The sequence below is a fragment of the Scyliorhinus torazame genome, chromosome 30, assembly GCF_047496885.1.
Source record: "Scyliorhinus torazame isolate Kashiwa2021f chromosome 30, sScyTor2.1, whole genome shotgun sequence".
Classification (NCBI taxonomy): Eukaryota; Metazoa; Chordata; class Chondrichthyes; order Carcharhiniformes; family Scyliorhinidae; genus Scyliorhinus; species Scyliorhinus torazame.
The window spans coordinates 21492906-21564994 of NC_092736.1; the positions used below are offsets into that span (position 1 = coordinate 21492906).

Sequence of the window (72089 nt, forward strand, 5' to 3'; positions counted from 1 at the left end):
AGCCTTAGATCAGGCGCTGGGAGCTCGCTGACACTTGGCATCAACACTAACTGCTGCTGTGAGCACAGATCAGACCTCAAACCAAGTCAAATCCCAAAGGAAATTAAAAGTGTATATTTTACCATTTTTAAAACACAAGGCGTGAGGTAGACTGTAATCCAATCTTGTTGCTTCGAGTGACGTTTAGAAACTATTTGAAGCGATGCCACACTAAACTCCTCAAAATTAAGCCACTGCTCTCACATCCAGTATTCTCTCTGTGAATTGCATTAATCCAGTTGCGAAGGTCTCCAATATTCAACGCCTTGAACTAGTTTATGTAGATTCAGCGGGCCAGGGCACCACTGTTAGAGAACGATTCTTTGAAGGTAAAGCAAAAGAGATTTGGTCAATTCTGAAGCAGGGCTATGGACCAAGTGCTGGAAAAGTGGATTTGAATAGATAGCTGCTTGAGGGCCAGTACATAAGCAATGGGCCGAAGGGCCTCGTTCTGTGCTGGAAAACTCTACGGCTCGATAAAGATTGCTGAAAAAGCTTCTCACTTTTGTCCAGTTACATTACCTTGCATATTTACAGGTTCTTTGACATAGTTAAACATATTCTAAGGCACTTCACAAGAGCGTTTTGAGACAAGGTTTGACATTAGGATGATGTTAGGGCAGATTAGCAGCAGCGGAGCCAGAGAGGGAGGTTTCACAGAGTGTCTGAATGGACGGAAGCTAGGGCGAGGGGACGGAATTCTTCAGAGAGGGGATTTTGGAGCGTAGGATCTGCGGCCGAAGGCACATCAGTGATGGAGAGGTGGAAATTGGATATGCTCAAGAAGTCAGGTTAGAGGAGCACAGCTATCTGGGAGACTTGTGAGGCTGGGGGAGGTTACAAAAATAGGAAGGGGGCCATGGAGGGATTTGGAAAGGAAGATGGTAGTTTTAAAATTGAAGCATTGTTCGATCGGGAGCTAAGGTAGGTCAAAGAGCACAGGGGTGGTGGGTGAATGAGACTTGGCATGAGTTAGGCCGTGTACAGCAGAACTGTGGAAGCGGATGCGATGTGGGTGTCGCTCGTTATTTCACAGAATCATGGAATTGTTACAGCACAGGAGGCCCATCATGTCTGCTCCAGTTCTCCAAATCGAGCGTCATGATTGTGTTGCCCATCCCTAATTACCCACGAGAAGGTGGTGGTGAGCTGCCTTCTTGAACCGCTGCAGTCCATGTGGTGTAGGTACACCCACAGTGCTGTTGGGGAGGGAGTTGCAGGATTTAGACCCAGTGATAGTGAAGGAACATCCATGCCATTGACGCCCAGGGGGGATGGTTAGATTCTCTCTTGCTGGAGATGACCATCGCCAGCCATCAATGTGATGTCTTTGGTAATCAATAGTCACACATTTGGAACCGCCGACTTTTAAACAATCCTTATCATTCACAAAACAGAAGAGGGCCATTTGGCCTTTTGAGTTCATGCTAGCTCCCATTCCCCGTCAGAGACCGACAAGTTTATTTCCATCAAGTAGCCATTCAATTGCCCGGAACCTTGGCGAGTTACTGCGGTGCATCTTGTAGATGGCACACACGGCTACCACTGTTCATCAGTGGTGGAGGGTTTGAATGTTTGTGGAAGGAGGAGCAATCAAGCGGGGCTGCTTTGTCCTGGATAATGTCGAGCTTCTTGAGTGTTGTTGGAGCTGCGCTCATCCAGGTTGTGGAGAGTTTTCCATTACGCTCCTGACTTGTGCCTTGTAGATGGTGGACAGGATTTGGGTGGTCAGGTGGTTAGGTACTTGCCTTAGGATTCCTAGCCTTTGACCTGCCCTGGTATCCACAGCATTAATGTGGCTAGTCCAGTTCAGTTTCTGATCAATGGTAACCCCTAGGATCTTGTTTGAGGGGAATTCAGCGATGGTAATGCCATTGAATGTCAAGGGATGATGGTTAGATGGCACTTGTGTGGCGCCAATGTAACTTGTCACTTGTCAGCCCACGTCTGGATATTGTCCAGGTCTTGCTGAATTTGGACACGGACTGCTTCATTATCTGAGGAGTCACGAATGGTGCAGTCATCCGCAAACATCCCCACTTCTGACCTTATGATGGAAGGGTGATCATTGATGAAGCAGCTGAATATGGTTGGGCCGAGGACACTACCCTGAGGAACTCCTGCAGTGATGTCTCGGGATTGAAATGATTGACCTCCAACCACCGTAGCCAACTTTGTTCCAGGTAAGCTTCCAACCATCCTCCTGATTGCCATTCAATGTGAAACAAAATTCTGGAATTAGAACTCTGACGATGACCCTGAAACCATTGTCAATTGTCGTTAAAAACCCATCTGGTTTACTGTTGCCTGGTATGGTGGGAAGATCTTATGAGGAAAGGCTGAGGGACTTGAGGCTGTTTTCATTAGAGAGAAGAAGGTTAAGAGGTGACTTAATTGAGGCATACAAGATGATCAGAGGATTGGATAGGGTGGACAGTGAGAGCCTTTTTCCTCGGATGGTGATGTCGAGCACGAGGGGGACATAATAATAATCACTTATTGTCACAAGTAGACTTCAATGAAGTTACTGTGAAAAGCCCCTAGTCGCCACATTCCAGCGCCTGTTCGGGGAGGCTGGTACGGGAATTGAACCCACGCTGCTGCCTTGTTCTGCATTACAAGCCAGCTATTTAGCCCAGTGTGCTAAACCAGCCCCTAAACATAGCTTTAAATTGAGGGGAGATAGATAAAAGACAGATGCCAGGGGTATGTTCTTTACTCAGAGAGTAGTAAGGGCGTGGAATGCCCTGCCTGCAACAGTAGTGGACTTGCCAACACTAAGGGCATTCAAATGGTCATTGGATAGACATATGGACGATAAGGGAATAGTGTAGATGGGCTTTAGAGTGGTTTCACAGGTCGGCGCAACATCGAGGGCCGAAGGGCCTGTACTGTGCTGTAATGTTCTATGTTCTATGATCTATGGTGTGGCGTACATGTGATTCCAGATCCGGTTGACTCTTAAATGCCCTCAGGGATGGGCAATAAATGCTGGCACAGCTAGCGACTGCCAAATAATGAATAAAGAAAAAAAAATATCTGGAACCTCAATTTTGCAGAAATAGCAGAAAGGGTGGCTACTGTCCTCTCGAACAATCTATCCACTCTGCTCATTCTCTATCGGTGAGAAAGGAGGAATCTCAATGACTTGCTTTCCAGTCCTTAATGCCTTGCATTGAGTTCAGCCTGTTTATCTTCACTAATTTGTATCCTGTGCAAACTATTGCTCGGAGAATGATTTGCTATTTTACTTCAAAGGGTTGCCTCTAGCTATTTACTGTCAATCTGTTTAATCGTCATTAATTGGGAACTGTCTCGTCCTCACATAGCTCCGTAGATATAATTGATTTTATTCCAATGGGGCAAGCAATATTCAAACTTCCAAAAACTGGATTCACATTGATCCAGGCAAATTGCTGGATCGACGTTCGTTCACCCATTCCTGACCACCTCCAGCTTTACAAGTCTCCAAGATCTCTGCTCGTCCGCAGTTCTGGCTTCCTGAGCATCGCCGGTTTGAATCGCTCCACCGTTGGCAGCCATGCCTTCGCCTGCCGAGTTTTTACGGTTGGGAATTCCCTCCGTACACCTCTCTACTTCCCTCTTCCCCCTCTTACAGTGCTCCGAAAAAAATTTCCCTTTTGTTTTTCAGTGTGGCAGCGGGCGGGAGACTTTGTCCGTCGCATTGACCATATGTCCTTCAGACATAGGAGCAGATGTAGGCCATTCGGCCCATCGGGTCTGCTCTGCCATCCAGTGACATTATGACTGATCTGATGTGATAATCCTCAACTCCACTTTCCCGCCTTGTCCCCGTAACCCTTGATTCCCTGACTGATTAAAAATCTGTCTGTCTCGGCCTTGAACATACTTAACGACCCGGCCTCTGCAGCTCTCTGCGGTAAAGAATTCCACAAATTCACTACCCTCTGAGAGAAGAAATTCCTCCTCATCTCTGTCTTAAATGGGCGACCCCCTTACTCTGAGATTCTGCCCTCTGGTCTTAGACTGTCCCACAAGGGGAAACAACCTCTCAGTATCGACCCTGTCAAGCCGCCTGAGAATCTGATGTGTCTCAATAAGGCCGCCTCTCATTCGTCTGAACTCCAATGAGCACAGGCCCAACCTTCTCAACCTCTCCTCATAAGAAAACCCCCCCATACCCGGGATCAACCCAGTGAACCTTCCCTGGACTGACTCCAATGCCAGGAGATCTTTCCTCAGATAAGGGGACCAAAACTGCTCACAGTATTCCAAGTGTGATCTAACTAGTCTTAGCAAGATTTCCCTATTTTTGTGCTCCATTCCCTTGGAAATAAAGGCTCAGTCGAGAAAAGTTGAAGAGGCGGGACTCACAACGTTATGCTGATACGACGGACTCTGACTCAGCCAGCCTCACGGGCAACTTTGTTTTTCAAAAACATTTTTGAAGGCCGTCCAGGTAGAGAAAAGTTCAAATGGAACAGCACACCGCCCCCCCCCCGCCCAGCCCCAGCCCCCCCCCCCCCACCCCCCCATTCTCCCCGACACTGCTGACATGGATGGATTATCTAAAGGGAGGGGGGAGGGGAGGAATTACCAGGCGTAGAGGCATGATAATTACATTCAAATTTATTACGACGGTCTTCCTGACTTTAGGAGACCACAAATGAGTTTGGATCGAGTAGATTTAAGAAAAGTTGGTTTATTGACAGACAGTAGTGTTTACAATATGCACCAAATCCCAGCCGGGTCTGAACCGTCGGTACCATTCCTGGCCGTCTTTATACAGAACTTAACCATGGATGACCTAGGGCTCCCCGCCCCTATAGCGTGGGAGCTCATATTCACCCAGACTCAAGGGGAGGGTGATCGCTCCAACCCGGTAGGTATCGTGGGGTGCTGGCATCCACTCTGAGGCTTCCTGCTGACCTAAATCGCGATTTGTGCCTCTTGGGGGATTTTGGGCTCCCGGCGCCGTTCATTCACGGTTAGAAAGGAGACGTAACCGGTGTCCGTCTTTGCCCAGGTTTTCGGTCACCTGTCCCCTTGCGTGGTTCAGTGTCAGGTTTCTGCTGGATAATGTTGTTGGGAAGTGCCTCGGGCTGCCTTTCACTGATAAAGGCTTTGTACGATAGCTGTTGTTGACGTTCACAGTCCCCTGATATCCTCTGTCTCCTGCTTCCTAACCGCAATGATTGAGCTTCCCATTATAGAGGTTAAAACTGAATGGGCCTAGAATGACAAGAGTGTTGCTGTGAGGTTAGCTCTGCCCAAATCTTTCGAGATTCGAAAGACGTTTTCTCCCAGCGTTTCCACGGCATCGCAAAAGGGGAAAACTTGTTCATCCCACACGTGGCTTTGCCCCGTAATTAGTGCCAATGTCTGGATGACAAACCTTTCGCAAAGTGCCTGTTGAATCTGAAATAATAGCAGAGAATGCTGGAAAGACCCCACAGATCTTCGCAGCGTCTATGGGGAGAGAAAGAGCGTTAACATTTCGAGTGACTTCTTCAGAGCACAGCGTGAGCGTAACTAATACCTCAGAGTTCAAAGAGTCCCGACAGAAGGAGGCCATTCGGCCCATCGAGTGTACACCGCCCCCCTGAAACAGCACCCTACCCTCGGCCCACCCCCTCGCTCTATCCCTGTAACCCCATCTAACCTTTGGATACTAAGGACATTTTAGCACGGCCAATCCACCTAACCTGCGTGTCTTTGGACTGTGGGAGGAAACCGGAGCACCCGGAGGAAACCCACGCAGACACGGGGAGAAACTCCACACAGTTGGTCATCCAAGCCTGGACCTGGACCTGGGTCCCTGGCGCTGTGAGACAACGGTGCTAACCACTGTGCCACCACGGAGTGAGCTGAGATCCTGGTGCCGTCATTGCAGCCGATTCACATATCAGGGCTCCGTCGCCTTCCTGCAGATGTCAAGGGACGGTGGGATAGAGGCAATGCCACTGGACTACTAATCCAGAGGTGCCGGCTAATTCTCTGGGTGCCTGGGATCAAATCCCATCACAGCAACTGGAGTATAAAAAAGTCAATCTTAGTAATGATGAACATGCAACCGTCATTGTTTGTCGTAAAGCCATCATTTAGTTCACTGAGGCCCATTTGGGGAGGAAACCAGCCACCCTTGGGCAGCACGATAGCATTGTGGATAGCACAATTGCTTCACAGCTCCAGGGTCCCAGGTTCGATTCCCGGCTTGGGTCACTGTCTGTGCGGAGTCTGCACATCCTCCCCGTGTGTGCGTGGGTTTCCTCCGGGTGCTCCGGTTTCTTCCCACAGTCCAAAGATGTGCGGGTTAGGTGGATTGGCCATGCTAAATTTCCCATAGTGTGTCCAAAATTGCCTTTAGTGTTGGGTGGGGTTACTGGGTTATGGGGATAGGGTGGAGGTGTGGACCTTGGGTGGGGTGCTCTTTCTAAGAGCCGGTGCAGGCTCGATGGGCCGAATGGCCTCCTTCTGCACTGTAAATTCTATGATCTATGATCTATGATCTTACCTGGTCTGGCCATGGGCAATTAGATTTGGCCAACAAATGCCAACGTCCCATGAAAGGATAAAGAAAACCAAAATCCTGCTCACCTGAGCAGGTGAAGGTGGATACAGCAACGAGGAAGGAAGTGGGATCGGAATGGTGACCTCCCTACCCTGGCTCCCTCGCCCTTCAGGCAGTTACAATTGGGGCAATGAGTTGTTACTTTCGGAACAGAATGAATTTGTAATGTGTTTTCATTGCAACACTTCACTTGGTCTCTAGTGGGAGAAAGGTTACCGCATTTCCTTCACAAAAGCCTGGGATTTGGGCCAAGTTTAGCGTCATCACATGGATTCTGCATTCAGCGATTCAAAAACAAGAGAAGACAAAATCTAATCGTGTTTTTGTCGCAAATTTAAATTGACGAGTTAACATTTTGTGAGGAGCCGGCACAGGGGTTAAAAGTGGAATGTGAACCTTTCTTTCTGCGAGGCCACCTTGCTTCTGAGGTGAGCGTTGGGCAGTCCAGACCCCAGGCAACAACACAATACTGAATAAGAACTTCACTTTGACATCTTGCCATGCAATGAGGGGCAAATGCCCCCTTGACCTGCCCCTGACGGAACACAGTGCAGATATTAATGACTTGAGCAACAGCGCTCCTCCCCAGGAGAGGTCTACTGAATAGCCATACCCTGGATATAAAGCAAAGCAGGGCTGCTCGAAGCTTGGCAACGTCGCATAGCAACCGGTCACACACTTTGCTCCCATTGTCAGACGTCACCTCGTGTGCCCAGATGCCCCCCCCCCCCCCCCCCCCCCCCCCCCCCACTGGCCCCCTCTGAAAACCAGTGCTGGTGAGGGAATGGCTGATAAGCTGCTCAAACGTAACACTTGATCTAGTTGGCATGACACTGGTGAGGGCCATATTGCCAGCGCACTCACGGATAAGCAAGAACCGTTTGTGGTTGAAAGACCTTTATGTTGGTCGACAAAGATTTGCAGAGAGATTAAAGAGATTTCCATCGTGGCAGTATTTAATACTGACACCAGAGGGCAGTTGACCCTTGGTGAGGTGAATAGCAACATGACAGGATGATTGTAAATAGTGTGGGGGCTATCGCATCGCCTTGCTTGACGCTGGTCCGCATTTTGAAGACATCTGTTTCCCACACTCCCACACAAGGCAGACGCAGTCATAGTCGGAGTCATGTGATCATGAAGCGGTGGTGGGAATGGGAGACGGTTTTCTTGGGCGTCCGAATCTCTGGAGTGCAATCCACGGAGCCTCGTGATTTTGAGAGGGCGGCACGGGTAGCATAGCGGTTCGCACTGTTGCTTCAGAGCGCCAGGATCCCAGGTTCGATTCCCAGCTTGGGTTACTGTCTGTGCGGAGGCTGCACGTTCTCCCCGTGTCTGCGCGGGTTTCCTCCGGGTGTTCCGGTTTCATCCCACAGTCCAAAGATGTGCCGGTTAGGTGGATTGGCCATGATAAATTGCCCTTAGTCTCCAAAAAAGATTGGGTGGGGTTACTGGGTTACAGGGATAGGGTGGAGGTGTGGGCTTGGGTCGGGTGCTCTTTCCAATGGACGATGCAGACTCGATGGGCCGAATGGCCTCCTTCTGCACTGTAAATTCTATAATCTATACAGCGGCAGAGACCTGGGTTCGATTCCCGGCTTGGGTCACTGTCTGTGCGGAGTCTGCTGTGTCTGCATGGGTTTCCTCCGTGTTCTCAGGTTTCCTCCCACAAATCCCGAAAGACGTGCTTGTTGGGTGAATTGGATACTCTGAATTCTCCCTCTGTGTACCCGAACAGGCGCCGGAGTGTGGCGACTAGGGGACATTTACAGTAATTTCATTGCAGTGTTAATGTAAGCCTACTTGTAACACTAATAAAAGATTATTATTAAGTGGGAATGTTCACTTATCTTTGCACAATATCCACCACCATTCATACTCCTCAGGTATTGACACAGGGCATACCCAAGGCAAGACCTGGACAATATCCTGTCCTGGGCTGACAAGTGGCAAGTAACATTCGGTCCACACAAAAGTCAGGCATTGACCATCTCCAACAAGAGGGAATGTATCCATTGTCCCTTGACTTTCAGTGACAGTAGCGTCGCTGAATCCCCCACTATCACAACTACCATTAGCCACATAAATACTGTAGCTACAAGAGCAGGTCAGAGGTTAGGAATCCTGCAGCGAGTAACTCACCTCCTAACCCCCCAAAGCCTGCCACCATCTACAAGGCACACGTCAGGAGTGTGATGGAATATTCTCCAGTTACTTGGATGAGTGCAGCTCCAACAACACTCCAAGAAGCTCAACATCATCCAGGACAAAATGGTCCATTTGATTGGTACCATATCCACAAACATTCACTCCTTCCACCACCGATACATAGTGACAGCCGTGTGTACCATTTACAAGATGTACTGTAGGAACTCACCCACGCTCTTCAGGCAGCACATTCCAAGCCCACAACCACTACCATCTAGAAGGACAAGGTCAACAGACGCATAGGAACACCACCACCTGGAAGTGCTTCTCAAAGTCACTCATTAACCTGACTTCAGAATACATTGCTGTTCCTTCACTGTCGCTGAGACAAAATTTTGGAACTCCCACCTAACAGTACCATGCTGGGCTCTGATTGTCACAAGTAGGCTTCAATGAAGTTACTGTGAAAAGCTCCTAGTCGCCACATTCCGGCGCCTGTTCGGGGAGGCTGGTACGGGAATTGAACCCGCGCTGCTGGCCTTGTTCTGCATTACAAGCCAGCTGTTTAGCTCACTGTGCTAAACCAGCCCCTACAATGAGGGATTCAGCGATGCCAATGCCATTGAATGTCAAAGGGCGATCTTTAGATCCTCGCTTGTCCGAGATGGCTATTGCCTGGCACTTGGGTGGCGCGAATGTTACTTGCCACTTATCAGCTCGAGCTGGATGTCGTCCAGAACTTACCTTCACATGGACTGCAGCGGTTCAGGGTGGGTGGCAGCTCACCACCACCTTCTCTTTTTTCTTTCTTTTAAATTTAGAGTACCCAATTATTTTTGTTTCCAATTAAGGGGCAATTTAGCGTGGCCAATCCGCCTACCCTGCGCATCTTTGGGTGGTGGGGGGGTGAAACCCACGCAGACACGGGGAGAATGTGCAAACTCCACGCGGACAGTGACCCGGGGCCGGGACCGAACCCGGGTCCTCAGCGCCATGAGGCAGCTGTGCTAACCACTGCGCCACCGTGCTGCTCTTGCCACCACCTTCTCAAGGGCAATTGGTGATGGGGAACAACTAGTGACCCACGTCCCATGAATTAATTTTTAAAAACGCGATAGGGAGGTCATGTGATGTGAGTGCGGGAGCGGCTGCATTTTCGTGAGGTCTGGCTCTGTCCATCTTTAGATCCTTTATTTTATCTTGGTGCACATTCATTATCTGTCTTTTTTTTTTAGATATATGTCTTGCACTATGTCCCTGTTTGATCCCGATTGGTGTTTTGCATTGAGGAAACGAGTTGATTCGTAGAAAATCCTCGTTTGACCGTGGCGGTTGGAGTAGGCCGGGGTGGGGCCCAGCTTGCAGTGGTAAGTGAGTGAGCCTTCGCCTTGGTGGTGCTATGTGCACTGGGATGATGGCCGCCATTGGGAATGTTGCTCCAGGTGAGGATCTCGGCTCCATGAAGCAGGTCTTTGCGGCTCACATTTGTGGAACTGTGACTTTGCCGTGGGAGAATGGTGGAGGTGTAGGAGAGAATCGTTGTATTCGATCGGGCACTTTCCCTGGTAAGGGCCCTCCTCTGATTCATTGAGATCCTGCTACACGGTGTGTCGTCTATCCCAAAGGGTCCGGGAGGTGGGGGCCAGACAAGGGGTGCCCAGGGCGCCCAATTGTTGGGTATCTTGACGATGGTGGGCATCTGGTCTTCCCTGCTGAGGCTGGCGTAATCTGTTTTAGATGTAAATGGGGGCGGAACACTGTCTTGGGTGTGGCTGGTGAGGTGCAGGGGTGGGGGGGCTGGGGTGTAGGTTTTGGGGTGTGCTGGAGATCCCTGGGGTACTGATTCCTGTGTGTCTGAATGTGCTGGGTTAGAACATAGAACATACAGTGCAGAAGGAGGCCTTTCGGCCCATCAAGTCTGCACCGATCCACTTAAGCCCTCACTTCCACCCTATCCCCGTAACCCAATAACCCCTCCTAACCTTTTTTGGACACTAAGGGCAATTTAGCGTGGCCAATCCACCTAACCTGCACATCTTTGGACTGTGGGAGGAAACCAGAGCACCCGGAGGAAACCCACGCAGACACGGGGAGAACGTGCAGACTCCGCACAGACAGTGACCCAGCCGGGAATCGAACCTGGGACCCTCGTGCTGTGAAGCCACAGTGCTAACCACTTGTGCTGCCCCAGGTCCGGTGTTGTGGATGGTATCCTGTTTCCCCCCCACCCCCTTGGAGCTTGGGATGTCCCATCTTCTTAGGGACGTGCTGAGAGGTTGGGTTTTCCTTCTTCTGTGCACGCGGGCCAGAGGTTGAGCCAGGTCCTGTACTTGGGTTGGTGTCCTGCTGGCCCCTAGTGATCGGGATGCTTTCTTTTTTGAATGAGCAGTTTATTCTCGTCTTCATTAATGGGCAATGGGCAGCGCCAGGGGGAATACGGACCAATTTTGGGCGTCCTAACCCTTTGTTATCCTGTGATCCACTCCTGGTAGGTCTAGCTCTCCGTGCTTTTTGTTTTTCTTGGGAGGTGTTAACTGATCATAATCCAGACATGTTGTCGCTGGTCCTCTCTGTATAAATGTGAGAATGACCTTGCTCCTGTCGTGAGCCTGAGACGGGGGTTATGTTGCGTTGTCTGGTATATATGTAACATCCTTTCAGAACTGGGGTACTCATGTATTTTCGTTGCGTGTTTCCTTTTGTTTTCGGGGTAAAGAATCCGTGATTGGTTCCTGCGTGGGTGCAGATGGGTCCGGCATCCGACGCAAGGTGGTTGCGGTGTGTCATTGCTCACTCTGGCGCCGCTGGAGCGGAGGGAGATATACATTGTTGCGCAGCCCAACATGGCACTAATTGGTTAACCTGAACTCTCGTGACAATTGCGGGAAATCGCTGGAAAATCCTGCCCAGCGTCTTCAACAAAGTACAAATGTTTCAGAGCGCCCCGCGGGAATGTTACCAAACAGGATTTGACACCAAGGGAGTGCAGCACTGTCGCAGACGCCATCGTTCGGTTAAGGCGTTGAGTGTTTGCCCTCTCGGGCAGATCTAATAAATCCCGTGGCACGATTTTGGCAAAGAGCAGTGTGGTTCTGCCTGCCTTCGCAGCCAACATTCATCCCCTCAATCAATAGGGATTATCTGGTCACATTGCGGTTTGTGGGAGCTTGCTGTGCGCAAGCTGGCAGCCATGTTTCCGACATTACAACAGTGGCAGCACACTTTGGAAGTATTTCATTGGCTGTAAAGCTTCGGTATGTTTTGAGGTGGTGGAAGGCGCCATACAAATACATTCATTTGCGTCCAACGAATCACCTTCAAAGGGTTCAAAAGATGAGCCTATCATTCGGCAGAGTGGATCTGGCCTCAAGATGGCTCCACTCCATCAGGCTGACGAACAAGGCCTCGTCCCCCCCCCCCCCTCTCCCCCCCACTCCCCTCCCATCCCCTCCCCTTTCGCCAGCACTTACTGCGCTGAGATGTGGATTCACTTTTTGTTTTGTTGCAAACAGCACTTAATGCACACATGGGACACAGAATAAAACACATGCATAAATAATAGCAACAAAATTAGACATGTTCCTAATTCCAGAAGACAGCTGGCTCGTACTCGACCCACTTGACCGTGATGGACCCTGACAGTTTGAGCAAAGTAACCTCGCAATATTTCGTCAGGCATCTTAATTAGACAGCCTTGCAGGAGAGGGAGGCTAAGAGTCAGTGAGCAGTGTTTCAGCTCCAGTGAGCAGGAATGTTTGTGAGTTGGAGGGGGTGACCCGGTACCAGTCAGCTCTCCATTAAAGTTAGGCAGTCATGCAATAAACATTGGAATGTGTAAATAATAATCAACCCCCAACGCATTTAATGATTAATCTTTCTCTTTTTTGCCTAAAATGTCCGTGTGTGCTTTTTTCAGCTTCCAACACCAATATGCATTAAACTACGATGGGTTCTTGCATAAACATCCAGGACGGACTTTTAAAAGCCGTCCTTCGGCAAGATGTATTTTTGAACCTTATGGCACCTCATTAAGGATTGTCTGTCAAGAAGGGTAATTCTCCTGTGTTAGATTTTGCTCAAAATTGCATCTGTGTTCAGGCTCACTATCAGGAGTTGAGCGGAGTGACATCAAGTTGATGTTCTCCCGCAGGTGGAATTGCAGAACAATGCGTCATTTGTCATATATTAAATATATTATAACATATTTTTTTCACAATACATTAAATATCTTACCTGTGTGTTTGTCACATTCATAATGAGAACTGGCTATGTAAACTTCCCCTGTTGCGATTACACTCTTCCTCCTAGTGGAGGCACTGTAGTTTGCCACCTCTCATTTTACACGTGGACAGATGAATTTAAATTTTTTTTAGAGCACCCAATTATTTTTTTCCAATTGAGGGGCAATCCATCTACCCAGCGCATCTTTGGGTTGAGGGGGTGAAACCCACGCAAACAATGTGCAAACTCCACACGGACAGTGACCCGGGGCTCGAACCTGGGACCAGAGCACCGTGAGGCAGCAGTGCTAACCACTGCGCCACCGTGCCGCCCATGGACAGATGAATTTTTGACTGAAATATAAAATAAAGGGACAGAATGCAGGGTTTGAAAAGGTGAGCTAAATTCTGATCCAAAATATCCCTCAGTTTCTCATCGGCTAAAGTTTATATTCAACGAGTTTAATATAGAATTGAAGTTCATGGTTAGGCAGGCAATTAAAAAAAATATTTGTTCATGGGGTGTGGGCGTAGCTGGCTGGGCCAGCATTTATTGTCTATCCCTGTTACTCTGACATGTGTTGCTTGCTGGGCCATTTTTGCTGTGTTGTCTGCAGTCACATGTAGAACACAGTTTTTAGAGTTTTTTTAATTGAGACTTTACAGTGCAGAAGGAGGCCATTCGGCCCATCGATTCTGCACCGGCTCTTTCAGTACTCCTGTTCTTTTGTAAGGAGGGTTCATCTTTTGTTTCGAGTCTTTGAGGGCAGTCACTTGTTATCCATTGATGGGAAGGAGGGGGTCCTAGCATACAACCACAAAATTCCGCTTACTTCCCAAGAGTCACGGGATCGCCTCAGCCCATCGTGTCTCCTGCTGGCCCTCTGGACGACCAATTCACCTCGTGCCAATCCGCGGCCTTCTCCCCAGGCGCCTGCGCATCCTTCCTTTCCCGGTAACAACCCAGTTAATTGCAGTTCCGGTTTAAGAACTCGAGGATTTAACCAACAACAAAAAAAGTGGTTCTTTCACCAGAAAGGTGCGCTTGCATCGTCACCTCCAGTAACCTCTCGGAAGCAATAAGTGATGTGATAAAGGATAGAATTCACTTGAAAGTTTAACAAAAGGGATTGTAATGGGTGAGCTGAAAGGAACAGGTTCCCGACCTGTTTCGAAGCCCCCGTGTCATGTGACGGCTGCTTGTTTCCTGGTGACGAAGGTGCAGCAAGTTAATAGACGAAAATAGTCAGCCAGCCAGGTCACCTTCAGATCACATGGGGCACTCAGGCTGAAATAAGGCATTTTTCTCTCAACAAGTGCACACAGCAATGAAGTTAGGGAGGGACGGGCCAGAACCCAACTCACGTCGACTTTAATATCTTCTATCCTCCCCTCGGACTGAACTGCAGGAGGAAATGTTTGGCCGAGCACCACAGAGCGAAACTCAATCCACTGGGTTGAAGATAGTTCCAATTTCTGAAGGTTGGCACCGTGCCCACGCCAGTCAAGTGTGTTTACCACAGCTCTTGATACATCCCGTCTGACGCAGCTAATATTGCTTCCTGCAAACAGGAGGAGGGTGGGTCAAGGCTGCAGCACTCATTCCAGGCCCAGTACTGGGGGTCTGCGGAGTGCCAACCATACCAGGGACTTACCAGGGACTTACGAGGAGCATACCAGGGACTTATCAGTGACATACCAGGGACATACCAAGCACATACCAGTGACATACCAGGAGCATACCATGCTTCCTGATTGTTCATGTCAAGGACAGGACAGGACCCACCGCTCCATATTTTGGGTTATCTTTCCTTATCCACGCGCACCCACCCCCTCCGCCCACCAGGATTGGGGGCGGGCATTACAAAACAGTTCCCCGGATAGCGCGCCGGTTCCCCGTTCCCCCAGCTCCACCCCACCCCCGGCCCCATTTTCCCAAAGGCGGGATGCATGTGTGTGTGGGGGGGTGGGGAGGGGGGTGGGGGGGTGGGGGGGGGAGGTCCGTGCGACGGGGAACCCAAGACTTCTTACTGCCCCACTTGGGCGGAAGGGCGTCACAGTGGGTTAGCACTGCTGCCTCACGGCACCGAGGACCCGGGTTCGATCCCGGGTCACTGTCCGTGTGGAGTTTGCACATTCTTCCCGTGCCAGCGTGGGTTTCGCCCCCACAACCCAATGATGTGCAGGGCAGGTGGATTGGCCACGCTAAATTGCCCCTTAATTGGAAAGACTAAATAATTGGATACTCGAAAAAAATGTTTTAAAAATTAATGCCCCACTTCGGGCTGACTGAAGAATTTTCCAGTCACAGACATTGGACCAGGTGTAAGCCATTCGGCCCCTTGAGCCTGCTCCGCCATTTAACTAAATCGAGGCTGACCTTCGACCTCAACGCCATTTTCCCGCATTATCGCTAAATATCTTTGATTCCTCCAGGCAAGGCCTGAAGGCAGCCTCCTGGTTGATGGATAGGACTCCAGCGCTCCAGAGCGCCCTAAAGTCCTGGAGAGAGACTTCCCGTCACCAACACCGACCCAGTGGCCACTGGCTGCAAAAAGTCATTTTTAAAATTTCGAATGTGACGATGCCAGCGAGCGAGTGGGTGTCCCCGTAATTCGAGGCGCTGTCTGCCTCGCATAGTTGGCATGGCAACCTCCTGCTGCTTTCAAACTGCAAGGCCTCTGACTGGGCCTCCTCTGGCCATTACCAAGTGTACTTTGGAGTGAGTGCTTGGATACGCAAAAACATATTTCCATCTAATTTAGCCATGAGATAGATTAATTAGAGAACGTGGCTTCCTCTCGCTCTCTTTCACACCATCAGGTCTCTCAGGCAACGCTCCATGTCAGGCCCCAGATAGTGGCAGGGAGTCGGGCTCAGACAGCCATCTGCATCACTGCAAATGAGGCCTGGGGTGATTTGCATCACTGTAAATACACAAGGGGTTAATGCAAATACACAAAGAACTAAATGAACACTAGAGGGAGCACCAGAGACATCATGACACACAGACATTCAACCAATAGGTCAGTAAGATAGGACACGACCAATGGGCAGTCAAGACACACCCAGAGGTGACACTGCCACAAGGGGGCTACCCATATAAAAGGACAGGGCACACATGCTCTTCCTCTTTCCATAGGCGACACTCAGAGAGACAGGGGCAGATCAGAAGCATCACACCCACCGCATGGATTAGAGCAGACTGGTTAGTTAGACTGAGTTACTATAGTAAGATTAGCAGGAGAGACGAACTCAAGTGGGACAATTGTTAACTGTTCAAGAAATGTGTTAAACCTATCTCCAAGTCTGAACCCCCCTGTGTCAGAGTGTACATCAAGGAAGCAGCTTATGCTACGTGAAGAAGCAGAACACAACAAGGCCCAGCCTGAGATCATTCACCACCCCCCCTCACATCCTCTGCTACATCTGTGCCTTTGATCTTCTCTGTCTGGTCCTTGGCAGCACAATCGAGATTAAGAATGCGCCAGGGCACCATGCTGTGGTGGAATAGCAGAACTCCTGCTGAACTAGTGATCCAAGTGGCTTTGGCCTAAGAATTAGGCCTCGGCTGACTGTCTGCGGGGAGTTTGCACTTCCTCCCGTGTCCGCGTGCTCCGGTTTCCTCCCACAGCCCAAGGATGTGCCGGTTGGGTGGGGTGACGAGGGTTTGGGGGAATAGGGCGGGGGCGGGGGGGGTGGGCCTGGGTAGTAGGGCGCTCTTTCAGTGGGTCGGTGCAGACTCGATGGGCCGAATGGCCTCCTCTTGCACTGGAGGGATTCTATGGATTCTCTGCAATCGGGAGCGTGCAAGTTCAAATCCCAGGGCAGGGACTGGGAACTTGAATTCAATCAGTTCAAGAAATGTGGAATTAAAAAGTGAGCATTAACAATGGTGGCCAAGATGACCACAAAAGCAAAATACTGCAAATGGTGGAGATGGTTAATGGGAACCGAATGGGAATGTGATTGTGAATGTGAAGGGGGCGCAGGATCAGTGATTCCCGATGCATATTTGTACAGATTATTGCTGCTGGCAGGACAGGTTGAGAGAGCAGTTATTAAAGCATGTAGTATTCTGGGCTTTGGTAATAGGAACTTACAGTACAGGAGCAGGGAAGCAATGTGGAGTTTGTAGCAGTCATTAGCGTGGCCTCGGCTGCAGTATTGTGTCCAGTTTTGGGTGCCGTGCTTCAGGAAGGATGTGAAGGCATTAGAGAGAGAGAGGGTGCAGAAGACGCTCATGGGAATGACTCCAGGGAAGAGGAACCTTTGTTCTGAAGATTGGAGAAGCTCGGACTGTTTTCCTTACAAAAGAGAAGGCTGAGAGGAGATTTGATAGAGGTGGGCAAAATAATCGTGAAGGGTGAGGGGAGTGCGGTTAGAGAGAAACAGAGCTAAACGTTTCAGGCCCGTGAAATTTCATCAGATTGCCTCTCCATTCTGGGCAGCACGGTAGCACAGTGGTTAGCACTGTTGCTTCACAACTCCAGGGTCCCAGGTTCGAAACCCGGCTTGGGTCACTGTCTGTGCGGAGTCTGCACGTTCTCCCCGTGTCTGCGTGGGTTTCCTCCGGGTGCTCCGGTTTCCTCCCTCAGTCCAAAATGCGCAGGTTCGGTGGATTGGCCAGGCTCAATTGCCCTCAACGTCCAAAAAAATAAAGGTTAGGTGGGGTTACACGGTTACGGGGATAGGGTGGAGGCTGGTGCAGACTCGATGGGCCGAATGGCCTCCTTCTGCACTGTAAATTCTATGATCCACTGGGAAATCTGCTGTCCTTGCCTGGCCTGGCCTACATGTGACTACACAGCAGAGCGGTCGACTCTTAACTGCCCTCTGAAATGGTCCAGCAAGTCACTCAGCTTCACCCAAGAAGGTGGCTTCAATGCCAGCATCTCCCTATGGCCAATAAATGCTGGCTGAGCCAATGATGCCTCTATTTTGCGAATGAATATTTAAAAAATAATCCTACGGCATAACAGTAGTTCCAATCCATCTCCATTTTAGTAAGGTCGAAACTTAAATGAAGGGCTGTTATAGACTTTCCATAGTTTCATTGTCACATTTATTAATATAAGCTTTTAAAAATATATATATATTTATTGAAATAATTGAACTATTTAAATTCGCCTTTGAATTCATATCACCAGTTGAGTTCTCTATATTGCTATTCTGGTCACACAACCACTGTGCAACCAACCACACCCCAAGCTAGAGCTACAGGAGAAAGGGGGGGGGGGCGGTGCTTGTATTTGGTGGGAGGAGGTGTTTCCCTGCAATCTTGTTATTTAATTTTTTTTCCCAATTAAGGAGCAATTTAGCGTGGCCAATCCACCTACCCTGCACATCTTTGGGTTGTGGGGGTGAGATCGACGCAGACACGGGGAGAATGTGCAAACTCCACACGGGCAGTGACCCGGGGCCGGGATCGAACCCGGGTCCTCGGTGCCGCGAGGCAGCAGTGCTAAGCACCGCTCCACCCTGCCGCCCCTTCCCCAGCAATCTTTAATGTGACTTTGGTTTCTAACCATTAATCTTCAACACTTGAACAGAGGAATGGAGCCACAAAGCTAGGAGGCACACCAAGCAGGGTTGAGGGGCCGAATGGCCCTTATTGCTTATTTTCTTCTAGGGGCATAAACAGATTAAGTTGGTGGGCACAATTGTAGCAGGTGTTATTGTTTGTTGCCAAGAAATTTTAAATATTTTCTAATTGGTGTAGGACCAGAGGAAGGAAGGATTTGGGCGTCCGTGTATTCAAATCAGTAGAAGTGACTGAACAGGGTCAGAGGATCTAACAGGACTGAAGGCAACGTATAAAAGATGCTGGAAATCCAAAATAAAAATAGGGAAAGTGGGAAAGACTCAATGGCCACGATTTTCCAGACCCGCTCACCGCTGGGATCTTCCCATTCCGCTGGATGTCAATGGACTTTTGACTCAGCTCTCGACGCCATCAATGGAGCCACTCCACGTCGCCGGGAAACCTGCAGGCGGGGAGCGCTGCCGGCGGCGCCAAAGAACCCCGGATAATTCCGCCGACTGTTTCTCTCTCTTCACAGATGCTGTCAGACCTGCTGAGTACTTCCAGAATGTTCTATATTTATACTTAAGATTCACGGAATGTTGATCTTTATCTCAAGGTAGCACAGGCCTGAAGGGATATGTTTCAGTTGTACAGATTGTTGGGCCGGGATTTGCCCAGCCCCCTTCCCGGAGGGTTTTCCGACGATGGAGGCAGCTGCTGCCGGGATCGTCCTGCCGCACCAAAGTCAATGGTCATTGGCGTTGCTTGCCAGCCACGCCATTAGAGAATCCGCCATGGGGTGTGGCGAGGGGGGGGGGGGGGGGGGGGGGGGTAAGGGTTGGGGGTGGCGGGTTGGGATTGAGGGTGGCGGCTGGAGGTTGGCGTGGCGGTAGGGATTGAGGGTAACAGTGGGAGGGGGTAAGGGTTGAGGGTGGCGGGTCGGGATTGAGGAAGGGAGTGGCGGGGCGGGGGCTGGAGGTGGGGGCTGGGGTGGCGGGGTGGAGTTGGGGGTGGCGGGGTGGGGGCTGGGGGTGGCGGGGTGGGGGCTGGGGTGGCGGGGTGGGGGCTGGGTTGGCGGGGTGGGGGCTGGGGGTGGCGGGGTGGGGGCTGGGGTGGCAGGGTGGGGGCTGTGGGTGGCGTGGTGGGGGCTGGAGGTGGCAGGGTGGGGGCTGGGGGTGGCGGGTTGGGGGTGGCAGGTTGGGGGCTGTGGGTGGCAGAGTGAGGGTTGGGGGTGGCGGGGTGGGGGCTGGGGATGGCGGGGTGGGGGCTGGGGGTGGCGGGGTGGGGGCTGGGGGTGGCGGGGTGGGGGCTGGGGGTGGCGGGGTGGGGGCTGGGGATGGTGGGGTGGAGCTGGGGGTGGCGGGGTGGGGGCTGGGGATGGCGGGGTGGGGGCTGGGGGGTGGCGGGGTGGAGTTGGGGGTGGCGGGGTGGGGGCTGGGGGTGGCGGGGTGGGGGCTGGGGTGGCGGGGTGGGGGCTGGGTTGGCGGGGTGGGGGCCTGGGTTGGCGGGGTGGGGGCTGAGGTGGCGGGTGGGGCTGGGGTGGCAGGGTGGGGGCTGTGCAGGGTGGGGGCTGGTGGGTGGCGTGTGGTGGCTGGGGGTGGCGGGGTGGGGCTGGGGGTGGCGGGTTTGGGGTGGCAGGTTGGGGGCTGGGGGTGGCAGAGTGAGGGTTGGGGGTGGCGGGGTGGGGGCTGGGGGTGGCGGGGTGGGGGCTGGGGGTGGCGGGGTGGGGGCTGGGGGTGGCGGGGTGGGGGCTGGGGATGGTGGGCTGGAGCTGGGGGTGGCGGGGTGGGGGCTGGGGGTGGCGGGGTGGGGGCTGGGGATGGTGGGGTGGAGCTGGGGGTGGCGGGGTGGGGGCTGGGGATGGCGGGGTGGGGGCTGGGGCTGGCGGGGTGGAGCTGGGGGTGGCGGGGTGGGGGCTGGGGATGGCGGGGTTGCCTTCGGCAGGACCTGAGGGAAGGATTGGAAAATCCTAGACTCTTTGATCAGACTCTGCTGGGAGTAATGCGTTCAGCTCTGCTCATGCCTAGGAGGATCGAATCGGTCCTGGAATCTGTCCTGTCGGATGATGCTCGGGCTTAAGAGTTAGAGTTTTGAAGATCAAGGGATGACCCAATTGTCATCCTTGAAATAATCAATGGATTTGATAGAGTCGTCATTCCCTGTTTAGCGCTGTTTTTTCACACAAAATGCACGGGAAATGATTAATTCTCTGTGCCGAGAGGCTGCCTGTGCTGGGGTGGAACTGAAATTTTCAAGACCAAACCTTTTGTTGGGTGACGTTCTCTGAGATTTGGAGAAAGGACAGGTATATGGAATTGAGGCCACTTTGATTTGATTGGGCGCTGGGGTAGGTTCTAGGAACAGAATGACCCTACTCTTGTTTCAATGTAGATAATGTTACCTCTCGAAGGGCCCAGTTGTTATGAAACAGACAGCAGCAAGAAAGACTATTCATGAGTTGTAGACCCTGATCAAGGGCAATCTGGAATTATAGAAGCATAAAAAATATTGCACATGACTCCACTTGATCCATCGGAACTGCAACAGTGTCAGGTTTGTAATGACTTGGGTGGATTGTTGGGTGGATTATAGATTTCCTTAACTCAGAATCAGCTATCTTCAATAGAAGCCAATGAGCGCCCACGAAACACATGAGATTAATTCAATTTGGGAAGTTCAATGTACATTTCTTCAGATCGTGAGGGTAAAGGCGACCCATTCAGATGCACTGATTGTCTCCATCATGCCATTGTGTTTCAGGATCGTGCATTCCTGACGATCGGTTTGCTTGATTAAGAAAATCTATCAGCTCGGCCTCACTTGTAGTTTTATACGCGAGACCCAACCCCATGTAAAAATTTTCATTTTCATTTTTTCAAATGTAACCAAATGTGTGGTGATATGCATCACTGTAAATACACAATGGGTTAATGTAGGTACACTAGGGCACTGTAAATACACAAGGGGTTAATGTAATTACACTGGGACTAAATGAACACTAGAGGGAGCACCATGACACACAGACATTCAACCAATAGGTCAGTAAGATAGGACACGACCAATGGGCAGTCAAGACACCCATAGGTGACACCACCACAAGGGGGCTACCCATATAAAAGGACAGGGCACACATGCTCTTTCTCTTTCCATAGGCGACACTCAGAGAGACAGGGGCAGATCAGGGAAGCATCACACCCACCGCATGGATTAGAGCAGACTGGTTAGTTAGACTGAGTTACAATAGCAAGATTAGCAGGACAGTCGAACCCAAGTCGGAGAATTGTTAACTGTTCAATAAATGTGTTAAACCTATCTCCAAGTCTGAACCTTCCTTTGTCAGAGTGTACATCAAGGAAGCAGCTTATGCTTCATGAAGAAGCAGAACACAACAAAATGCATCTCTAGGGTTTCCTACTGATCTAATTTTGGCAGGTCTAACACAGTGGGGCAATATATGGCAAAACTCTTAATTTAGAAAGTCAGAGAGCTGTGGGCGTGCAAGTCCACAGATCTTTGAAAGTGGCGAAAACGGTTTAAAATAAGGGAAATACAGCCGGTGCTGGAGTCTGGAACAATAACAGAGAACAAATGCAGCAACTTTATGTCTTATTTACAGTTAATCATCCTGGAAACGAAAGCACCAGAATTCTGTCTTCTATTTCAGTGAATAGGAGCCCATTGAGTCTCGTATTGGTGTCTGGACCTCTGGCAAAACATGTATCTAACTGTAAGCAATCACACCTCGGGATGAGGATCCATCAGGATTTCCTGGAACAGTGAATTAGTTTGTATTTCTGTGTCTGTTCTTTATCACCGACTTCAAAGCTGAATCCAGAGCACTTTCTATCTCTATCTCCGAGGGGGTTTATTGTAACTGATGAATTTGGCAAGTCACAGTTCTGGATCTGGAATTGTTTCCAATCTGTGTAAACACAGTATCAGCCTGCCCCAGTGACCCAGGGTGTAAATTCACTTGACCAAACTGAGCAGGTTCAGGGAGCAGGGAGAGAACTGATTTCACTTCAGGGATAATGCATTTCAGGAAGGACTGAATGGCCTTGGAGAGGGTGTTGATTCACCCCAATGATGCCGGCCCTAAAAGGATTCATTTGGGTTGGGGTTTAGGGTTAGGGTTGAATTTAGGGTTAGGATAATAATAATCTTTATTAGTGTCACAAGTAGGCTTACAATAGCACCGCAATGAAGTTACTGTGAAAAGCCCCTAGTCGCCACACTCCAGCGCCTGTTCGGGTACACGGAGGGAGAATTCAGAATGTCCACTTCACCTAACAAGCACGTCTTTCGGGACTTGTGGGAGGAAACTGGAGCACCCGGAGGAAACCCACGCAGACACGGGGAGAACGTGCCGACTCCGCACAGACAGTGACCCAAGCCGGGAATCGAACCTGGGACCTTGGTGCTGTGAAGCAACAATGTTAACCACTGTGCTACCGTGCCGCCCAATTAGGATTAGGGTTAGGATTAAGGTTGAGGTTTGGGGTTAAGGTTAGGATTAGGATTAGGTTTTGTGTTAGGGTTAGGATTATGTTAGGGGTATTCTTGGGGGTTAGGGTTAGGTTAATGTTAGATTTAGGATTAGGGTTAGGGTTTAGAGTTAAGGCTAGGATTAGGATTAGGTTTTGTGTTCGGGTAGGGTTATGCTTAGAGTGTAAGGTTAGGATCGGATTAGGTTAATGTTAGGGCTATGGACAGGGTTTAGTGCTAGGGTTTAGGGTTATGGTTAATTTGGGGAAAGGGTTAATATTAATTTCTATTCCTGCAAATATAGAATGGTCTCCTTGAGGTGTTTAAAATGATTAAAGAATTTGATGGAATAAAGAGAAATAACCTGTTTCATCTGTTAGCTGAGTCCAGAACAAGGGGCAACATTACATTGAGGATTGGGCCATTTGCTGGGAACATATCTCTTCACAAAAGAGTTAGAGGAGATCTGGAATTTTCCAAATGGATCACTGGAAAATTTCAAAACTGGGATCGACATATTGGTGTTAGATCAGCCTAACGAACGTTACACAGCAAAGGTGAACAGTTGTCCTCTCATTTCACTGACCTCCCTATGTCCCTTTGAAACTCTACATGGTCCTCCTCCCAATTCACAATGCACCCAAGGTTTGTACCATCCACAAATATTGAAATTGTACCATGCACACCAAGGGCTGGGTCATTAATATATACCAAGAAAAATAAGGGTCCCAACACTGACCCCTGGGGAACGTCACTACAAACCTTCCTCCAACACAAAAAAGTGTTCATTAACCACTACTCTGCTTCCTGTCTGTCATAACCTCCATGAGGGCCACAGGGAAGCCAAATTGATGTCTCTTTGGGACCCGTGGCGCACGGCTTCTCAGGTAGGGGGCGGAGGCCAAACATCTCGGGGCTCGTTATGGACTAACAGATTTTTATTCCGTGAGCTACAACGTTTCTCACAAGTATTGGTCGCCGCATTATAGGAAGGATGTGGAAGCATTGGAAAAGGTGCAGAGTCGATTTACCAGGATGTTGCCTGGTATGGAGGGAACATCTCATGAGGAAAGGCTGAGGGACTTAAGGCTGTTTTCGTTAGAGAGAAGAACGTTAAGAGGTGACTTAATTGAGGCATACAAGATGATCAGAGGATTGGATAGGGTGGACAGTGAGAGCCTTTTTCCTCGGGTGGTGATGTCTAGCACGAGGGGACATAGCTTTAAATTGAGGGGAGATAGATATAGGACAGATGTCAGAGGTAGGTTCTTTACTCGATAGTAGTAGGGCGTGGAATGCCCTGCCTGCAACAGTAGTGGACTTGCCAACATTAAGGGCATTTAAATGGTCATTGGATAAACTTATGGCGCAACATCGAGGGCCGAAGGGCCTGTACTGCGCTGTAATGTTCTATGTTCTATGTTCTACGCATCAAATGCATTTTGGATGTCCATATACAGCACACCACCAGGCATTGCATGAGTCCTCTCTGTTACCTCGTCTGAATATACCAGCAAGTTAATTAAACACGATTTACCCGTAAAAAAATCCACGCAGACTTTAATTTATTTATCTTTTTTCCTTCATTCACCTACATACGTCTGTGGGACCATCAAGTTTGTTCCGAATTATTGGGCGGGATTTTCTGACCCTTCCTGCTGCCAGGGGTTTCCGGCCTCGGGGTGGGTGAGCTGGGCAAAGTGCCGTCGGCACCCATGGGACCCACCAGCGGACAATGGCGAACCGCCTCCGGAAAACACGCCTGGTCATCGTTTCTGGAAGTTTCCCCACCACTGAAATTAAACTGACTGATCTGTACAAAAGAACAAAGAACTAAGAAAATTACAGCACAGGGACAGGCCCTTCGGCCCTCCAAGCCCGTGCCGACCATGCTGCCACCTGTCCGGGGTCCGTATCCCTCTATTCCCATCCTATTCATGTATTTGTCAAGATGCCCCTTAAATGTCACTATCGTCCCTGCTTCCACCACCTCCTCCGGCAGCGAGTTCCAGGCACCCACTACCCACTGTGTAAAAAACTTGCCTCGTACATCTACTCTAAACCTTGCCCCTCGCACCTTAACCCTATGCCCCTAGTAATTGACCCCTCTACCCTGGGGAAAAGCCTCTGACTATCCACTCTGCCTATGCCCCATATAATTTTGTAGACCTCTCTCAGGTCGCCCCTCAACGTCCGTCATTCCAGCGAGAACAAACCAAGTTTCTCCAACCTCTCCTCATAGCTAATGCCCCCCATACCAGGCAACATTCTGGTAAATCTCTTCTGCACCCTCTCTAAAGCCTCCACATCCTTCTGGTAGTGTGGCGACCAGAATTGAACACTATACTCCAAGTGCGGCCTAACTAAGGTTCTATACAGCTGCAACATGACTTGCCAATTTTTAAACTCAATGCCCCGGCCAATGTAGGCAAGCATGCCGTATGCTATTTTCAGTGGCCTGTATACCTGTACACCCAGATCCCCCTGCCTATCAATACTTCCTGCCATTTACTGTATATTTCCCATCTGTATTAGACCTTCCAAAATACAGTAGATACTGGGCTTATCTTTACACCATTTTTTTCCCCACACGGGTAACGTTTGCAATTCTACGGTCCCCTGGCGTCACCCTCGAGTCCGAGGAAGACTGAAGAATTATGGTTAGCGCCTCCAGGATTTCCACTCTCACCGGGACATGCACCTTGGCCGGTCCTGGTGCCTTGTCAACTTTAAGCACAGAAGGGGCACAGGATTTGGGCTGGATTCTCCGATTCTGCGGCTAAGTGCCGACGACGGCGTGGGAAATGTGGGGCGTTTTACGACTCCAAAATCGGCGGCGGATCCTCACCGATTCCGCGCCGGTGAGGGGCTCGCAGTGGCGCCGGGTAAAACCCCTGGCTCCCGGGCCAAAAACGGCCGGAGGATGGCCGGGTCCGTGGCCGCGCCATGCGCACGGCGATGACCCGCGGCGGTTGCGCTGTACAACATGGCGCCGGCCGTGCGCGGACCCGGCTTGTCAAATCCGGCCCCACGGGACAACCCCTTGACTACCCCCCTCCAGTCCCCCGAGCCCTCGCGGAAGCCCCCCCATTCCCCCGGCCAGCAACACGGCTCCCGGTCGACTGTGGCGGCGCTGGACACTGTCCGGAGCCGCTGGGTTCCCGACCGCTCAGACCACACGTCGACCGCGCGGTCGGGAACTCAGCCCGTCGGGAGTGCAACATCGGGGGAGGGACTTCCGATGATGCGCCAACGGCGCGCGGCGCGCGACAGGATCACGCCGGTTCCGGAGAGGGCGGTCGGCCAGTAAGGTCCCGACAGAGAGATCGAAACCCAGTCCGGGTCTCCCGGGAAGTGGACGTATCGCGTTTATTAATAAAACTTTGTTCTTATTTTAACTCAGTGTGGACTTGCCGTGTCCTCATTAAATGAACCACAGCTTTAAAAAAAAAGGCCCATTTGAGAATGAGTCATTTCCTGAGATGATGTGTGGGAAATTCCTGAGACATGGATCGAAATCCCGGGTCAGAGAAAACAATCTCTGGATTATTAATGTTCAAAATGAAACCTACTTCACTTTTAGGCAGGATACTTCAATGTCAATGTACTGAACTTTAAAGGACCATAAGCATTATCTCTTCACATATATTTAAAAAAATCTGGCTTTAGCTTATTTTGGGAGAAGTTACTGAGAATTGGTTTGTTGACGACTGGGGTTAGATTCTTACATCATTTACAGCTGTAAAGTTTCCTCTGCTTCAAGAAAACTTGAATGAGCATGGGGGTGAATGTAATGGCCTGCAGGCAAAAGCGATACGGTGGTACACAAGATATTAACTCGAATAGGCAGGAGGAAGCCCAGAACATTACTCCGAATGCAGCCAATTGGGAGCAGCAGATGGAATTTCGGATCACTGGGAAAAGGCGAGGGGAGGTAAATCCTGAACTTCGGTTGTTTCTTCCCAGAGGATTTTATGGTCGAACAAGTACTTTGGAATTGCAATCGTTGCTACAATGGAGGAAACACGGCAGCCAATTTGGACACAATGAGCCCCCCCACAAACAGTAATGCGATAATGAGCAGATAATCGGTTTTAGTTCTTTTGGTCGAGGGACGAGTGTTGGCCAGGATGTTCCGGATAAATCCCTGAGAATTTTTTATTTATATACTGAAAGAATGATTAATCTTTGGAATAATCCAACAGGCAGGATGACAGGAAGAAGAGGCATAGAGATGTTAGAAACACAGAAAATAGAATCATGGAATTTACAGTGCAGAAGGAGGCCATTCGACCCGTCGAGTCTGCACCATCTCTTGGAAAGAGCACCCCGCTTAAGCCCACACCTCCCACCTATCCCCATAACCCAGTAACCCCACCTAATCTTTTTGGACATTAAGGGCAATTTGGCATGGCCAATCCCCCTAACCTGCACATCTTTGGACTGTGGGAGGAAACCGGAGCACCCGGAGGAAACCCACGCACACACGGGGGAGAACGGGCAGACTCCGCACAGACAGTGACCCAAGCTGGGAATCGAACCTGGGACCCTGGAGCTGTGAAGCAACTGAGACCCTGGAGCTGTGAAGCAACTGGGCTAACCACTGTGCTACCGTGCTTGCCCCGAAGGATATTCCAGGAGCAGAAGGAGGACATTCGGCCCTTCGAGCCTTTTCCGCCATTAATTGCGATCACCCAACTCAATACCCTGTTCCCGCTTTCTCCCCGTATACTTTTATCCCTTTCACCCCTTGCTTCTTGCAAACATACAGGACGGGATTCTCCAGTCCTGTTGGAGTGAATGGGAGATTTTCCAGGCTGGGATTCCCCGTTGTGAGTCTGCCCGGTTACTGCTGCGATCAAGGATGGAGAATTTGACGCTCGGCTAAATCTCCCATTCACCAAGATTCCGAGAATCCTGCCCTTGACCTTAACCTTCCCGTGGTAACATATTCCGCTGGCTCACCACTCTCTGGGTGAAGAAATTTCTCCTCATCTCTGTATCCTCAGACTGTGCCCCCTGGTTCTGGACACACCCACCATTGGAACATCCTTCCTGCATCTACCCTGTCGAATCCTGTTTGGATTTTATAAGTCTCTATGAGATCCCCTCCTCATTCTTCTGAACTCCAGCGAGAACAATCCCAACCTAGTCAATCTCTCCTTATATGACAGTCCCGCCATCCCTGGAATCAGTCTGGTAAACCTTTGCTGCACTCCCTCGAGAGCAAGAACATCCTTCCTCAGATAAGATGACCAAAACTGCACACCAGGGCCGGGATTCTCCCCTACTCGGCGGGGCGGGGGGTCCCGGCGGGATGGAGTGACGTGAACCACTCAGGCGCCGGGCCGCCCCAAAGGCGCTGATTTCTCCGCACCTTGAGGGGCCAAGCCCTCACCTTGAGGGGCTAGCCCCGAGCCAGAGTGGTTGGCGCACTGCCGGCTGGCGGGAAAGGCCATTGGCGCCACGCCAGCCGGGGCCGAAGGGACCTCTCCGGTCGGCGGAAGGCCCCGCAGGCGCGGGAGCGTCAGCGGCTGCTGACGTCATCCCCGCGCATGCGCAGGGTGGGGGGTCACTTCCGCATCGGCCATCGCGGAGGCGGAAGGAAAAGAGTGCCCCCACGGCACAGGCCCGCTCGCGGATCAGTGGGCCCCGATCGATGGCCAGGCCACCATGGGGGCACCCCCCGGGGCCAGATCGCCCTGCGCCCCCTCCCCCCCCCGCCCCCCAGGACCCTGGAGCCCGCCCGCGCCGCCAGTCCCGCCGGGAAGGGAGTTGGTTTGGTTCACGCCGGCGGGACTGGCGTGACAGCAGCGGGACTTCGGCCCATCGCGGGCTGGAGAATCGCCGGGGGGGGGGCACCGACCGGCGCAGCGCGATTCCCGCCCCCGCCAAATCTTCGGTGCCGGCGAATTCGGCGGCCGGCGGGGGCGGGATTCACGCCGGCCCCCAACAATTCTCCGACCCGCCGGGGGCTCGGATAATCCCGCCCCATATTCCAGGTGTGGCCTCGCCAAGGCCCTGTATAATTGCAGCTACACATCCCTGCTCCTGTACTTGAATCCTCTCACATTGAAGGCCAACATACCATTTGCCTTCCTTACCGCCTGCTGTACTGCATGCTTATCTTGAGTGACTGGTGTATGAGGACACCCAGGTTTTGTTGCACATTCCCCTCACCCAATGTTGGCGACAAGGATAATTTTGATGGGTCAAACAGCCTTTTCTAATTATCTAGTGATGGGAGACAAGGAGCTGAGGAACTAAATAAGTACTTTGCGTCAGTCTTCACAGTAGAAGACATGAGTAAGATCCCAACAATTCAGGAGAGTCAGGGGGCAGAGTTGAATATGGTAGCCATCACAAAGGAGAAAGTGCTAGAGAAACTAAGAGGTCTAAAAATTGATAAATCTCCAGGCCCAGATGGGCTACATCCTAGAGTTCTAAAGGAGATAGCTGAAGAAATAGTGGAGGCATTAGTTATGATCTTTCAAAAGTCACTGGAGTCAGGGAAAGTCCCAGAGGATTGGAAAATCGCTGTTGTAACCCCCCTGTTCAAGAAGGGAACAAGGAACAAGATGGAAAATTATAGGCCAATTAGCCTAACCTCGGTTGTTGGCAAGATTCTAGAATCCATTGTTAAGGATGAGATTTCTAAATTCTTGGAAGTGCAGGGTCGGATTAGGACAAGTCAGCATGGATTTAGTAAGGGGAGGTCGTGCCTGACAAATCTGTTAGAGTTCTTTGAAGAGATAACAAATAGGTTAGACCAAGGAGAGCCAATGGATGTTATCTATCTTGACTTCCAAAAGGCCTTTGATAAGGTGCCTCACGGGAGACTGCTGAGTAAAATAAGGGCCCATGGTATTCGAGGCAAGGTGCTAACATGGATTGACGATTGGCTGTCAGGCAGAAGGCAGAGAGTTGGGATAAAAGGTTCTTTTTCGGAACGGCAACCGGTGACGAGTGGTGTCCCGCAGGGTTCAGTGTTGGGGCCACAGCTGTTCTCTTTATATATTAACGATCTAGATGACGGGACTGAGGGCATTCTGGCTAAGTTTGCCGATGATACAAAGATAGGTGGAGGGGCAGGTAGTATGGAGGAGGTGGGGAGGCTGCAGAAAGATTTAGACAGTTTAGGAGAGTGGTCCAAGAAATGGCTGATGAAATTCAACGTGGGCAAGTGCGAGGTCTTGCACTTTGGGAAAAAGAATAGAGGCATGGACTATTTTCTAAACGGTGAAAAAATTCATAATGCTGAAGTGCAAAGGGACTTGGGAGTCCTAGTCCAGGATTCTCTAAAGGTAAAATTGCAGGTTGAGTCCGTAATTAAGAAAGCAAATGCAATGTTGTCATTTATCTCAAGAGGCTTGGAATATAAAAGCAGGGATGTACTTCTGAAGCTTTATAAAGCATTAGTTAGGCCCCATTTAGAATACTGTGAGCAATTTTGGGCACCACACCTCAGGAAGGACATACTGGCACTGGAGCGGGTCCAGCGGAGATTCACACGGATGATCCCAGGAATGGTAGGCCTAACATACGATGAACGTCTGAGGATCCTGGGATTATATTCATTGGAGTTTAGGAGGTTGAGGAGAGATCTAATAGAAATTTACAAGATAATGAATGGCTTAGATAGGGTGGACGTAGGGAAGTTGTTTCCATTAGCAGGGGAGACTAGGACCCGGGGGCACAGCCTTAGAATAAAAGGGAGTCACTTTAGAACAGAGATGAGGAGAAATTTCTTCAGCCAGAGAGTGGTGGGTCTATGGAATTCATTGCCACAGAGGGCGGTGGAGGCCGGGACGTTGAGTGTCTTTAAGACAGAAGTTGATAAATTCTTGATTTCTCGAGGAATTAAGGGCTATGGAGAGAGCGCGGGTAAATGGAGTTGAAATCAGCCATGATTGAATGGTGGAGTGGGCTCGATGGGCCGAATGGCCTTACTTCCGCTCCTATGTTTTATGGTCTTATGGTCTTATGGGTGCTTCTGTGACCTGGTTAGTCTTGCTACCCTCCCTTAACTAGTTGCATATTATGGTCTGGGAATTCACAGTATACCAAAGGAAGGATGCTTTCAATGCTGCGTTTAAGTATTTGTTGTGCCTCTTGTAAGCTCATTGAACTGGAGAATGTCAGTGATAATCTCAGGTCAGGTATTACACATTTTGGTAGATCTACCTCAGTAATGTGGGCTTTGTATGAGGCTGTTAATTCAGGATTGAATGAGTCCGGGTAATTTTGCATCATGGACTCATTCCCACGGGAAGGGGATTGACATTGCTGCAAATTCCATTCTTAGATTTATGTGGTTATTGGAGAGAAGACACGTCAATTCCCTCCATTTGGGTTGGTTTCCAAGTCACGAGAGATGAAAGGATAATATGAAAAATGCACCGTGACTCCAATTCGCCCGCAGGAGTGAAATGATGCGGCCTCAACTTTTAATTGCAAGCAAGCACTCGGAAATACAGATGTGCCCCTCTCAACCCAACTCCTGACCAATTCATCCCATCGGCCATTCCTCGCTGACAGTATCAATTTCATCTGCTGGTCCACGTTGGTTCCCAATGTGTTCATAGAATCATAGCATCACTACAGTGCAGAAGGAGGCCATTCGGCCCATCGAGTCTACGCCGACCCTCTGAAAGAGCACCCTGCCCAGGCCCGCTCCCCCGCCCTATCCCCATAAACGCACCTAACCTGCACATCTTTGGACTGTGGGAGGAAACTGGATCACCCGGAGGAAACCCACGCACACACGGAGAGGAGGTTCAAACACCACACCGGCAGTCCCGGGTCCCTGGTGGTGTGAGGCAGCAGTGCTAACCACTGTGCCACCATGCCGCCCATGTTCAAGTCATAGTCATAGAGGGGCACTTCAGCCCATTGAGTCTGTGCTGCTCAAAAACAATCACCCATCTTCCATCACTTGGCCCATAGCCATTGCAAGTGCATATCTAAATACATCTGAAATGTTCTGAGGGCCTCTGGGTGAGAAGGTTTTTCCTGACATCCCCTCGAAACCTCCTGCCCCTTACCTTAAATCTGTGCCCCTGGTTATTGATCCCTCCGCCAAGGGGGAAGTGTCTTTCCGTCTACTCTACCTATCCCCTCGCATAATTTTATACATCTTAATCATGTCCTCCCTCAGTCTCCTCTGCTCCAAAGAAAACAACCCTGTCGACTATCGAACTTGTCCAGGATGGTCTGAAACTTTGTCTTGTCCTGGCCTTCGGTGAAGTTAAATGAGTTGAAGAGTTCGATGGCTTGATCACCTGCCGTTGAGAGGAGAAGCGCGATCTTTCTTGCATCAGGCGCACCCTCGAGGTCTGAGGCTGCGATGTACAGCTGAAACTTTTGCTTGAATGTCCCCCAGTTGGCACTGAGATTGTCGGAGGTCCTGAGCTGGTGAGGAGCCTGAATCTTCTCCATGGTGCCGGGATACATTTGCTGGTCATCACGGAACGGACTGAGGTAAGCCACCTTAAATTAGTCTCCTGGTATCATGTCGTGTTAGGTACACTGGTATAACTGGTATAAGGCAAATGGAATTTTGTCCTTCATTGCTAGAGGGATGGAGTTTAAGACTAGGGAGGTTATGCTGCAATTGTATAAGGTGTTAGTGAGGCCACACTTGGAGTATTGTGTTCAGTTTTGGTCTCCTTACTTGAGAAAGGACGTACTGGCACTGGAGGGTGTGCAGAGGAGATTCACTAGGTTAATCCCAGAGCTGAAGGGGTTGGATTACGAGGAGAGGTTGAGTAGACTGGGACTGTACTCATTGGAGTTTAGAAGGATGAGGGGGGATCTTATAGAAACATTTAAGATTATGAAGAGAATAGATAGGATAGATGCGGGCAGGTTGTTTCCACTGGCGGGTGAAAGCAGAACTAGGGGGCATAGCCTCAAAATAAGGGGAAGTAGATTTAGGACTGAGTTTAGGAGGAACTTCTTCACCCAAAGGGTTGTGAATCTATGGAATTCCTTGCCCAGTGAAGCAGTAGAGGCTCCTTCATTAAATGTTTTTAAGATAAAGATAGATAGTTTTTTGAAGAATAAAGGGATTAAGGGTTATGGTGTTCGGGCCGGAAAGTGGAGCTGAGTCCACAAAAGATCAGCCATGATCTCATTGAATGGCGGAGCAGGCTCGAGGGGCCAGATGGCCTACTCCTGCTCCGAGTTCTTATGTTCTTATGTTCTTATAACACTGGCTGCAACTGGATGCAGCTTAGATCGAAAAGATACTCCAGACCTTGAAGTTAGTTCAATCAGGTTTATTGAACTAATAGCACAGTTAGCACAGTTCTCTGTGAGTTCGACTCTCTGCTAACTTAAGTGTGGTTACTCTGTCTGACTGAACCAGACTAGCTCTTAGCCACGTGGTGGAGGTGTGAGATTGTAACACCCTTGACTGACTCTCTAGATGTTCATCAGTGGAAAGAGGCGGAGTGTGAGTGCCTCGTGTCTTTTATAGTCAGATCCCACCCCTGAGTGTCCTGCCTGCTTATTGGTCATGTCCTGTTCTCTGTGTCCATTAGCTGCTTGTCTATGCCTGCGAGTATCTCATTATGTGTGTGTCTGCATATCATGACAAACCCCAGTCTATCCAATCTTTCTTGTGGTAAAATGGCGAATGGCCTGGATCTTAGGTCCGATACAGAGTTGGGCACTTAAAATTAAAACCACAGTCAGAATCACAGACAGGCTTGATGGGAAGTAAACAGCCAAACTCGAATATATTAGACATTGACAGTGCTAGGGCAGTGTGGATTGGCCTGTAAACTGGAGATTGGAAGATGATCAGCCCCATTCAAATACATTGATTTTTGTGGATTACCCAAGTGAAGCCAGACTTTCTGGCACCTATATTTCCCGCTGTTACCTTATAGGGATAAGGTTACGTGCAGACAATGCACCTGAGGATGGATCCCTTGGGGGTGGGGAGGGGGGGGGGTGATGTGGTTCCTGGTGTCTTGCACAGTTGCAGTCGGCAACTGTTGTGACTCCCGCCCTCTGACCTCATTGGCTGAGGACCAGAGAAACCTATGGAAGGGCGCGAAGAGGGAGTTAAGAAGAAGACACCGAGGGACCCTCCCCAGCAAAGACTCGCGCAGAGGCAAGGGAGAAGGCTCGACGGCGGACCTGAGAATGGACGGAAGAGGCATCTTCGCAGACCCTGAGACGACTGAGACTCAGAGGATTGGACCCACGGCTCGGTCAGGTTCATCGGCACAGGTAATATTCGGATCTTGGGAAGGTAATATTTGGGATAATTTGGGGAGAATAACTGTTTTACTGTGTTTGTGAACAATTTTGGGCTGAATCGTGAACCTGCGTTTGTCCTTTGCTCATCTCCCAAATAAGGGTATCTGGGCAAAAGGTTTAATAATAAATTGGTCGAAGGGTCTGATAATTAGCAGGCAACACTTTTTATAATGAAAACGCTCCAGCCCAGGCAACATTCAGCGTCACGAGTAACCATACCACATGTACAAATATTCGTATTAATTTAACAATGAACTCAGTCATGCCCAATGGGATGGAAGATTTGTTCACGAACTGAAAGTAGTTCACTTTGTCACATGATCACTTAGGTAAGGTGGACATTGTCCATCACCAGCAAGATATCATCTGACGTAGGGCGGCTACGGTGGCACAGTGGATAGCACTGGGACTGCGGTGCTGAGGACCTAGGCTCGAATCCCGGCCCTGGGTCACTGTCCGTGTGGAGTTTGCACATTCTCGCCGTGTCTGCGTGGGTTTCACCCGCACAACCCAAAGATGTGCAGGGTAGGTGGATTGGCCACGCTAAATTGCCCCTTAATTGGGAAAAAAAAATTATTAGGTACTCTAAATTAAAAAAAAAAGATATTATCTGGCATCGAATGGAGTCTCATTTATCTCCAATTCTTCATTTACGATGTCGACGTTGGAATCAGATTGAAAGTTTGCGAGTGGTAGCTCAGTGTTTGACTGAATTACGTGTCTCGTGTGATTATTTGCAAACTGTGCCTATCAGTGATCATTGACCCTTCAGTGTTGGTCACAAGACAATGGCTGGTTGTCATAGGGGGTTGTTTGGTTTCTAACGTCACCATCACGTTTCGCAAGCACTTTACCTCTCTGGTTTTGGTGGGGCAGTTCCGAATTTCATGCTTCACTCCGCATTTACTCTGACCCGACTCTTTTGTTCTCGCTCGCACACGTTGTCCAAGTCGCTCTGCGCGGTAGTTGAGGAAGATGTGTGCGCGCGGGATCTGTGCAAAGTTAAAAGTAGCTCAAGGCTTCCCAGTGGTTGGGGGAGCAGTCGCTCTGCAATTGTGAAGAAAGCAATCTAGCTTTTACTTCCATGGCTTATTCCCAGCTGTAGCTGTACATATCCCTCTTTTTTTTTAAGGTACGGATAAATCACTCGACATTTCCACGGGCTGTCGGCCAACAGGATATGATTTTTCAATGAATAGATCCCAGGTGGCTTGCGAATTTACTGAACTCACTACTGTTGGATGAAGGCCCATTGAGATGACGGCTTTTGTTAAAGTTGAAGTAATGATCTCTTCGACTGGAAATCTGTTGTCCGTGACAACAAGCAGATGTTCGCCAATGGTGGAAGTCTGCGAAATCGACACTAACCTCAATCCATGGTCCTGGAGGTGGCCTCCTTAAAAAATAAATTTAGAGTACCCAATTAATTTTTTCCAATTAAGGGGCAATTAAGCGTGGCCAATCTACCTACCCTGCACATCTTTGGGTTGTGGGGGTGAAACCCACACAGACACGGGGAGAATGTGCAAACTCCACACGGACAGTGACCCAGAGCCAGGATCGAACCTGGGACCTCGGCGCCGTGAGGCAGCAGTGCTAACCACTGCGCCACCGTGCTGCCCCTGGAGGTGGTCTTGAGAGGATCATAAAGATTTGACATTGTGCCTGTTTGACGTGGCGAACGCTGATCGATTTTGCGTCCCGCCCTGGGCATGCCCAAAGCTTAGGGGATTCTGGCAGGGATTTGCTGATGTCATGTCCACGGTGCTAAAGACAAGGGTGGCACCGAGTCCAGAGGTGGCGATTTTTGGAGTGTCGGAAGACTCAGGAGTCCAGGGGGCGAGAGGCTGACGTCTTGGCCTATGCCTCCCTGGTAGCATGGAGACAGATCTTATTGGCGTGGAGGGACTCGGAGCCCCCGAAATCGGGGGTATGGTTTAGCGACGTGGCCGGGTTTCTCAGGCTTGAGAAGATTAAGTTCGTCCTGAGAGGATCGACGTTAGGGTTCGTTCGGAGGTGGCAGCCATTTATCGACTTCTTTGGAGAAAGTTAAGCTGTCAGCAGATACGATAAGGGTGGGGAGGGAGTTAGGGAGTGGAGTAAGGGGGAAATAGCTTAGGTGAGATCAACGAGGGAAGGATGGGGGCCTAGCGAACTGGGTGTTTAAGCCATGTTGGCATGGTTGATGGTTAGGGGGGTGCTATTCAATGTGTTATGTTTGCTTTTGAAAATGTTGTTTAAAAAATTGCAAATGCCTTAATAAAATGTTTTTTAAAAAAAGGACTTTGCGTCTCACCGTGCGGTCATTTCCTGGGAAGCACATCTTTTCCCGGAAGGGTTGTTTTGTTTTGGTAATTCCCCGGTGGCCCATGTGTGCAATTTCTACAGTACACCCGCTCAATGACAATGCAGTTTCTATGAAGCAAAGGATCAGATGTGGGCCATAATTCTCCGGCGGTCAGCTGCCGGCGGGAATCTCTGGTCCCACCGGCAGCGCTCCCCCGCCCGCGGGGTTCCGACCAGCGTGGGGGTGGCTTCAATGGGAAATCCCATTCATAGCAACTGATGTCGTGAACAGCCCGCCGTCACCCGTTGCCAAGAAAGATGCGGCTGGGCGGCCAGAGAGCACCCTACCCAAGGTCAACACCACCACCCTATCCCCATAACCCAGTAACCCCACCCAACACTAAGGGCAATTTTGGATACTAAGGGCAATTTATCATGGCCAATCCACCTAACCCGCACATCTTTGGACTGCGGGAGGAAACCGGAGCACCCGGAGGAAACCCACGCACACACGGGGAGGATGTGCAGACTCCGCACAGACAGTGACCCAAGCCGGAATCGAACCTGGGACCCTGGAGCTGTGAAGCAATTGTGCTATCCACAATGCTACTGTGCTGCCCTCATTTCTGATTTGCCTTCCTGCTCAAAGTCGCAATTGGTCACTGATCACCTCAATATCATGCAATATTGGTCGATTGTCTTGCTGGCTCCCTGCTTAGTCCGTTGGAAGACAGTTGTTTTGTATAATGTACTTTCCTAAGGCGTGAAATAGGTTGATGTGGAGATGTCGGCGTTGGACTGGGGTGGGCACAGTAAGAAGTCTTACAACACCAGGTTAAGTCCAACAGGTTTGTTTGGAATCACTAGCTTTCGGAGCGCAGCTCCTTCATCAGGTGAAATAGGTTGTTTGTGTATTTTCTGCTGGGTCATAGTAAATAGTAGCTGGAATTCTCTGCCGTGCACCGGGACTCTCTGTTCCCGTCGGCGCCGCACCCCCTCGAGTTTCGCGATGGCGTGGGCTGGCTTCAATAGGAAATTCCATTGACTTGCGATGGGAGTCGAGAATCAGGCCACCAGCAAACAGCGCGACCAAATTCTCCATCCTCGCTAGCAGCCATAGCGGGGCGGACTTCCAGACAAGATCTTACAATTCACCATCGTGGAGAAGTAAGGCATTTTCTTTGGTCATCAATGATTTCAAAATCTGCCATCGCACCCTCCAAATGTCACAGCCACTTTTGTCAACATGGGAATATAGATGATGCACATTAATATGTGGTAGATTGGACATGGACAGTGTTATGTTCCTTGTATTGTTCTCCAAGACAGCCAAAAATGTAGTGTTGACAAAGAACATAAAGCTATATGTTTACACCAAAACAAATTTATTTTACACGACTTAACTTGGTTCGCACACTCTACTGAGTAACAGTTAACAAAATAATAGTATTGAATCTGTGATACATGTAATTAATAATCTCTCCAATATATAACCTACACTCTAACTCAACTTCGCACTATCCTTCTACATCAACTTCTCCAACAGCTTCTCCCAGAATGCGTAGAGACGCAGCCTTTTGTAAGACTACTCAGTGATGCCATCTAGTGTTGATATACATGAGCATCATCCTGTTCACCCTTTACTCTCCTTAGATGATACATATCATTACAGACAGCACTATCATGATAGTCCTGTCAACACAAAACCTCTCTGTATGATCTGAGATTAATTGTTTTTTGATTGGGTGGTTATGTTTTGTGAGATCGGCGTGCGTGCACACTTCCCCTTGCTAATGCCAAGCCGGAGTGCCTCTTGTGCGTTTAATAGCAGGCTGCAGTCTCAATGTCTTCCCTAAATTTCCAAATTAAAATGTTGTCTCTAGAAAGCAGACAAACAGCTTCCAAAAGTTGCACATCTGAAAGCAGTGTTTCCCATTTTTCACCCTCATAGGTGCAACTGTCAGGTTCTTGGGAAGAAAGATTAAGATTCAAAACTGGTCAACAGGTTGATGAAACATGGATTCCTTTAGGCTCCTTCTTGGCTCCTTCTGCTGGTCTGTGGGAATGATGCCAATATATGAACACAATGCCCAATGCAATTTTCAATACACTACAGTGCCTACCACAAGGTTTCCCCATCCCCCCTCTAATCCTTCTACCAATTATTTTAAGTCCAGCACTTTCCTCATCTCCTCGCCCACCACAGCACCGACAGACTGTTTGACCAACGTCAATGGTCATTGGTGGCCTTGTTAATTCTAATTTGCAATATGTGCATCTATCATACAGAAGGCCCTTTAAAGGACAAAGAACAATACAGCACAGGAACAGGCCCTTCGGCCCTACAAGCCTGTACCGGTCATGATACCACCCTTGGCCAAAAGCCTCAGCACTTCCTTGTGCCGTATCCCTCTATACCCGTCCTATCCATGTGTTTATCGAGATACCTTTTGAATGTCGTTAATGTATCCGTTTCCACAACCTCCCCCGGCAACGGGTTCCAGGCACTCACCACCCTCTGTGTAAAAAACCTGCCTCGCACATCTCCTCTAAACTCTGCCCCACGGACCTTAATCCTATGCCCCCTGGTGACTGACCCCTCCACCCTGGGAAAGAGTGCCTGCCCATCCACTCTATCCATGCCCCTCATAATCTTGTAGACCTCTATCAGGTCACCCCCTCAACCTCCATTGTTCTAATGAAAACAGTCCGAGTCTATTCAGCCTCTCCGCATAGCTAACACCCTCCAGACCAGGCAACATCCTGGTAGACCTCCTCTGCATCCTCTCCAAAGCCTCCACATCCTTCTGGTAGTGTGGTGGCCAGAATTGTGCGCACTATTCCAAGTGTGGCCTCACCGAGCATGTAAACTTGCTGTAAACCCTCCCAAGATAGCCTTATCTTTTTGTCATCTTAATGTACACTTCCAAACGGCAACAGAGAACCTTCAGATCTTGTTGAGTCTTTGATGTTTCTCTCGGGTTGTCAGACATGGAGAGTGTGCCTTTGATGTTCCTGTGTGTGTGTGTGTGTGTGTGTCTCCAGGCAACAAATGATGCTCATGTGGTAATTAAAAGTTGTTGTAGTATTGCAGCTTCACAGAGCCGGTGTGATGTGACTTAATAAGAGGGGGAAAGTGCTGGCTTTGCAATGGGTTCAGTACTGTATACACAGTGCAACAGAGGATGGGGCAATTTCAGGCAACAAATGTATTTAAAACCATAAGCAGATTTGCAGATACATGGACAATTAAAAAAAAATCATTCATAGGATGTGGCTGGGACTGGAGTTATTGCCCACCCCTAGTTGCCCGTGAACTTGCCCAGCCATTTCAGAGGGGTAGTTAGGAGTCAACACATTGCTGTGGGTCTGAAGTCACATGTGGACCAGGCCAGGCAAGGACGGCAGATTTCCTAAAGGGGCCTTAGTGAACCAGCTGGGGTTTTTACGACATGGTCAACGTTAGCTTTTTAATTCCAGCTTTTAGAACATAGAATCCCACAGTGCAGAAGGGGATTATTTGGCCCAGCCAGTCTGCACCGACCCTCTGGAAGAGGCTAAGCCCACCCTCCCACTCCATCCCCGTCACCAGACCAAGCCTGCACGTCCTTGGACACCAAGGGGCAATTTAGCGTGACCAATCCACCTAACCCGCACATCTTTGGACTGTGGGAGGAGGCCGGAGCACCCGGAGGAAACCCACGCAGGCACAGGGAGAACGGGCAAGCTTCACACAGACAGTCACCCGACGCCGAAATCGAACCTGGGTCCCTGGTGCAGCGAGGCAGCAGTGCTAACCACTGTGCCACCATGCTGCCCCACTTAGATTCAAATTTCATCGTTTGCCATGGAGGGATTTGAAGCTCGGCTCCCCAGAGCATTACCCTGGGTCTCTGGTCATTACCCGCCCAGTGAGAACATCACTGTGCCACCACCTCTCAACATCAGATCAACAATGATTTGACCGACTGACTATGGAATTCCTGTCTCTATGTATCTTGGGATATTTGGCAGTATTATTAATATTCTAACCATTGATAGTTAAATTGGCCAAATGCACTCCCCAGATCTTAGATCTAAATTTGGTTTGTGAGACCAATTGCTACGTTGGCCTGACCTCTGTATGAACTGTGTTCATCTGCTGATTATATTTATTGGGCTTCTTTGACAGCACTTTCCAAATCTGTGACCATCACCATCTGGAACGACGAGGACAGACGCACCATCACCCCCAAATTCCTCTCCAAGTCACTCACCATCCTGACTTGGAAATATATCACCGTTCCATATCGGGTCACAATCCCGGAAAGTTAGTTTAGCTCAGTGGACTAGACAGCTGGTTTGTGATGCAGAACAAGGCCAACAGCGCGGGTTCAATTCCCGTACCGGCTGAGAATTCTGAATTCTCCCTCCGTGTACCCGAACAGGTGCCGGAATGTGGAGGCTAGGGGCTTTTCACGGTAACTTCATTGCAGTGTTAATGTAAGCCTACTTGTGACAATGAAAGGTTATTTATTTATTTAAACAGCACATGGGCTACAAGAAGGAGATCGACCTCCATGTTCTCGCGGCCAAGAAGAGATGGGTAAAAAAATGCCATCCTATTTGTGGGTGACTGCGCCAAGGTGGTGTTTATGCTGCGTAGCCCATCTTTGAAAAGATCTGCAGTCACTCTGGACTTCTTTCTAAATGTTACTGTTTGCTTCACTGTGACCTTCCCTCCCTCGTAGTGCCCACTAGTTGTGGAAGACCCCCAGGATTGGCGAGCACAGCATATCCACTCTCCAGCTCAGCAGGGCACGGGGTAAATCTGCAAAAGAGAGGCCAATGGCGAGGGCGACCCCACTGGGGAACCATGTCCTCATAAGGAGATATTAGGACAGATGACTAAAAGTTTGGTCAAGGACGTAAGTTTTTAAATCTGTGACAGTGTGCAATTACGATATCACAAATTTTCAGGAACTATTTTAGAGGTAACGTTTTTTAAAAAGGAACCTTGGACAGAGTTTAAAGACTGTTTCAAAATGGCTGCAAGCTACCAGACAGAATTGTGCACTTCAGACTGGGTCTCCTCTTCTGAGGGAACGAAAGACGATCCTTAATTTAACTATGGTTCACTGTGGTTTCGTCCAGGAGGTAACAAAGTTTAGATGATGTCTCATTGCGAGTTTGTACATTGTGCCTTTATCGCGACAACAGCACAGAACTGCAGGTGGGAGAAGGGCCCTTTGAAGGGTCGATGCCTTGTATGGGGGATGACATGGCATTTTGTACAGGTCACGTGATGCCAGTGCCTATCTTGCCTTGCCGGAGGAATGATACAAAAGGGCAGGAAGCTGGCGAAGGTGCAAAGAACCAACTCGCGGAAGCTTCAACCCAGGGAGAGGCGGATAAACGCAACTGAAGCACGGTAGCACAAGTGGATAGCACTGTGGCTTCACAGCGCCAGGGTCCCAGGTTCGATTCCCCGCTGGGTCACTCTCTGTGCGGAGTCTCCACGTCCTCCCCGTGTCTGCGTGGGTTTCCTCCGGGTGCTCCGGTTTCCTCCCACAGTCCAAAGACGTGCCTGTTAGGTGGATTGGCCGTGATAAATTGCCCTTAGTGACCATAAAAAGGTTAGATTGGGTTACGGGGATAGGGTGGAAGTGAGGGCTTGGTGGGTCGGTGCAGACGCGATGGGCCAAATGACCTCCTTCTGCACTGTATGTTCTATGAATCTATGACAAGAAACTTCTGTGCCTGCTGTAAAGTAACTCTAAGAGTGCTGTGTCTGCAGAATAGAATTAAAGAACCTTCTCCCATCACCTGATCCTCACTACCATGCTCACCTGTTAAAGCAACATCTGGCAGTTAGACAAGAGAAGCCATCACAGTTGCTGCGACAACTCTACAACATCAAGACCTTAGCTTTTGACAATGTAACATCTTGACCTGAAACATATCAGGTCACAGAACAATAGAGACTGAATTTGAACCAATCTTTAAAAGTATTGTTTTTTTTACAGTCCTCTGTAACTAATGTGTTCGCCACGATCTCTTCTTAGGTAACTTCCAGAGCCAAAGGTGCAACATAAACTCATTCTTTTCCTTTTTAAGTAAAATAGCTTTGCTGTTGGAATGATCACACACTCCCAAGGATAAAACATGCACAAACACGCACAACTTCATTGTTGAGGGGTGGCTTTGCGGAGACACCTTACTGGTGTCCCGTGACAGAAATGTCCCAAAAGAGAGAGAGTGCGACCTATTGAAGTGGGGAGGTCTCGGGAGGGAATTGCCGAGTTTAAAGGCCTAGACAATTGACAGCAGGGCTGCCAGTAGTCACGTGATGCGGAACGCTGATGCACGAGAAGCCAGAACTGCAGGAACACGGAGTCTTCAGAGCGCCATGATTCCATTGAGCTGCACACGCATGCGGGGGTGGCAAGGTAGTTAGCACTGCTGCCTCGCAGCGCCAGGGATCCGGGTTCAATTCCGGCCTCAGGTGACTGTGTGTGTGGAGCTTGCACGTTCTCCACGTGTCTGCGTGTGTTTCCTCCGGGTGCTCCGGTTTCCTCACACATTCCAAAGATGTGCGCGTTATGTGGATTGACCATGATAAATTGTCCCTCAGTGTCTAGGGATGTGCAGGTCAAATTATGGGATTATGGGGTTATAGGGATAGAGGTGAGTGACCAAGGATAGAGGTCTTGATGCACAATCAATAACTACTAAAACAAGGTTGTAGTGCAACTGAAGGCTTTAATAAGCTAGAGGTATTCCCCAGCAGCTCAGGTACAGAATGAGGGCTGCTGGGATGGCACGAGTTCTTATACCCCGCCTATCGGGGTGGAGCTACCATACTCTACAGCCAATGGTAAAACCCCTAGGTTTAACCAATGGTATTATACCTGATAATACCACATTCACCCCCTGTTAAAAAAGAGTCCGGCGGGGGTTGTGGACAGCAACGACAAAATGTAACAACATTTGCTGTTTGTAGTATATATAAATGATTTGGAGGAAAATGTAACTGGTCTGATTAGTAAGTTTGCAGATGACACAAAGGTTGGTGGAATTGCGGATAGCGATGAGGACTGTCAGAGGATGCAGCAGGATTTAGATTGTTTGGAGACTTGGGCGGAGAGATGGCAGATGGAGTTTAATCCGGACAAATGTTGGAAGGTCTAATGCAGGTAGGGAATATACAGTGAATGGTAGAACCCTCAAGAGTATTGAAAGTCAGAGTGATCTAGGTGTACAGGTCCACAGGTCACTGAAAGAGGCAACACAGGTGGAGAAGGTAGTCAAGAAGGCATACGGCATGCTTGCCTTCATTGGCCAGGGCATTGAGTATAAGAATTGGAAAGTCATGTTGCAGCTGTATAGAACCTTAGTTAGGCCACACTTGGAGTATAGTGTTCAATTCTGGTCGCCACACTACCAGAAGGATGTGGAAGCTTTAGAGAGGGTGCAGACGAGATTTGTCAGAATGTTGCCTGGTATGGAGGGCATTAGCTATGAGGAGCGGTTGAATAAACTCGGTTTGTTCTCACTGGAACGAAGGAGGTTGAGGGGCGACCTGATAGAGGTCTAGAAAATTATGAGGGGCATGGACAGAGTGGATAGTCAGAGGCTTTTCCCCAGGGTAGAGGGGTCAATTACTAGGGGGCATAGGTTTAAGGTGAGAGGGGCAAGGGTTAGAGAAGATGTACGAGGCAAGTTTTTTACACAGAGGGCAGTGGGTGCCTGGAACTCGCTGCCGGAGGAGGTGGTGGAAGCAGGGACGATAGTGACATTTAAGGGGCATCTTGACAAATACATGAATAGGATGGGAATAGAGAGATACGGACCCAGGAAGTGTAGAAGTTTGTAGTTTAGTCGGCAGCAGAACAAACCGAGTTTATTCAACCGCTCCTCATAGCTAATGCCCTCCATACCAGGCAACATTCTGATAAATCTCTTCTGCACCCTCTCTAAAGCCTCCACATCCTTCTGGTAGTGTGGCGACCAGAATTGAACACTATACTCCAAGTGTGGCCTAACTAAGGTTCTATACAGCTGCAACATGACTTGCCAATTCTGATACTCAATGCCCCGGCCAATGGAGGCAAGCATGCCGTATGCCTTCTTGACTACCATCTCCGCCTGTGTTGCCCCTTTCAGTGACCTGTGGACCTGTACTCCTAGATCTCTCTGACTTTCAATACGCTTGAGGGTTCTATCATTCACTGTATTTTCCCTTCCAAAATGAATTACCTCACATTTGTCCGGATTAAACTCCATCTGCCATCTCTCCGCCCATGTCTCCAAACAATCTAAATCCTGCTGTATCCTCTGACATCACTATCCACAATTCCACCAACCTTTGTGTCGTCTGCAAACTTACTAATCAGACCAGTTACATTTTCCTCCAAATTATTTATATATACTACAAACAGCAAAGGTCCTAGCACTGATCCCTGCGGAACACCACTGGTCACAGCCCTCCAATTAGAGAAGCAACCTTCCATTGCTACTCTCTGCCATCTATGACCTAGCCAGTTCTGTATTCACCTTGCCAGCTCACCCCTGATCCCGTGTGACTTCACCTTTTGTACTAGTCTACCATGAGGGACCTTGTCAAAGGCCTTACTGAAGTCCATATAGATAACATCCACTGCCCTACCTGCATCAATCATCTTAGTGACCTCCTCGAAAAACTCTATCAAGTTAGTGAGACACGACCTCCCCTTCACAAAACCATGCTGCCTCTCACTAATACCTCCATTTGCTTCCAAATGGGAGTAGATCCTGTCTCGAAGAATTCTCTCCAGTATTTCCCTACCACTGAAGTAAGGCTCACCGGCCTGTAGTTCCCTGGATTATCCTTGCTACCCTTCTTAAACAGAGGAACAACATTGGCTATTCTCCAGTCCTCCGAGACATCACCTGAAGACAGTGAGGATCCAAAGATTCCTGTCAAGGCCTCCGCAATTTCCTCTCCAGACCCCTTCAGTATTCTGGGGTAGATCCCATCAGGCCCTGGGGACTTATCTACCTTAATATTTTTTAAGACGCCCAACACCTCGTCTTTTTGGATCTCAATGTGACCCAGGCTATCTACACACCCTTCTCCAGACTCAACATCTACCAATTCCTTCTCTTTGGTGAATACTGATGCAAAGTATTCATTTAGTACCTTGCCATTTCCTCTGGCTCCACACATAGATTCCCTTGCCTATCCTTCAATGGGCCAACCCTTTCCCTGGCTACCCTCTTGCTTTTTATGTACGTGTAAAAAGCCTTGGGATTTTTCACAACCCTATTTGCCAATGACTTTTCGTGACCTCTTCTAGCCCTCCTGACTCCTTGCTTAAGTTCCTTCCTACTTTTCTTATATTCCACACAGGCTTCGTCTGTTCCCAGCCTTTTAGCCCTGACAAATGCCTCCTTTTTCTTTTTGACGAGGCCTACAATATCTCTCGTTATCCAAGGTTCCCGAAAATTGCCGTATTTATCCTTCTTCCTCACAGGAACATAGAACATAGAACATAGAACGATACAGCGCAGTACAGGCCCTTCGGCCCACGATGTTGCACCGAAACAAAAGCCATCGAACCTACACTATGCCATTATCATCCATATGTTTATCCAATAAACTTTTAAATGCCCTCAATGTTGGCGAGTTCACTACTGTTGCAGGTAGGGCATTCCACGGCCTCACGACTGTTTGCGTAAAGATCCTACCTCTGACCTCTGTCCTATATTTATTACCCCTCAGTTTAAAGCTATGTCCCCTCATGCCAGCCATTTCCATCCGCGGGAGAAGGCTCTCACTGTCCACCCTATCTAACCCCCTGATCATTTTGTATGCCTCTATTAAGTCTCCTCTTAACCTTCTTCTCTCTAACGAAAACAACCTCAAGTCCATCAGCCTTTCCTCATAAGATTTTCCCTCCATACCAGGCAACATCCTGGTAAATCTCCTCTGCACCCGCTCCAAAGCCTCCACGTCCTTCCTATAATGCGGCGACCAGAACTGTACGCAATACTCCAAATGCGGCCGTACCAGAGTTTTGTACAGCTGCAACATGACCTCCTGACTCCGGAACTCAATCCCTCTACCAATAAAGGCCAACACTCCATAGGCCTTCTTCACAACCCTATCGACCTGGGTGACAACTTTCAGGGATCTATGTACATGGACACCTAGATCCCTCTGCTCATCAACACTTCCAAGAACTTTACCATGAGCCAAATATTCCTCATTCCTGTTATTCCTTCCAAAGTGAATCACCTCACACTTCTCTACATTAAACTCCATTTGCCACCTCTCAGCCCAGCTCTGCAGCTTATCTATATCCCTCTGTAACCTGCTACATCCTTCCACACTGTCAACAACACCACCGACTTTAGTATCGTCTGCAAATTTACTCACCAACCCTTCTGCGCCTTCCTCTAGGTCATTGATAAAAATTACAAACAGCGACGGCCCCAGAACAGATCCTTGTGGTACGCCACTTATAACTGAACTCCATTCTGGACATTTCCCATCAAAACACCACCCTCTGTCTTCTTTCAGCTAGCCAATTTCTGATCCACATCTCTAAATCACCCTCAATCCCCAGCCTCCGTATTTTCTGCAATAGCCTACCGTGGAGAACCTTATCAAACGCTTTACTGAAATCCATATACACCACATCAACTGCTCTACCCTCGTCTACCTGTTCAGTCACCTTCTCAAAGAACTCGATAAGGTTTGTGAGGCACGACCTACCCTTCACAAAGCCATGCTGACTATTCCTGATCATATTATTCCTATCTAGATGATTATAAATCTTGTCTCTTATAATCCCCTCCAAGACTTTACCCACTACAGACGTGAGGCTCACCGGTCTATAGTTGCCGGGGTTGTCTCTGCTCCCCTTTTTGAACAAAGGGACCACATTTGCTATCCTCCAGTCCCCTGGCACTATTCCTGTAGCCAATGATGACATAAAAATCAAAGCCAAAGGTCCAGCAATCTCTTCCCTGGCCTCCCAGAGAATCCTAGGATAAATCCCATCAGGCCCCGGGGGCTTATCTATTTTCAGCCTGTCCAGAATTGCCAACACCTCTTCCCTACGTACCTCAATGCCATCTATTCTAATAGCCTGGGTCTCAGCATTCTCCTCCACAACATTATCTTTTTCCTGAGTGAATACTGACAAAAAATATTCATTTAGTATCTCGCCTATCTCCTCAGACTCCACACACAACTTCCCATCCCTGTCCTTGACTGGTCCTACTCTTTCCCTAGTCATTCGCTTATTCCTGACATACCTATAGAAAGCTTTTGGTTTTCCTTGATCCTACCTGCCAAATACTTCTCATGTCCCCTCCTTGCTCGTCTTAGCTCTCTCTTTAGATTCTTCCTCGCTACCTTGTAACTATCCATCGCCCCAACTGAAACTTCACACCTCATCTTCACATAGGCCTCCTTCTTCCTCTTAACAAGAGATTCCACTTCTTTGGTAAACCACGGTTCCCTCGCTCTACGCCTTCCTCCCTGCCTGACCGGTACATACTTATCAAGAACACGCAGTAGCTGATCCTTGAACAAGTTCCACTTATCCAGTGTGCCCAACACTTGCAGCCTACTTCTCCACATTATCACCCCCAAGTCATGTCTAATGGCATCAGAATTGCCCTTCCCCCAGCTATAACTCTTGCCCTGCGGTGTATACTTATCCCTTTCCATCATTAACGTAAACGTCACCGAATTGTGGTCATTGTCCCCAAAGTGCTCTCCTACCTCTAAATCCAACACCTGGCCTGGTTCATTACCCAAAACCAAATCCAACGTGGCCTCGCCTTTTGTTGGCCTGTCAACATATTGTGTCAGGAAACCCTCCTGCACACACTGTACAAAAAAACGACCCATCTAATGTACTCGAACTATATCTTTTCCAGTCAATATTTGGAAAGTTAAAGTCTCCCATAATAACTACCCTGTTACTTTCGCTCTTATCCAGGATCATCCTCGCCATCCTTTCCTCTACATCCCTAGAACTATTTGGAGGCCTATAGAAAACTCCCAACAGGGTGACCTCTCCTTTCCTGTTTCTAACCTCAGCCCATACTACCTCGGAAGATGAGTCCCCATCTAGCATCCTCGCCGCCACCGTAATACTGCTCTTGACGAGCAGCGCCACACCTCCCCCTCTTTTGCCTCCTTCTCTGAGCTCACTAAAACACCTAAACCCCGGAACCTGCAACATCCATTCCTGTCCCTGCTCTATCCATGTCTCCGAAATGGCCACAACATCGAAGTCCCAGGTACCAACCCATGCTGCCAGTTCCCCTACCTTATTTTGTATACTCCTGGCATTGAAGTAGACACACTTCAAACCACCTACCTGAACACTGGCCCCCTCCTGCGACGTCAAATCTGTGCTCCTGACCTCTATACTCTCATTCTCCCTTACCCTAAAACTACAATCCAGGTTCCCATGCCCCTGCTGCATTAGTTTAAACCCCCCCAAAGAGCACTAACAAATCTCCCCCCCAGGATATTTGTGCCCCTCAGGTTCAGATGTAGACCATCCTGTCTGTAGAGGTCCCACCTTCCCCAGAAAGAGCCCCAGTTATCCAGAAATCTGAATCCCTCTCGCCTGCACCATCCCTGTAGCCATGTGTTTAATTGCTCTCTCTCCCTATTCCTCATCTCACTATCACGTGGCACGGGCAACAACCCAGAGATAACAACTCTGTTTGTTCTAGTTCTGAGCTTCCATCCTAGCTCCCTGAAAGCCTGTCTGATATCCTTGTCCCCTTTCCTGCCTATGTCGTTAGTGCCAATGTGGACCACGACTTGGGGCTGCTCCCCCTCCCCCTTAAGGACCCGGAAAACACGATCCGAGACATCACGTACCCTTGCACCTGGGAGGCAACATACCAAACGTGAGTCTCTCACGCTCCCACAAAATCTCCTATCTGTGCCCCTGACTATCGAGTCCCCAATTACTAATGCTCTGCTCCTCTCCCCCTTCCCTTCTGAGCAACAGGGACAGACTCCGTGCCAGAGGCCCGTACCCCATGGCTTACCCCTGGTAACATGCCGGTCCTGAATTCCTTTCAACTAACACCTGAAAGCCTCCCACATGTCAGATGTTGATTTGCCTTCAAACATCCGCCCCCAATCTAGGTTCTTCAGTTCCCACCTAATATTGTTATAATTAGCCTTCCCCCAATTTAGCACATTTATCCTAGGACCACTCTCATCCTTCTCCACCAGCACTTTAAAACTTACTGAATTGTGGTCACTGTTCCCGAAATGCTCCCCTACTGAAACTTCTACCACCTGGCCGGGCTCATTCCCCAATACCAGGTCCAGTACCACCCCTTCCCTAGTTGGACTGTCTACATATTGTTTTAAGAAGCCCTCCTGGATGCTCCTTACAAACTCTGCCCCGTCTAAGCCCCTGGCACTAAGTGAGTCCCAGTCAATATTGGGGAAGTTGAAGTCTCCCATCACCACAACCCTGTTGTTTTTACTCTTTTCCAAAATCTGTCTACCTATCTGCTCCTCTATGTCCCGCCGGCTGTTGGGAGGCCTGTAGTAAACCCCCAACATTGTGACTGCACCCTTCTTATTCCTGATCTCTACACATATAGCCTCACTGCCCTCTGAGGTGTCCTCCCGTAGTACAGCTGTGATATTCTCCCTAACCAGTAGCGCAACTCCGCCACCCCTTTTACATCCCCCTCTATCCCGCCTGAAACATCTAAATCCTGGAACGTTTAGCTGCCAATCCTGCCCTTCCCTCAACCAGGTCTCTGTAATGGCAACAACATCATTTTTTATCTTGTCCCGCTGTGCATTATCGAACATGAACGCCACCGACCGTTGGTCAGTGAGGAGAGTGAATCTCCTGCTGGCCAGGTAATGCCTCCAATCTCGCACAGTTTCTACTATGGCCTGGGCCTCCTTCTCGAATGAGGAGTGGCGAATATCGGAAGCATGGAGGGTACGGGAGAAGAAGGCCACGGGTCTGCCCGCTTGGTTGAGGGTGGCCGCCAGAGCTACGTCGGACGCATCGCTCTCGACCTGGAAGGGAAGGGACTCGTCGATGACGTTCATTGTGACATTTGCAATGTCTGCTTTGATGCGGCTGAAGGCCTGGCGGGCCTCTATCGACAGGGGGAAAGTTGTGGATTAGATCAGGGGTCGGGCTTTGTCTGCATAGTTGGGGACCCACTGGGCGTAGTAACTGAAAAGCCCTAGTCAGCGCTTCAGGGCCTTGGGGCAGTGAGAGAGGGGGAATTCCATAAGGGGGCACATGCGTTCAGGGTCAGGGCCTATAACTCCATTTCTCACTACGTAGCCGAGGATGGCTAGACAGTCGGTGCTAAACACACATTTATCCATATTGTATGTTAGGTTAAGGATTTTAGCGGTCTGGAGAAATTTTCGGAGGTTGGTGTCGTGGTCCTGCTGGTCGTGGCCGCAGTTGGTGACATTATCGAGATACGGGAACGTTGCCCGTAAACCGTACCGGTCGACCATTCGGTCCATCTCGTGCTGGAAGACCGAGACCCCGTTAGTGACACCGAAGGGAACCCTTAAGAAGTGATAGAGCCGCCCGTCTGCCTCGAAAGCAGTGTATTTGCGGTCACTAGTGCGGATGGGGAGCTGGTGGTAGGCGGACTTGAGATCCACCGTGGAGAAGACCTTATAATGCGCGATCCTGTTTACCAGGTCGGATATGCGGGGGAGAGGGTACGCGTCCAGCTGCGTAAACCTGTTGATGGTCTGACTGTAGTCGATGACCATCCTATGCTTCTCCCCGGTCTTTACCACCACTACTTGAGCTCTCCAGGGGCTGTTGCTGGCTTCAATGATCCCTTCCCTCAGCAGCCTTTGGACCTCTGACCTAATAAAGATCAGGTCCTGGGCACTGTACTGTCTGCTCCTGGTGGCGACAGGTTTGCAATCCGGGGTGAGGTTCGCAAACAGGGAAGGCGGGTCGACCTTAAGGGTCGCGAGGCCGCAGACAGTGAGGGGGTGTATAGGGCCGCCAAATTGGAAGGTCAGATTTTGCAGGTGACACTGAAAGACTAAACCCAGGAGTGTTGCCGCGCAGAGGTGGGAAGGACATAGAGGCGGAAATTTTTGAATTCTCTTCCCTGGACTGTGAGGTTTGCTACACAAAACCCCTTTATCTCCACTGAGTGGAAACCGGAGGTCAGTGAGATTCTTTGATTAACAGGGTGGATAAGGAGGGAACAGCGCCTTACTGTATCGGGGTGTATAAAGCTCTCCATGCTCCCAGAGTCGATCAGGCAGGACGTCTCGCGGCCGTTGATGAAGACAGTCGTCGTTGCTGTTGAGAGTGTTCGAGGTCGAGTTTGGTCCAGAGTCACCGATGCCAGACGCAATAGGTGTGGATTTTGTTCAGGCAGTGCGTGGTCGGCCGAGCTGGGGTCCTGGAGCCCCATCCAAGATGGCATCTCCCATTGGTCGCACATGGTGGCCGGGGGTGCACAAAATGGCGGCGCCCGTCCTTCCAGAGTGGTGTCCGAGGGACAAGATGGCGGTGCCCAGGGTCCACACGTGGCCCTTGGATTTGGGGGTGGTGGCGACCGCTGGCCGCACGGGGCCCGTGGAGAAGTTCGCTGTGGCAGTCCGGTGTCGCCGCTGGAGACCGCGGCCACCACTCGTGCCTGGCAGACCCCCACGAAATGGCCCTTTTTGCCGCATCCCGTGCAGATGGATGTGTGGGCCGGGCAGAACTGGCGGGGGTGCTTTGCCTGCCCACAAAAGAAACAGCGGAGTCTATCGGGGTTGGCAGGCCACCTTACAGCGCAGGCCTGCGGGGAAACGGGGAAGGTCTCTGGGTTGGCTGCTGCGGGATTCCACGCTGCCCAGGGGGCCGCCGCGCGGTCGGGCACCGAGGCCCGTGTGTTCCTGGAGACCACATCCATGGACCCTGTAAGGACCCGTGCCTCCCTAAGTCCCAGGGTGTCTTTTTCTAAAAGACGCTGGCGGATTAGTGAAGAACTCATACCTGCTACCAAGGCGTCCCGGACTAGGAGTTCCGTGTGCTCGCTCGCCGAAACTTGCGGGCAGCCACAGCTTCTGCCCAGCACCAGTAGCGCGCGGTCGAATTCCTCCAATGATTCCCCGGGGGTTTGTCGTCTTGTTGGCAGCAGGTGACGAGTGTAGACCTGGTTTACTGGGCGAATATAGTGTCCTTTTAAAAGTTTGATTGCTGCATCAAAGTCTTCCGCCTCCTCGATGAGGGTGTAGATCTCTGGGCTTACCCTTGAGTGCAGGACGTGAAGTTTCTGCTCCCCCGAGGGTGTGCCTCCAGCTGTTTCAAGGTAGCCTTTAAAACACGCCAGCCTGTGCTTAAAGATTGCCGCTGAGTTCGCTGCGTGGGGGCTAAGTTGCTCCGGCTTGATTCGGAGCTCCATCCTTTCTACTTAAATCAAGCTTATTAAATTGATGCACGATCAATAACGACTAAAACAAGGTTGTAGTGCAACTGAAGGCTTTAATAAGCTAGAGGTATTCCCCAGCAGCTCAGGTACAGAATGAGGGCTGCTGGGACGGCACGAGTTCTTATACCCCGCCTATCGGGGCGGAGCTACCATACTCGACATCCAATGGTAAAACCCCTAGGTTTAACCAATGGTACTTCAGCCTCTCAGGTACCGTGATACCTGATAATACCACAGGTCTCTTTCGAAGAGTTGGTGCCGACTCAATGGGCCAAGTGGCCTCTTCTGTATTGTTGGATTTGGATTTGTTAATTGTCACGTGTACCGAGGCACAGTGAAAATCATTGTTCTGCGTACGGTGCAGACAGATCATTCCATACATGGGAAAAAAAATAGAGCCAACATGAGTACACAATGTAACTGCATTGACACAGGCATCGGGTGAAGCATACGGAGTGTGGCACTACTCAGTAGAGAAGATGTGTGAAGAGATCAGATCAGTCCGTAAGAGGGTCACTTAGGAGTCTGGTAACAGCGGGGAAGAAGCTGTTTTTGCATCTGTTAGTGCGTGTTCTCAGACTTTTATATCTCCTGCCCGATGGAAGAAGTTGGAAGAGAGAATGTGAACACGCTTGGAGTACCGTATTAGCCTTGTTCTGGGTTAAGCACCACGGGTGCGCGATTGCACAAATAAAAAGAATTTAAAGGCGCTGCACATTGAAGAACTGGCCACATACCAGAACAGGGTTCGGCAGGGTACGCTGGCTACCGGCCTGGCAGAGGTTGTGCAGATATAAAGGGGGAGAAGACCCCTGGGGGTCACTTCAGAGCCGATTGGGCCAGCTTCATTTTGACACAACAATAAGATTGTCCCAGCTTTTCTCCCCTCTCGTGACACATCTCAGCAGTTTAGTGTTGCCAGGACGACTGTGGCCAGCAAGAAATTTCCTGTCGTCTGTGAGAAAACCATCGAAATCAAGAGATGGCAGCAAAACAGAGCATGACTGTGCGGTAACATCACTGACCGCTTTGGGCAGATGGAGCACATTTCCGATGGATAATTCCACAGCAGATATTGATAGGAATGTTTTCTGGCCGTGCTTGCGAATCACTTGCAATGTCACGTCAGCCCCCAATCTGTGCTTCCCGGCTATCGTGCGCAAATAGCCAAAACCCACTGATCTTAATTTCCTGCAAGATTTTCTTCTGAACAATCCTGTACTTTGAAGGCATATGTTTGTGTCACGTGCTGTTATTAAGTGCGTGGAAGCCGAGTTATGAACAGGGAATGGGAAGGGGGGAGTAGGGACTGCTGTCCTGGTGGCTGAATCGGCTGTTGGGAAGCTGCCCCCAGGCCCCCTGATACCTCGGGGAACCCAGAGGCTGGAAAACCCCAGGTAATAACAGGCCTTTAAAGGCCTTCAACGATCCTTAATCCGCTGTCAGGTCCTTGCACTCAGGTCACCTCTGCCGCCAGCCTCACATGCGGACCCGAATACGGCTAGGCCCAAACGTCCACCGTTCCTCATCGATGCCTGCAGCGCACCTCAGTGATGATGATGCAACCCAGGGACGAGGGCACGGCCTATCAGAACTGCCTGGCAAAACTTCCAGCTGTAACGCTGGTCCAGAATTCCACTTACCCGTCGGAATCGGTTGCGGGCACGATTTAAAAATCACGTTCTAATTCCACCCCCCCCCTCCGTCCCTTTTCCTGAAGGAAAGAGGCGTAACCTTTTCCATCTTCCATTTTTGTGCCCTTATAAGCTCATAAGATGTAGGAGCAGAATTGCTACAGCACGGTAGCATTGTGGTTAGCGCAATTGCTTCACGGCTCCAGGGTCCCAGGTTCGATTCCCGGCTGGGTCACTGTCTGTGCGGAGTCTGCACGTTCTCCCCGTGTGTGCGTGGGTTTCCTCCGGGGGCTCCGGTTTCCTCCCACAGTCCAAAGATGTGCAGGTTAGGTGGATTGGCCATGCTAAATTGCCCTTAGTATCCAAGAAGTGTTACTGGGTTATGGGGATAGGGTGGTGTGGGCTTGGGTAGGGTGCTCTTCCCAAGAGCCGGTGCAGACTCGATGGGCCGAATGGCCTCCTTCTGCACTATAAATTCTATGAATTGGGCCATTCGGCCCATCGAGTCTGCTCCGCCATTTGATCATGGCTGATCCCATCCTGGCCTCAACTCCAACGTCCTGCTCCTTCTCCAGAACCCTTCAACCCATTATCAATTAAAAATCTGTCAAACCCCTCCTTAAATTTACTCACTGTCCCAGCATCCACCGCTCTCTGGGGTAACAAATTCCACAGATTCACAACCCTTTGGGAGAAGTAATTGCTGCTCAACTCTATTTTAAATTTGCTCCCTCTTGTTCGAGAATGCCCCACAAGTGGAAGCTACCACGCCTCCTCTGTCCGCACCTTTTATTAACCTGCCTTGCTGCTTCTAATGATGTGTGACTCTGTTCTACAGGATTCCTTTGCTCTGAAGAATATCACTTTGATTCTTTCTCCTAAAATGTATCACCCTGTGACAAGAAAACATTACTTATCAAGGTTATTAATATTTTCAATTAATTTTCAGATTCAGGAAATAAAAGGTCATTTTGGAATATTTCTTAACTGGTGCAGTTCAAGTACAAATGTAACGCACACATGTTACATTCCCCTCTATCATTACATTCTCTATCACAGTGTTTTTCAAACTTTTTTTCCGGGGACCCATTTTTACCAACTGGCCAACATTCGGGACCCACGCCGGCCGACCTTCGCGACCCACGCCGGCCGACCTTCTCGACCCACGCCGGCCGACCTTCGCGACCCACGCCGGCCGACCTTCGCAGCCGACGCCAGCCGACCTTCGCGGCCCACGCCGGCCGACCTTTGCGACCCACGCCGGCCGACCTTTGCGACCCACGCCGGCCGACTTTCGCAGCCGACGCCAGCCGACCTTCGCGGCTGACCTGCGCGACCCACCATTTTCTCTTACCTTGTTTGTTGCTGCCAAAAATGGAGGAAATGATTCTGGGTCCTTTTGGCCCCAGTGGTCCCTTTGGTCCCTTTGATCCCCTGAACTTGGTTGCGACCATATAATAAAAAATGCGGCAGCGCTGCGCATTCGTGCCCGATCATCGGTGCGCATGCGCAGTGCGGGCAAATTTTAAAAAATCTGTTCCTGGCCATTGTGAAGGCCGCTCGCAGCCGGCATGATTAAAAGCCGGCTGCTGTGGCTGTTGTGCGCGGATTTGCACGATCGGGAGCGCCGTGAATGGCTCCGCGACCTCCCGACACCCGCCTTCTAATTAAGGCAAATAGCAGCAACGCTATTGATGTCGTTAAGCGAGGTACAGCGAGCAAGGCAGTTACTGTCAACATTTACAAAACAGGGTCCCAGCCGTGACTGGAGTTACATCCAATTCTAAGCGCTGTACATTAGGAAAAAAGTCCCGATATAGGTTGAAAGGTGGTAGATTTAGAACTGAGATGAGGAGGAACTACTTCTCGCAGAGGGTGGTGAATTTGTGGAACACGATGCCCCATAGTGCGGTGGAGTCTGAATCATTAAATGGTTTCAAAAAGGAGATAGATATATTTCTGATTTTAAAAAAGTGGATTAAAGGGATATGAGGAACAGGTGGGGAGACCAAGAAGCGATCAGCCATGATCTGATTGAAGGGCAGAGCGAATCGAAGGGCTGAATTGCCCACTTCTGCTCCTAATTCCTATGTTCCTATGTAAGAATGTGAAGGCTTTAAGACAGGGCACCGCAATGACCTACTGGTGTGGTTCTATGGAAAGGCCTCAGTTGGGTAGATTTGGATTTGAATTTTGATTTATTGTCACGTGCACCAAGGTACAGTGAAAAGTATTGTTCTGCGTACAGTCCAGACAGATCGTTCCATACATGAAAAAACATAGGACATACGATAGATACACAATGTTAATACATAGACATAGACTCGGGTGTGGTGAATGTATTTCACCTAATGCATGAGCTGTCTGTACTGTCTGTATAATGATGGGACCCATGACCTGGAAGGGATGATACGGGCTACTTCCAGGTACTGTACTGGAACCCCGGTGGGCTCTGCCTCTGGCTCCGCCCTCACCGGGGCCATATATAGTCCGGCCACCTGTGGGTGGCACTCATTTCTACAGCCGACTCTGGCAGGCGAGTTCATGGATATTAAAGCCGAATGTTCGCTCATTCTCACGGTCTCACAGTGAACTGACGGTATAACATCGGGTGAAGCTGTTTTTGAATCTGTTAGTGCGTGTTCTCAGACTTTTGTATCTTCTGCCCGATGGAAGAGGTTGGAAGAGAGAATAACCCGGGAGGGAGGGATCCTTGATTATGCTGCCCGCTTTCCCAAGGCAGCTGGGGTGTAGACAGAGTCAATGGACAGGAGGCGGGTTCGCGAGCTGGACTGGGCTGTGTTCACAACAAAATCATGGCTGTACTCCTTAGAGCATAAAAGATTGAGAGGACGATATGTCGCTGTGTTCAAAACCATGAGCGATATTAACAGAAAGGGTAGGGAGAAAGTGTTCCTATTGTTGAAGGAGTTGAGACTCAGAGGACATTGATTTTCGGAGATAGGCAAACAGAACCAAGGACTACATTTTCTGGTCACGCCCGCAGGGGGGACGGATAATCTGACGGACCAGACTTTGGATGGGAATTTCGGGTCCCGTGGCAGTCAGGACCAAACATCCCTCTCCACGGTGGCATGAGGAAAAACAGTCATGGATAGCGAGTGCATAATCTGGGGTGTTCCAGCTCAGAGTGCGACGGAGGCAGATTCGATTGTGACCTCCAAAGTGGTGTTAGATGAGTAAAGGGGTGGCAACATTTTCTGGGCTACCGGTAGAGTGCGGGGAAATGGGAACCGCTAAATTGCTCTTGGCGAGAGCTGGTGTGGGATCAATGGGCTGAGTGGCTCCTTCTGTGAGACTCCCTCCCCTCCCTCAGACCTACCCCCTGGATCTGAATGTCGGTCATCATTGTTACCTTAGAATCATGGAATGCCTACAGTGCGAAAGGGGACCGTTCAGCCCATCACGCCTGCCAACCCTTTGAATGTGCACTCTACCCATGTCCACCCCACCCTATCCCCATAACCCCGTACCCTAACCTGCACATCCCTGGACTCTAAGGGGCAATTTATCATGGTCAATCCACCTAACCTGCACATCTTTGGACTGTGGGAGGAAACCCACGCAGACACGGGGAGAACGTGTAGACTGCGGACTGCGTACAGACAGTGACCCAAGCTGGGAATCGAACCTGGGTCCCTGGCGCTGCAGGCAGCAGTGCTAACCACTGTGCTGACGCGCTGCCCCCTGCCCCTTCTTTGGCTTGGTGCTAATTCTCATCTGCTAACGACCCTGCAGCACCCTGAGGTGTTCTTCTAAAGCAGCAGGCGCTCTCTAAATGCAATTTGCCCACGTTGAGATGTCAGAATGTTTCGCCTGTACGTTTTCTCGGAGGAACCATGAAATATTGATCAGGATCCGTTTCATTAATAAAACAGGACATTGTTCAGATCCAGGCAGTGTACAAGGTTAATTAAGAACATTTATTGACAAGGCAGTCCACGGTATCAGGTTGTAGTTCTTATAAGGCACGCGTCTTCCATTCTGTGCACAGGGCAGGCATTGCCATAGCCAGCTGCATAGGGACACCATTACTTTCCAACTCCTCCGAATCACACATCACACAGCGTTCTTCCATAGCTGCCATCAGCCATCCCAAAAATGTATTTTATAAAGGGGGCGATCGGGTGGATGTAGGACCAATCCTCATTCTCCGATTCACGCGCGCTGGGATTGGGAATGCATGCGGGATTGCACGATCGCACGGTAGCATTGTGGATAGCACAATTGCATCACAGCTCCAGGGTCCCAGGTTCGATTCCGGCTTGGGTCACTGTCTGTGCGGAGTCTGCACGTCCTCCCCATGTGTGCGTGTGTTTCCTCCGGGTGCTCCGGTTTCCTCCCACAGTCCAAAGATGTGCAGGTTAGGTAAATTGCCCTTAGTGTCCAAAATTGCCCTTAGTGTTGGGTGGGGTTACTGGGTTATGGGGATAGGGTGGAGGTGTTGACCTTGGGTAGGGTGCTCTTTCCAAGAGCCGGTGCAGACTTGATGGGCCGAATGGCCTCCTTCTGCACTGTAAATTCTATGAAATACATGCCTTATCCGTGTGGATACTCACTGCAAGTAATGAAGAGAGGGAAAAGACTCGCCTGAAGATCTGCCGTTTAGTCTTACAGAGATCTGTGAGCTCTGTAACTTCCTGTAGGAAAATAAGCATTGATCCAATTTTCAGCCATAGAAATGCTTTGGCTACAAGAGTGGGTCCGGGGCTGGGAATTCTGTGGCGAGTAACTCACCTCCTGACTCCCCAGAGCCTGTCTATCATCCACAAGGCACTACATGGTGGTGGCATCTTCCAGTCCTGCTGATGGTGGTGGAATCTTCCAGTCCCGCCGTTGGCAGTGGCATCTTCCAGTCCCGCCGATGGCGGTGACATCTTCCAGTTCTGCCGATGGCGATGGCATCTTCCAGTCCCGCCGATGGTAGTGGCATCTTCCAGTCCCGCCGATGGCGGTGGCATCTTCCATGTGTCTATCATCCACAAGGCACTACAGCAACTCACCAAGGCTCCTTCGACGGTACCTTCCTAACCTGCAACCACTACCACACCAAGAAGGACAAGGGCAGCAGACACATGGGAACGCCACCACCTAGACATTCCCCTCCAAGTCGCTCACCATCCTGACTTATATATTGGCTGCCCCTTCACTGTCGTTAGGTCAAAACCCTGGGACAAGGGCGGCATGTGTCGCAGTGGTTAGCACTGGGGCTACGGAGCTGAAGACCCGGTTTGAATCCCAGCCCCGGGTCACTGTCCGTGTAGAGTTTGCACATTCTCCCCGAGTCTGCGTGGGTTTCACCCCCACTGCCCAAAGATGTGCAGGGTAGGTGGATTAGCCACGCTAAATTGCCCTTAATTGGAAAAAAATAATTGGGTACTTTATAATTTATATTATAAAAAAAAGAAATCCTGGGACTCCCTCCCTAACAGCACTGTGGGTGTACCTACACCACATGGACTGCAGCGGTTCGAGAAGACAGCTGACCAACACCTTCTGAAGGGCAATAAATGTTGGCCTTGCCAGAAATGGCCCCATCTTGTGAAAGAATAAAAACAACATGAAGCCGTTCAGCAGCTTGCTCGATCATCACCTTCATAGGTGAAGGTGGTTCGTTAGTGGCAACAACAGCTTATATTTATATTAGGATGTTCTGTCCGTTCCTGCTGGCAGGATCTTCCAGTCCTGCCGATGGTGGTGGCATCTTCCAGTCCCGCCGATGGCGGTGGCATCTTCCAGTCCCGCCGATGGTGGTGGCATCTTCCAGTCCTGCTGATGGTGGTGGAATCTTCCAGTCCCGCCGTTGGCAGTGGCATCTTCCAGTCCAGCCGATGGCGGTGACATCTTCCAGTTCCGCCGATGGCGGTGGCATCTTCCAGTCCCGCCGATGGTAGTGGCATCTTCCAGTCCCGCCAATGGCGGTGGCATCTTCCAGTCCCGCCGATGGTAGTGGCATCTTCCAGTCCCGCCGATGGCGGTGGCATTTTCCAGTCCTGCCGATGGTGGTGGAATCTTCCAGTCCCGCCGATGGCAGTGGCATCTTCCAGTCCCGGCGATGGTGGTGGCATCTTCCAGTCCCGCTGATGGCGGTGGCATCTTCCAGTCCCGCCGATGGTAGTGGCATCTTCCAGTCCCGCCGATGGTGGTGGCATCTTCCAGTCCTGCCGATGGCGGTGGCATCTTCCAGTCGCGCCGATGGTGGTGGCATCTTCCAGTCCCGGCGATGGTGGTGGCATCTTCCAGTCCTGCCGATGGCGGTGGCATCTTCCAGTCCCACCGATGGCAGTGGCATCTTCCAGTCCCGCCGATGGCGGTGGCATCTTCCAGTCCCGCCGATGGCAGCGGCATCTTCCAGTCCCGCCGATGGCGGTGGCATCTTCCAGTCCCGCCGATGGTGGTGGCATCTTCCAGTCCCACCGATGGCGGTGGCATCTTCCAGTCCCGCCGATGGTAGTGGCATCTTCCAGTCCCGCCGATTGCCGTGGCATCTTCCAGTCCCGCCGATGGTGGTGGCATCTTCACGTCCCGCCGATGGCTGTGGCATCTTCCAGTCCCGTCGATGGCCGTGGCATCTTCCAGTCCCGCCGATGGCGGTGGCATCTTCCAGTACTGCCGATGGCGGTGGCATCTTCCCGTCCCGCCGATGGCGGTGACATCTTCCAGTCCTGCCGATGGCGGTGGAATCTTCCAGTCCCGCCGATGGCAGTGGCATCTTCCAGTCCCGGCGATGGTGGTGGCATCTTCCAGTCCCGCTGATGGCGGTGGCATCTTCCAGTCCCGCCGATGGTAGTGGCATCTTCCAGTCCCGCCGATGGTGGTGGCATCTTCCAGTCCTGCCGATGGCGGTGGCATCTTCCAGTCGCGCCGATGGCGGTGGCATCTTCCAGTCCCGGCGATGGTGGTGGCATCTTCCTGTCCTGCCGATGGCGGTGGCATCTTCCAGTCCCACCGATGGCAGTGGCATCTTCCAGTCCCGCCGATGGCGGTGGCATCTTCCAGTCCCGCCGATGGCAGCGGCATCTTCCAGTCCCGCCGATGGCGGTGGCATCTTCCAGTCCCGCCGATGGTGGTGGCATCTTCAAGTCCCACCGATGGCGGTGGCATATTCCAGTCCCGCCGATGGTAGTGGCATCTTCCAGTCCCGCCGATTGCCGTGGCATCTTCCAGTCCCGCCGATGGTGGTGGCATCTTCCCGTCCCGCCGATGGCCGTGGCATCTTCCAGTCCCGTCGATGGCCGTGGCATCTTCCAGTCCCGCCGATGGCGGTGGCATCTTCCAGTACTGCCGATGGCGGTGGCATCTTCCCGTCCCGCCGATGGCGGTGACATCTTCCAGTCCTGCCGATGGCGGTGGCATCTTCCAGTCCTGCCGATGGCAGTGGCATCTACCAGTCCCGCCGATGGCGGTGGCATCTTCCCGTCCCGCTGATGGCGGTGGCATCTTCCAGTCCCGCGATGGCCATGGCATCTTCCAGTCCCGCCGATGGCAGTGGCATCTTCCAGTCCCACCGATGGCGGTGGCATCTTCCAGTACCCGCCGATGGCGGCGACATCTTCCAGTTCTGCCGATGGCGATGGCATCTTCCAGACCCGCCGATGGTAGTGGCATCTTCCAGTCCCGCCGATGGCGGTGGCATCTTCCAGTCCCGCCGATGGTAGTGGCACCTTCCAGTCCCACCGATGGCGGTGGCATCTTCCAGTCCTGCCGATGGCGGTGGAATCTTCCCGTCCCGCTGATGGCGGTGGCATCATCCAGTCCCGGCGATGGTGGTGGCATCTTCCAGTCCCGCTGATGGCGCTGGCATCTTCCAGTCCCGCCGATGGTAGTGACATCTTCCAGTCCCGCCGATGGCGGTGGCATCTTCCAGTCCTGCCGATGGCGGTGGCATCTTCCAGTCCCGCCGATGGCGGTGGCATCTTCCAGTCCCGGCGATGGTGGTGGCATCTTCCAGTCCCGCAGATGGCGGTGGCATCTTCCAGTCCCACCGATGGCAGCGGCATCTTCCAGCCCCGCCGATGGCGGTGGCATCTTCCAGTCCCGCCGATGGCAGCGGCATCTTCCAGTCCCGCCGATGGCGGTGGCATCTTCCAGTCCTGCCGATGGTGGTGGCATCTTCCAGTCCCGCCGATGGCGGTGGCATCTTCCAGTCCCGCCGATGGCCGTGGCATCTTCCAGTCCCGCCGATGGTGGTGGCATCTTCCCGTCCCGCCGATGGCCATGGCATCTTCCAGTCCCGCCGATGGCCATGGCATCTTCCAGTCCCGCCGATGGCGGTGGCATCTTCCAGTACTGCCGATGGCGGTGACATCTTCCCGTCCCGCCGATGGTGGTTGCATCTTCCAGTCCTGCCGATGGCGGTGGCATCTTCCAGTCCTGCCGATGGCAGTGGCATCTACCAGTCCCGCCGATGGCGGTGGCATCTTCCAGTCCTGCCGATGGCCGTGGCATCTTCCAGTCCCGCCAATGGCGATGGCATCTTCGAGTCCTGCCGATGGCCGTGGCATCTTCCAGTCCCGCCAATGGCAGTGGCATCTTCCAGTCCCAGGGATGGTGGTGGCATCTTCCAGTCCCGCCGATGGTGGTGGCATCTTCCAGTCCCGCCGATGGCGGTGGCATATTCCAGTCCCGTCAATGGTGGTGGAATCTTCCATTCCCGCCGATGGTGGTGGCATCTTCTAGTCCCGCCGATGGCCGTGGCATCTTCCAGTCCCGCTGATGGCGGTGGCATCTTCCAGTCCCGTCAATGGTGGTGGAATCTTCCAGTCCCAGCGATGGTGGTGGCATCTTCCCGTCCCGCCGATGGCGGTGGCATCTTCCAGTCCCGCCGATGGTGGTGGCATCTTCTAGTCCCGCCGATGGCAGTCGCATCTTCCAGTCCCGCCGATGGCAGTGGCATCTTCCAGTCCCGCCGATGGCCGTGGCATCTTCCAGTCCCGCCGATGGTGGTGGCATCTTCCAGTCCCGGCGATGGTGGTGGCATCTTCCAGTCCCGCCGATGGTGGCATCTTCCAGTCCCAGCGATGGTGGTGGCATCTTCCAGTCCCGCCGATGTTGGTGGCATCTTCCAGTCCCGCCGATGGTGGTGGCATCTTCCAGTCCCGCCGATGGTGGTGGCATCTTCCAGTCCTGCCGATGGTGGTGGCATCTTCCAGTCCCGCCGATGGTGGTGGCATCTTCCAGTCCTGCCGATGGCAGTGGCATCTTCCAGTCCCGCCGATGGCGGTGGCATCTTCCAGTCCCGCCGATGGCCGTGGCATCTTCCAGTCCCGCCGATGTTGGTGGCATCTTCCAGTCCCGGCGATGGTGGTGGCATCTTCCAGTCCCGCCGATGGTGGTGGCATCTTCCAGTCCCGCCGATGGTGGTGGCATCTTCCAGTCCTGCCGATGGTGGTGGCATCTTCAAGTCCCGCCGATGGTGGTGGCATCTTCCAGTCCCGTCGATGGCGATCGCCAGGTGCATAAAGCGGGAAAACCCGTTGACAGGGGCGGGGCCAGAGGACCCCACCTCCGGCCAATGGCGGGCTTCCTTCCCTGCCGCAAAACATGCAGCAGGTGGCGTGGCAAATCCCGCCCCAAAAATCTTGTGCTAAGAAATTTGCGTGAAGTGTGAGCTGTGAACAGCAGGAAGGGCCTTTAGAACATTGAACGATTCGACCAACAATCCATCTCCCTAACAGCAGGACTGAGGAAGGAATGAAGGAAGGACTGATGAGAATGAATTGGAGTCAAGCCAAATACAGAAAATAAAATAAGGAAAGTAATGATTGCAGAGAGAGAGAGTGAGTTAAATGAAGACATAGAAAGCGACTGGATCCGGGCCCAACGGGTGAATCATAGAATCATAGAATTTACAGTGCAGAAGAACAAAGAAGAACAAAGAAAATTACAGCACAGGAACAGGCCCTTCGGCCCTCCCAGCCTGCACCGATCCAGATCCTTTATCTGAACCTGTCGCCTATTTTCCAAGGATCTACTTCCCTCTGTTCCCCGCCCGTTCATATATCTGTCTAGATGCATCTTAAATGATGCTATCGTGCCCACCTCTACCACCTCCGCTGGCAAAGCGTTCAAGGCACCTGACGAATGTGATATAAAATAGTTACTTTCAAGAGATTAGTTACTGTAATGTAGAGATAGGCCAGTCACATTCTGGTGTGTTCACAGACAAAGGATTTCAGACCGCATGGCAAAGCAAGGAGGAGGTGTGTCCACCAAAGGAGGAGAAAAGGATGCTGGGTAATAGGGGCCAGAGGAAGGGATTGGAAGTGAGCCAATCACAATGTATGACCAGGTCAGGAGGGATATAGGATGACCTATGGGAATCGTGTATGTGAAACTTGATACCATTTGAATTGATTTGCAGAGATCCCTTTGTCTCTTTGTTCATTCGCTTTCCGGGGTGTAGGAGACTGGATGTGTCTTATGCCTCTGAGATGAATCAGGCTTGCAAGCCAAATAAAATAACTAATGCTGTACCTGCAAATCCATCTCGACTTTTATTGAGGCCAGACTGACGGGTAAAGAAATTTGGGATTTGTCACACCCACCACCCTCTGCGTAAAAGAATTTCCATGCACATCTCCCTTAAACTTTCCCCCTCTCACCTTGAAATCGTGACCCCTTGTAATTGACACCCCCACTCTTGGAGAAAGCTTGTTGCTATCCACCCTGTCCATACCTCTCATAATTTTGTAGACCTCAATCAGGTCCCCCCTCAACCTCCGTCTTTCCAATGAAAACAATCCTAATCTACTCAACCTTTCTTCATAGCTAGCACCCTCCATACCAGGCAACATCCTGGTGAACCTCCTCTGCACCCTCTCTAACGCATCCACATCCTTCTGGTAATGTGGCGACCAGAACTGCACACAGTATTCCAAATGTGGCCTAACCAAAGTCCTATACAACTGTAACATGACCTGCCGACTCTTGTACTCAATACCCCGTCCGATGAAGGCAAGCATGCTGAATGCCTTCTTGACCACTCTATTGACCTGCATTGCCACCTTCAGGGTACAATGGACCTGAACTCCCAGATCTCTCCGTACATCAATTTTCCCCAGGACTCTTCCATTGACCGTATAGTCCGCTCTTGAATTAGATCTTCCAAAATGCATCACCTCGCATTTGCCTGGATTGAACTCCATCTGCCATTTCTCTGCCCAACTCTCCAATCTATCTATATTTTGCTGTATTCTCTGACAGTCCTCCTCGCTATCTGCAACTCCACCAATCTTAGTACCATCTGCAAACTTGCTAATCAGACCACCTATATCTTCATCCAGATCATTTATGTATATCACAAACAACAGTGGTCCGAGCACAGATCCCTGTGGAACACCACTAGTCACCTTTCTCAATTTTGAGACACTCCCTTCCACCACTACTCTCTGTCGCCTGTTGCCCAGCCAGTTCTTTATCCATCTAGCTAGTACACCCTGAACCCCATACAACTTCACTTTTTCCATCAACCTGCCATGGGAAACTTTATCAAACGCCTTACTGAAGTCCATGTATATGACATCTATAGCCCTTCCCTCATCAATTAACTCTGTCACTTCCTCAAAGAATTCTATTAGGTTTGTAAGACATGACCTTCCCTGCACAAAACCATGCTGCCTATCACTGATAAGTCTATTTTCTTCCAAGTGTGAGTAGATCCTATCCCTCTGTATCTTCTCCAACAGTTTGCCTACCACTGACGTCAAGCTCACAGGTCTATAATTCCCTGGATTATCCCTGCAAACCTTCTTAAACAAAGGGACAACATTAGCAATTCTCTAGTCCTCTGGGGCCTCACCCGTGCTCAAGGATGCTGCAAAGATATCTGTTAAGGCCCCAGCTATTTTGTCCCTTGCTTCCCTCAGTAGTCCGGACCTGGGGACTTGTCCACCTTAATGCCTTTTAGAATACCCAAAACTTCCCCCTTTCTTATGCCGACTTGACCTAGAGTATTTAAACATCCATCCCTAGCCTCAACATCCGTCATGTCCCTCTCCTTGGTGAATACCGATGCAAAGTACTCATTAAGAATCTCACCCATTTCCTCTGACTCCACGCATAAATTCCCTCTTTTAGTCTTTGAGTGGGCCAATCCTTTCTCTAGTTACCCTCTTGCTCCTTATATACGAATAAAAGGCTTTGGGATTTTCCTTAACCCTGTTAGCCAAAGATATTTCATGACCCCTTTTAGCCCTCTTTATTGCGCGTTTGAGATTTGTCCTACTCTCCCGAAATTCCTCCAAAGCTTCATCAGTTTTAAGTCGCCTCGATCTTATGTATGCTTCCTTTTTCATCTTAGATAGTCTCACAATTCCACCCGTCATCCATGGTTCCCTAATCTTGCCATTTCTATCCCTCATTTTCACAGGGACAAGCCTGTCTTGCACTCTAATCAACCTTTCCTTAAAAGACTCCCACATTTCAAATGTGGATTTACCCTTAAACAGCTGCTCCCAATCCACATTCCCTAGCTCCTGCCGAATTTTGTTAAACTTGGCCTTCCCCCAATTTATCATAGAATTTACAGTGCAGAAGGAGGCCATTCGGCCCATCGAGTCTGCACCTGCTCTTGGAAAGAGCACCCTACCCAAGGTCAACACCTCCACCCTATCCCCATAACCCAGTAACCCCACCCAACACTAAGGGCAATTTTGGACACTAAGGGCAATTTATCGTGGCCAATCCACCTAACCTGCACATATTTGGACTGTGGGAGGAAACCGGAGCACCCGGAGGAAACCCATGCACTCACGGGGAGGATGTGCAAACTCTGCACAGACAGTGACCCAAGCCGGAATCGTATCTGGGACCCTGGAGCTGTGAAGCAATTGTGCTATCCACAATGCTACCGTGCTGCCCATAAATTTAGCACTCTTCCTTTAGGACCACTCTCGTCTTTGTCCATGAGTATTCTAAAACTTACGGAATTGTGATCGCTATTCCCAAAGTAATCACCGACTGAAACTTTAACCACCTGGCTGGGATCATTCCCCAATACCAGGTCCAGTATGGCCCCTTCCCAAGTTGGACTATTTACATACTGCTCTAAAAAACTCTCCTGGATGCTCCTTACAAATTCTGCTCCATCTACGCCTTCAACACTACACAAGTCCCATTCAATGTTGGGGAAGTTAAAATCTCCCATCATGACCACCCTATTGCTCCTATATTTTTCTATAATCTGTCTACATATTTGTACCTCTACTTCATGCTCGCTTTTGGGAGGCCTGTAGTAAAGTCCCAACAATGTTACTGCACCCTTCCTATTTCTTAGCTCGGCCCATATTGCCTCAGTGCTCGAATCCTCCATTGTGCCCTCCTTAATCACAGCTGTGATATCATCTCTGACCAGTAATGCAACTCCTCCACCTCTTTTACCTCCCTCTCTATCCCTCCTGAAGCATCTATACCCTGGGATATTTAGTTGCCAGTCTCGCCCTTCCCTCAACCAAGTCTCAGTAATACCAATAACATCATATTCCCAGGTACTAATCCAAGCTCTAAGTTCATCTGCCTGACCTGCTACACTTCTCGCATTGAACCAAATGCACCTCAGACCACCTGTCCCTTTGCGTTCATCATCTCTTCCCTGTCTACTCTTCCCCTTAGTCACATTGAGTTTATTATCTAGTACCTTACTGGCTTTAATTGCTGCCTCTTTACTGACCTCTAACTTCCTAATCTGGTTCCCACCCCCCTGCCACATTAGTTTAAAACCTCCCCAACAGTGTTAGCAAAAGCACCCCCTAGGACATTGGTTCCAGTCCTGCCCAGGTGTAGACCATCCGATTTGTAATGGTCCCACCGCCCCCAGAACCGGTTCCAATGTCCCAAAAATCTGAACCCCTCCCCCCTGCACCATCTCTCAAGCCACGTATTCATTCTGACTATTCTTGAATTTCTACTCTGACTGTCTCGTGGCACTGGTAGCAATCCTGAGATTACTACCTTTGAGGTCCTACTTTTTAACATATCTCCTAACTCCCTAAATTCTGATTGTAGGACCTCATCCTGTTTTTTACCTATATCGTTGGTGCCTATATGCACCACGACAACTGGCTGTTCACCCTCCCCCGAAGGGCCAAAGGAGGCCATTCGCCCATTAAATCAAACCGGCCCTTGGAAAGAGCTCCCTACCCAAGCCCACACCTCCACCCTATCCCCAAAGCCCCACCTCACCTTTTTGGACACTGAGGGACAATTTATCATGGCCAATCCACCTAACCGGCACATCTTTGGACTGTGGGATGAAACTGGAACACCCGGAGGAAACCCACGCAGACACGGGGAGAACGTGCAGACTCCGCACAGACAGTGATCACAGACGGGTATCGAACCTGGGACCCAGGAGCTGTGAAGCAACTGTGCTAACCACTGTGCTACCATGCTACCGGGTGAATCGCGCGACAGCCCCAAATTGGACTCCACACTGGACATGAAATCTCGCGCGAGTCAACCGATTCCCCCTGCCCGGCACGATCTGGGTCACGTCATTACCCGGATGCTGCTTTCACCCAGCGCCTGGGAGTTAGCGGCCGCGCCTGCGGCACCTCGCTAGGGTGGCGTCAGAGACTATGAGAGACCCCTATGTGGTCGGGGCAAGGGAGGATAGTATCCTGGTGCTGCCTGTGGCACCCAGGTACTGCCAGTCAGGTACTGCCATGGTGCCCAGGTGACACTGCCAGGGTGCCACGCCAGCAGTGCCCGTGGGCCAGGATGGCACAGCCAGGGGTCAGGCCCAGGAGGGGGACCTTGCCCATTGGAGGTGGAAAGAGGGAGGGGTTCCAGGGACTTCTACAAGGTTGGGGGGGGGTGAAGGGAGGGGGTCCAGAAAGCAAGGGGAGGGGGGGGACCTGAAATGGGGGGGCATGTAGAGATCGGGGTCTGTCATTCAAAATGGCGCCCCCATCTGTGAGGAGCCGTTCCTGCGGAGATCGACTAAAGTGTGGCTTCGGCGGGGCAAAACTCCCCAAGGCCCCAAAAAACCCAGCAAAGTACCGGCGATTAGCGGGGTGAATCTCGGCGCTGCAGTCAGCGAAAACCACCCCGCCAAACACGGCCAAAAGCAGACTTTAACTTTTTTCCACCGAATCGCGCCCACGATACTTGTGACGATTCACAACGTGCGCTGTGGAGCTGATTTGCACAGAATGGAGCCTAGTCATGCTGCTGTTTCGGCAGAATAACCTGCCCCAAATTATTCATAGCACAAACTGGATCGAAAACAGCTTTGTAATATTTTCTTGTCCACAGTCAGCACCTGGCAAAGCTTTTTTAATTTATGAGTGAGTTATTCGAAGTGACAAACAGAGCAAGGAGTGAAGGAGTAGTAAAGGTTACTGAACTAACCATTCCTGTGACAACCTAACTGAGTCATTGACCTCAAAGAAATTTAAATTCCACCTAAAAATATGTATGACCTCATGCTGCATTGTGGTTGTCAGTTATTCACTGTTCTGATGCACAGCACTCAGTTCGGTCTCCAGCAAGGACAGGGGTTAGGCAGTTCCTCCCTCATCCCGCACTGAAACCCCTGCGTTCCTCCAATTTATGCATCCCCTATTTTTAATCACTCCGCCCTCCAGGCTCCTTCAGCAGCTCCGGAATTCGCATCCTACACCTCCCCACGTCTCTTCACTTCTTCCCTCCGTGAAGACACTCCTTAACCAAGTTGAGCCTGGCTTGCTTTTCGTTTTACAAATTTAGTGCGCCCAATTCATTTTTTTCCAATTAAGGGGCAATTTAGCGTGTTCAATCCACCTATCCTGTGATGCACCATCAATTACACATGAGGCAAGTTGTAGAAAACGAAGCAATGGTTTTAATACTCTAGGGTGTAGCCTGTCTGCTGCTGAACCCAGACTGGAGACAGGGCGACAGATCAGTTAACTGTATACAGCAGTGGAACTACAATCACAGTGGTTCACCACATCCTGCACATCTTTTGGGTTGTGGGGGTGAAACCCACGCAAACACGGGGAGAATGTGCAAACTGCACACGGACAGTGCCCCAGAGCCGGGATCGAACCTGGGACCTCGGCGCCGAGAGGCCGCAGTGCTAACCCACTGCGCCACCGTGCTTCCCTGAGCCTGGCTTTCTTAATATTTCCTTAAGCGGTTCGACGTCAAATTTCTGTATGCTGGTACTCATGTGATGTGTTCTGAGGCACTTGAATACATGAAAGGCACTATATAAATGCAGGCTGCTGGCCGAAACGTAGGAGTGTAGGAACAAAAGTAGGCCATTCGGCCCCTCGAGCTTTCCCCGCCATTCAAACAGATCATGACTGATTTAGCTACCGCACGCTCTCCAAATCGCCTGGTAACATTGGGCTCCAAACGTCTATCAATTTCTGTTTTGCACGCCTTCAATGATTGAATTCCCACAGCTCTCTGGGGTAGATAACTCCAAAGATTGGCCACCCTCTGAGTGAAGAGGTCCCTCCTCATCTTATTCCTAAATGGCCTGTCCCTTATTATGTCCCCTGGGTCTAGATTCAGCAGCCAGGGGAAACATTCTATCCACATCCACACTGTCACACCCTGTGAGAAGTTTATAAGCCTCAGAGAGGTTACCCCTCATTCTTTGAAACTCGAGGGAATATAGACTCGGTCTCCTCGATCTCTCCTCATAAGACAAATCCAGGGATGAATGTGGCGCACCTCTGCTGCACTCCTACAGCAGGTATATTCCTCCTTAGGTAACGGGACCAGAGGCGGGCTTACACTTTTGGGGGCCCCGCGCTCTCCCTCTTTGCGGGGTCCCCACATCACGCCCTGCTCCCTGGTGACTTGGCAGCCTGCCCCCAATGACGTCAAGCTCTCCCCCTGCCCCAGCCCCAATGACATCGAACCCCTTCCCGACTGCTGCTCTGCTCAGCTCTAGGCTCTCGCCTGGGTGGCTAGGCCCTGAGCCTCGTCCCCTTGACGACCGCGTGTGCTCCTGGCTGGCTGCCTGGTTGCTGCTGACTATCTGGCCTGGTGGCCCCTGTTCTTTTTTGCCTGCCTGAAACCTTGCACCTTTGTTCAATGAAAGTTCAGAAACTTTACACCAATTCAGGAGATCCGTGTCGGAACTGCTCTAAGTCTCCACCACCCTCTCAACATTTGGCAAACTGTTTTCCCGCTCTAAGGGGGAGTCCACAATCACAACCCGATGTCAAACAAAGAACAATACAGGACAGGAACAGGCCCTTCGGCCCTGCAAACCTGTACTGGTCACGATCCCACCCTTGGCCAAAACCCTCAGCATTTTTTAGTGCCCGTATCCCTCTATACCCGTCCTATCCATGTGTTTGTCAAGATGCCTTTTGAACGCCATTAATGTATCTGCCTCCACAACCTCCCCCGGCAACGAGTTCCAGGCACTCACCACCCTCTGCGTAAAAAACCTGCCTCGCACATCTCCTCTAAACTTTGCCCCACGGACCTTAAACCTATGCCCCCTGGTGACTGAC

At 50.5% G+C, this 72089-nt stretch overlaps 1 long non-coding RNA gene across 2 annotated transcripts; it reads right to left on the bottom strand.

Annotated features, from left to right (window-relative positions):
• Positions 1 to 4703: 4703 nt before the first annotated feature.
• LOC140404281 (uncharacterized) lies at positions 4704 to 14479 on the bottom strand. Of its 2 annotated transcripts, none has more exons than XR_011938483.1 (2): positions 13794 to 14479; positions 4704 to 5490 (listed from the first exon to the last, which is right to left on the bottom strand). It is a non-coding gene; the product is annotated as an uncharacterized lncRNA (long non-coding RNA). The 2 variants fall into 2 exon arrangements; XR_011938484.1 differs by lacking the exon at positions 13794 to 14479 and adding an exon at positions 8970 to 9013.
• Between the last annotated feature and the right edge of the window lie 57610 nt (positions 14480 to 72089).